The sequence below is a fragment of the Trichosurus vulpecula genome, chromosome 7, assembly GCF_011100635.1.
Source record: "Trichosurus vulpecula isolate mTriVul1 chromosome 7, mTriVul1.pri, whole genome shotgun sequence".
Classification (NCBI taxonomy): Eukaryota; Metazoa; Chordata; class Mammalia; order Diprotodontia; family Phalangeridae; genus Trichosurus; species Trichosurus vulpecula.
This window is the reverse complement of record NC_050579.1, coordinates 55,894,956-55,966,127: the sequence shown is the minus strand read 5'-3', so window position 1 is coordinate 55,966,127 and position 71,172 is coordinate 55,894,956. Positions and strand designations below refer to the sequence as shown.

Below are 71,172 nucleotides of genomic sequence, written 5' to 3'. Positions count from 1 at the left end.
TCTCTTTAGCATCAAACATCAGTGACAGTGAGTCAGCAACCCATCATATTGCAACATTCTAGGATGTAGTTAATCTGGATGGAGTAACTGGAATTCATGAAAGGCAGCTAGATTGTTTCATACTGTCGCCTCGTTTTACTTGAGTTTCAATTTCCTTTTAGCCATTTCTGTCCCTCCCAGTACAAAAAAATAATGCTCTTCAGCAGAAAAAACAATCAAAATAAGAGAGTTTTCTCCTTTGTTAGTCTAATGTTAGTCTTAGGGAACTTTAAGACCATACTTTGTACATTAATCCTGTTATCTGCCCTTATTTCCATTTTCTATGCATGTCTTTTTAAAATCTAATTTCATAAGTTTCCTGTGAATCGACCAGTCAACTAAGCGTCTACTTTGTACCAAGCACTGTGCTTTGGTTTGGTTCTTTCCATCCTCCATTCAGCTGCCAAAATTAAAGCTCAGGTCTGACCACATCACCCTTGCCACAACCCCGCCCTTCCTCCCCCTCCATTCAATAAAGTCCAGTGATTCTCTTTTATCTCCAGGATCAAATATAAAATCCTCTTTTTACCTTTTAAAGGCCTTCTTAACCTGGCCCCTTGTGTTTTTCAAGTCTTCTTATTCCCTTTTCCCCTCCTCTGCCTACCCTTCACACTCTGCCATCCAGCATCACTAGCTTTCTTGTTGTTCCTTGAACAAGACCCTCAATTTCCTCACTTGGCATTTTCTCTGGCTGTTCCCCCATCCCTGGAATTCCGTCCCTCCTCATTTCTGCCTCTTGGTTTTCCTGACTTCCTTCAAGTCCCAACTTAAAATCACACCATCTGCAAGAAACCTTTCCCAATCTTAATGCTAGTGCCTTTCCTCTATTAGTTATCACCAATTCATCCTGTTGTATATCTTATTTGTACATAGTAGTTTGCATCTGGTCTCTCCATTAGCCTGTAAGCTTCTTGAGGGCAGAGATTGTCTTTTACCTTCTCTTTGTATCACTAGAGCTTAGCACAGTGCCTGGCATACATTACCACTTACAGGCTTTATCTAATTAGACTCCCTCTATGACCCCAATGATGCTGGTGCCCAGAGAGGTCATAGGTTTCACCTCCCCATATTTGAATATCAGCAGTTTAGTCCTTTATGATTGTTAATTTGTGGTCACTGTTTTATGTTCCTCTTCACTCCTGTGTTTGAACTTTAGAATTTCTTTGTAGCTCTGGTTTTTTCATCAGGAATGCTTAGAAGTCTTCAATTTCAGTAAAAGTCCAATTTTTGCCCAGTGGCATTATTATGCTAAGGCCTGTTCCATTGGGTAAGTCATTCTTATTATAAGCCCATATCCTTTGCCTTCTGGAATGTCATATTCAAAGTTCTCTGTTGCTTTATAGTGGTGGTTGCTAAATCATTTGTGATTCTGACTGTGACTCTTCAGAACTAGAATTCTTTCCTTCTGGCTTCCTGCTGCATTTTTTTTCTTTGACCTAGAAGTTCTGGATTTTGGCTGGGATGTTCTTGGGAATTTTCATTTTGGGGCTTCTTTCAGGAGGTGACCTGTGATGATATCTATCTATCTATCTATATGTATATATATATATATATATACACACACATACATATATATACACACACATTACAAAAGAAAGATATATGATCTATTTCTCTTCTAATTCTTTTATGGTATGATCCTTAATATTAAGGTCACATATCCATTTAGAATTTATTGTAGAATAAAGCGTAAGATATTGGTCTAAGCCTGCTTTCCAGTTTTTCCAGCATTTTTTATTAACTAGGCAGTTAATTTCCAAGTAATTTATATTTTCCACTTTAAAGAACACTAGTATTGCCTTTCGTTGTTGCTGATCCTTTCTTGTCGATCTCTTTCCATTGTTCTATTTCTCTATTTTTTGACCACTACCAAATGGCTTTTATTACTGCTACTTTATAATAAAGTTTGAAGTCTAGAAGTGCTATTCCCCTTCATCTCTACCTTTTTTTCATAATTTTACTTGATATGCTAGGTCTTTTCTTTTTCCAAATAATTTTCTTGTTATTTTATTGAGTTCTGTATGATATCCCTGTGATAGTCTGAATGGTTATAAAATAAAAACAATAAATTAAACTTTAGTGGTATTGTGATTTCTATTATATTGGCACAGCCTACCCATGAGCACTGAATATTCCTCCAGCTATTTCGGCTATTTTTTATTTCTTTAAGGAGCACTTTGTAATTGAATCTATACAAATATTTTGTGTGCTTTGATACATTGATCTCCAGTTATTTTATTAGTTTTGTAGTTATTTCCAGTGGAATTTCCCTTTCTCTTAGTTCCTCTTGAATTTTGTTGCTTTTATACAGAAATGCTACAGATTTTTGTGCTTTAGTTTTTGTTAGGTTCTGATCATTCTTTTCATTTCTTCTAGGTTTGTTGTACTGTTGCCTTGTTTGTTTGCTATTTTGTTAATTTGATTTTCTGACCTTTTCTTTTATATTAGATTGGCAAAAAGTTTATCAGTTTTGTCAATCGTTTTTTAATGAACCAGCTTTTAGTTTTATTTATTTCTGTAGCCTTTTCAGTTTCCAGTATATCTGTTTCTCCTCTTATTTTTAATATTTCCTCTTTGTGCTTATGTTGGGCATGTTTATTTGCTGGCTTTCCAATTTTTAAATGCATATTTAGTTCATTAATCCTCTCTTTTTCTATTTTTAAATTATGTTTGTTGTGTTTTGCCTCTAAATGACGTATTTTAATATTTCTACCTTTTTATATGTATTTACAATTTTTGTGCCCTAATACATGGTCAATTTTTATAAAAGTTCCACAAGGTACTAAGAAATTCATATATATATATATATGTATATATTTTAGTACACCCATTAGAAGATGTTATAAGTTTTTCTAGTTTCTTCAGCAATTTGCTCAATTCTGTTTTCCTGTTTGTTACATTTATTTAAAAATGAAAGACATTAAAGTCTACTGCTATTATTGTATTATTGCCTATTATTACATGCCTCTATTATGTTATTATGTGCCTATTAATTTTTCCTTTATAGCTCTAGATACTAAGGCATTTGGAGCACACAAGTTTAATATAGATATTAGTTTGTTGTCCTTTCAACATCATGTGGTTTTCTTGTTTATATCTTTTTAAGTTGTGAATTTTTGTTTTTGCTTTATCTGATAGCATAACTACAGCTCCTCCTTTTTGGATTCCCCTGCTGCACAGTAAATTTTGTCCCAGCCACTCATTTTAATTCTGTGTATATCTTTACTTTCTAGGTATGTTTCTGGTAAGCAATAGATTATGGGGTTTTGTTTTCTTTCCCAATCTGTTGTTCTCTTTCATTTTAAGGATTAATACCTTTTTTATTAAAAGTTATGAGAATTAGTCTTATGTTTTCCTCCATTCGTCTCTAATATTAATTAGGAATTTTTTTGGTTCCTCTTACTCTGTTAAGACAATATATTTTGTTCCTAGTTACTTTTGCTTCATCTATTTTAAGGCAACTCTCTTTTCACAGGCTCTCTCTTCTCCAACCTCAAACCCTGAATATCCCCTGTTTGTCATCCTTTTTCTTGGTTTTGGAGTTTTGCTTAACTCATTAGTTCCTTTTTCTTTCTTCCTTTTATCAAGTTATCTACTTCTTCCTCCTTTTTTTTCTCTCAGTAAAGTAAAATTCAAGTCCTCTTACTCTCTTCCCCCTTCAACATCTTTTGTTTGTTAGGTTTATTTTATTTTGTTTTGGTTTGGTTTTTTTTTTTTTGCCCTATCTTAAGGTTGCTAGGCAGCACAGTGGCTAGAGTACTAGGCCTGCAGTCAGATTCAGACCTAAATTCAAATCCTACCTCAGACACTTCCTAGCTGTGTGACCCTGAGCCAATCACTTGACCTCTGTTTGCCTCATTTTCCCTAAGTATAAAATAGGAGCAATAATAGTGTCTATGTTCCAGGGCTGTTGTGGGGATCAAATGAGATAATATTTATAGAGTACTTAGCAAAAGTATCTGGCGTGTAATAGCTACTTTAGAAACCCCCTTCCTCTTTTCCTAAAAAAGGAATTCTTTCCCTCATTCTCTTCATTAATTCTCTTCCTTTTCTTTCTGTTTTGGACTTTTTTCCCCTCTGATTCATGATCCTTATGCTTATTTGTTCCTTCTTTAGTCTCTGGATTCCTCATGGAATTAAAGTTTCTAAAGTACCCTCTTCTAAAAGTTTCTATATCATTGCCCTGTAGGTCTTGCCCCTTCCTCCCTTTTTCTGTTGTGTTTCACTCATAGAAGTATCAATTCCTACAGGAGATAGAGGACAGAAGTATTAGCCCATGGTAGATATTTTCCTGTGTCCCTAATTGTGCAGTTCATTACTACCCCCTGCTCTCCCCATGATCATCTTTTCCCCATTTGCCATGAAATCTTTAATCTGGATCAGTGCCCTCCCACTCTGTTGGATGTCTGTTGCCCCCAGGTTTTTGGATAATCCTTCTCCCAAGGCAGGATAGTATCCATGGAGGTACAGTCCTTTATCAGATGTAGTAACCTCTCTAAACTTCATATTCCTGCATATTCTTTTCATTTAAGGTTCCTCATTTCCCATTACCAAATCTCTTTCTATCTCCTTGGGAGTTTTCTTTATTGGAACCATCCCCTCCCACAACAGAATCAAGATTTCCCTCTTTCTTTCCCTCTATTTCAGTCTCTCTTTGTTAAGTCACCCATTCTCTCCTATATCCCTCTTTCTTCTTGAGACTCTTCAAGAATTATTTTCCCTTCATTGAGTTGCTTAGGGTACATCACATATTTCTTTCTACCTTTCTCCTCCCCTCTTCCCATTCCACTGTTCCACAAAAACAACTGAATCACCTGTAGGTGGGAAAGGATGTGAGGTTTAGTCCATGATGTTTCAGACCTCCTCCTCTGCCATCTTCTAGTTAGCCCTTCTATTACTCTTACTCTTGTCTCCTTGTGTACTTTTAGAAAGAAATTTCTTTATGGTCCCTCTGGTGTTATTTTATTGTTATTGCTGTTTTTAACACCATAGGTGTCATTCTCTTTCTAGCCTTCCCTCCTTTTTTATTGAGGGGTAACATTTCTTTACTAATGTCTTGCTGAGTGGATCCCAGGGCACAAGCCTTTGCCTTTGCTTGTGCTCTCCCTCCAGAGTATGGAAACAGGTCGGGGAAAGGCTGCTGAGAGAGCACAGGTTAGTTTGTGGGAAAAATACCTCCTCTTTGAGTTCATGTGGTAGGTAATTGCTGCTGAAATTTATCTACCATGAAGCAGAAATTATAGAGGTAAAAACCTAGGTTTTATTATGCTTAAGCATAGGTTCAGATCTCAGACAAAAAAAATAAACCTGAACCAAGATTATGATTCCAGCAAGGCCTCTTATAGACAAAATTACATCTGAGTAACAGAGAAATAATTCTTTCACATATTGCAATCTTGCACATTGCCCTTAGGCCATAAAAGTTAAAGAAAAGACAGATTCATAATCCCACGATTCCTTCAATGTCATAAAAGTTGAACACACTTAGTTAAACAGAGTCATAATCTTGCACATAAACAAACCTAGTTCAATCAACTTTAAAAAAAAACCTGGCTTTATAGGTAAACTTAGTCAGGCTACTGGTTAAACTACATTTAGAGGGTTCACAATAGGCTGATTGAAGGGGAAGATTTACATGTCACAAGATAGCCAAAAACACTGGCATCAGGAAACTCCTTTCTTCCTCCTTCTACAGTTGGGGGGGTAGGGGTGAGGGGAGCAATCAAATAACTAAATCACTTGAGAAGGTCAAACTCCCTTTTATGAAGAAATGTCAGACCTTCTTCCCTTAACATTATTATTCCAGGTTTTTGTCAGGCAAGGTTAATATTAATAGAAAACAAACTTTTAATTAACCAAAAGTTGCAGGAGGAATGGCCCTGGGCCCTGAATAATGAAAAATAAAAAAAGAGAATCAAAAATTCCCATAATGTTATGGATTAGCTTTCTTTGCTGTTAATTTGTGAGGTTATTGCTTCATTAGGGTTCTTGATGTCTTAGCCTAGGGAGACAGCAACAAATACTTTACTTCTTATGCTTTGGGGAGTTTTGAGAAGTCCATGAGAATCAGAAAATGGCTAGTCCTCAATCCTATTGATCCTGAAGTCCATCTCCCCACCCCCCTTTTAAGTTTAAGGTTATTTTAGTTGTAGTTGCAAGACTCCAAATAAATATTCTTTTTCTTTTCCAGACCTTCTTAGTTGTACTTAATTCCTGGCTAAGAGTCTGTCACTCTTATATTTTTAGATATGGTCCAGAAATTCAAATCTCCTTGTCAAACACGATCTTCTTAAATGACTGAACCGCTGTGCCTGAATAAAGTCTTCAGTTTCTTGTCCAGGAAGATAGTTCACCAAACATAGGAAGATGTCTTTCAGGTGCCAGTAAGATATGCAGGGCAAAGTGCCAAATGAGCAGTTAGGGATGAAGGACTAGACTGCAGGGGTGGGAAACCCGTGGCCTCGAGGCCACATGTGGCCCTCTAGGTCCTCAAGTGCAGCCCTTTGACAGAATCCAACTTCACAGAACAAATTTGTTTGGATTCAATCAAAGGGCCACATTTGAGCATCTAGAGGGCCACATGTGGCCTCAAGGCTGCAGATTCTCCATCTCTGGACTAGAGTTTGGGAGGGAGAACTGGGCTACAATGTACATTTAGAAGTATTCCACAGTCAGGTGATGGTGATGGGTGTGTGGAAGAAAGGCAACAGAGCATACAATCATGTATGAACCTGAGTACATCACTTAAACTCTTTGAGCTTCAATGTCTTCTTCTATAAAATGAGGATGATAATAGTATCACTTCACAGGATTATTGTGAGAATTAAATGAGATCATGCATGTAAAAACTTTGTAGGTCTTCAAGTGCTATATAAATGTGTTATTACTAAGTGAAGGGAATGGGTGATATCTCTAAGCATCCAAATGGTAGGTTATTGAAGGATTTTATAGTTGATCCTGGAAGTGATAGGGGAGCCATTGGAACTTATTGAGTCAGAGGGTGATATAGTTGGACCTGAACTTTAAGAAAATGACAGACAGAGGTTAAGTGACTTGCTCAGGGTCACAGAGCTAGTAAGGATCTGAAGCTGAATTTGAACTTAGGTCTTCCCAACTCCAAGAAAAGCATACTCTATCTGCTGAACCACTGGCTGCCTGTAGGCATTTAAAAACATTCTTAGATCAAGAGGTAGATAGAAGATGGAACCAAGATGGCAGAGTAAAGGTAGGGACTTGCTTGAGCTCTCCCCAGTGCCCCGCCAAACAACATTAAAATCAGAATGGATTCTGGAGTGGAAGAACCAACAAAAGGATGGAATGGAACAATTTTCCATTCCAAGACAATTTAGAAGGATGGTAGGAATGGTCTGTCTCACTGAGATGAGAGTGGAACCCCAGGCAAGCCAACAGCAGGCCTTGAGAATGACTTAATTGGCAGGGGTGCTGGCTTCTGGAACTCTCAGCCCATAGATAGTAAGAAGGTTGGACAACTAATCAGAAGATTACAGGGGACCCTTTGCTGGCATTGGGAGCAGGACTCTATTGCCCATACAAAGTTCCAGGTCACAGTTCCAGGGCAAGGAGGAGCCACAACAGAAGCAAGGTCCCTGGTCACAGTTCCAGAGCAGAAAAGAGCACTTATGGTCACTCACAGACCAGAGCACAGACCAGGAGAACAGTACCACACCTCTCCTTAGATCGTACCACTTTGAAAGAACTGAAAACTTACACACCCTCAGAACTAGCTTTGAAAAAAGCAGCATGAAAAATCTAAAGCTTGCCCTCTCCATCCCAGGAGCAGAGCCCAACTTTAACACAGTTAAAAGTCAAAAATAGACTGGGAAAATGAGCAAACAACAACAACAAAAAAAGAGAAGCTGACCATACAAAGTTACTATGGTGATAGGAAAGGACAAAACACAAACTGAAAAGATGACAATAAAATCAAAGCAACTACATACTAAGTCTCAAAAAAAAAAGTGAATTGGCCTCAGGCCCTGAAAGAGCTCAAAAAGGATTTTAAACATCAAATAAGAGAGGTAGAAGAAAAACTGGGAAAAGAAAGTGATGCAATAAAATCAAGAAAAAAGAGTGTCAACAGCTTGGTAAAGGAAGCACAAAAAATAATAAAGAAATTAACACCTCAAAAAATAGAATAGGCCAAAGGGAAAAAGATATACAAAAAATCACTGAAGAGAAAAACACCTTAAAATGGAATTGGCCAAATGGAAAAAGAGGTGCAAATGCTCACTGAAGAAAAGTACTCCTTAAAAAGTAGAGTTGACTAAATGGAAAGGGGGGCAAAAAAGTTCACTGAAGAAAATGAGATATCAAGAAAGGATAAAAAGTCAAAAGAATGAAAAAAACAATAGCTCATCAGAAAAACAACTGATCAGGAAAATAGGTTGAGGAGAGATAATTTAAGAATTATTGGACTACCTGAAAGCCATAGTCAATGAAAGAGCATGGACATCATATTTCAAGAAGTTGTCAAAGAAAACTGCCTTGATATCCTAGAACCAGAGGATAAAATAGAAATTCAAGAACTCCACTGATCAGCTCCTGAAGGAGATCCCAAAATGAAAACTCCCAGCAATATTATATCCAACTTCCAGAGCTCCCAAGTCAAGGAGAAAATATTGCAAGCAAGCAGATAAAAAAAAAATTCAAATATCATGGTGCAACAGTTAGGATAACATAAGATTTAGCAGCTTCCACATTAAAGGATCAGAGAATATGATATTCCAAAGGGCAAAAGAGCTAGGATTACAATCAAGAATCACCTACCCAGCAAAACTGAGTATAATTCTCTAGGAGAAAAAAATGGATATTTGATGAAATAGAGAATTTTCAAGCACTCCTGATGAAAAGCCCAGAGTTGAATAGAAAATTTGACTTTGATAAGAATCAAGAGAAGCATAAAAAGGTACACAAGAAAGAAAAATCATAAGGAATTCAATAGGGTTAAACTGTTTACATTCCTACATGGAAAGATAATACTCATAACTCCTAAGAACCTTGTCATTGTTAGGGCAATTAGAAGGAATGTACATAGAAGGCATGGGATATCAAAAAAACAAAAACAAAATTAAGGGGTGGGGAAAAGGGATGCACTGTGAGGGGGATGAGACAGTCACAGCAACATTGTGCAATGACCAACTTTGTTAGACTTAGATCTTCTCAGCAGTACAATGATCAAGACAATTCCAAAAGACTCATGATGGAAAATGCTATTCACATGCGGAAAAAGAACTATGAAGTTTAATGCAGATAGAAGCATACTATTTTCTCTTTCTTTTGTTGGTTTTTGTTTTTTCTTTCTCATGGTTTTTCCTTTTTGTTCTGATTCTTCTTTCACAACATGATTAACGTGGAAATATGTTTAATATGATCATATGTGTACAGCTTATATCAGATTGCATGCCATCTTGGAGAGGGGGGAGGGAGGAGGAGAGGGAAATTTAGAACTCAAAATCTTATAAAAGTGAATGTTGAAAACTAAAATTAATTTTAAAAAAAGTGGTGATGATGGAGGATATGCCTAAAATACCACAGATTAAACTTCACAATATAAAAAGTGTGTGTGTGTGTGTGTGCGTGTGAGAGAGAGAGAGACAGAGAGAGACAGAGAGAGACAGAGAGAGACAGAGAGAGAGAGAGAGAGAGAGAGAGAGAGAGTGAGAGAGAGAGAGAGAAGAGGGATGACAGAGGTAGAATGGGGTAAATTATCTCATATGAAACAGTCATAAAGCACTTTTACACTAATGCATTGTTAGTGGAGTTGTGAACTGTTCCAACCATTTCTAGAGAGCAATTTGGAACTATACTCAAAGAGTATAAAACTGCATACTGTTTGATCTAACCACATCACTACTAAATCTGTATCTCAAAGAGATCATAAAAAAGGGAAAAGGACCCACATGCACAAAAATATTTATAGCAGCTCTTTTTAGTGGTGGCAAAGAATTGGAAATTGAGGCGATGCCCATCAGTTGGGGAATGGCTGAGCAAGTTGTGGTATATGAATGCAATGGAATACTATTGTGCTATAAGAAATAATGAGCACGTAGATTTCAGAAAAACCTGGAAAAAGTTACATAAACTGATGCTAAGTGAAGTAAGCAGAACCAGGAGAACATTGTATGAAGTAATAGCAACTTTGTGCAATTATCAACTTTGATAGACTTGGTTCTTCTCAGTAGTACAATGATCTAAACCAATTTTAAAAATTCATGATGGAAAATGCTGTCCACATCCAGAGAAAGAACTATGGAGTCTGAATACAGATTGAAGCATACTATTTTCTCTCTTTTTTTTCCTCTTTCTTGTGGTTTTTCCCTTTTTTTCTGATCTTTCTTTTACAACATGGCTAATGCAAAAGTATGTTTAATATGATTGTACATGTATAGCCTATATCAGATTGCATGCCTTCTTGGGACGCATAGAAGGGAGGGAGGGGGAAAAATTTGGAACTCAAAATCTTATAAAAGTGAATGATGAAAACTAAAAATAAATTTTTAAAAACTTAGAAATAAAATCTCAAAAAAAAGAAAGAGGTTTTACAGTGGAGGAGGAAATAGGAGTGATGATAGCAGGCCACACTTGAACCTTACTCTCATCAGAGATTGGCTCAAAGAAGGAATAACATACACACTCAGCTGGATATAGAAATCTTTCTTACCTACAGGGAAGTAGGAGGGGAGGGAGATAAGAGAAAGGAAGGAGGACAGAAGAGAGAAATATTGGGGGAGGCAGTGGTCAAAAACAAAACACTTTTGAGGAGGGACACGGTAAAAGGAAAATAAATAGGGGGTGAAAAGCAAGATAGAGAGAAATTCACAGTTAATAATCATAACTGTTTACATGAGTGGGCTGAACTCAACCATAAAACAGAAGCAGGTAGCAGAGTGGATTAAAAACCAGAATCCTACACTATATTATTTACAAGAAACATACTTGAAGCAGAGAGACACATACAGAGTAAAGGTAAGAGGCTGGAACATAATCTATTATGCTGAAGTAAAAAAAAAAGCAGGAGTAGCAATCATGATCTCAGACAAAGCAAATGCAAAAATAGATCTAATTAAAAGAGATAAGCAAAGAAACTACATTTTGTGAAAAGGTACTATAGACAATGAAATAATATCAATACTAAACACATATGCAGCAAATGGTACAGCATCCAAATTCTTAAAGGAAAAGTTGAATGAGTTACAGGAGGAAATAAACAATAGAACCATACTAGTGGGGGACCTCAACTTTACTCCCTCAGAACTAGATAACTAACCACAAAATAAACAAGAAAGAAGTTAAGGAGATGATTAGAATTTTAGAAAAGTTAGCTATGATAGACCTCTGGAGAAAACTGAATGGAGAACCAACTAAAAAAGTAGTTGAAATAAATTGCAACTTCAACAAAGTTGCAGGATATATAAAAGAACACATAAATCATTAGTATTTCTATGTATTGGTGAATTTGATTTAAACAAAAAAGAAAGAAAACCAAATCACTAGTATTAAAAATGAAAAGGGTGAATTCACCACCAATGAAGATGAAAGTAAAGCAATTTTAGAAGCTATTTTGACCAATTATATACCTATGAATCTAACAATCTAAGTGAAATGTATTAATATTTACAAAAATATAAATTGCCCAAATTAACAGAAGAGGAAATAGAATACTTATATAACCCTATCTTAGAAAAAAAGAAATTGAACAAGCTATCACTGAACCCTGTAAGAAAAAATCACCAGGACCTGATGGATTCACAAGTGAATTCTACCAAACATTTAAAGAATAAGTAATCATAATACTTATAAATTATTTGGAAAAATAGGCAAAGGAGTCCTGCCAAATTCCTTATATGACACAAATATGGTGCTGATACTTAAACCAGAAAGAGCAAAAACAGAGAAAGAGAACCATAGACCAATTTCCCTAATGAATATTGATGCAAAAATTTTACATAAAATACTAGCAAGGACATTATAACAATATCTCACAAAGATCATACACTATGACCAGCTGAAATTTATTCCAGGAATGCAAGGCTGGTTCAATACTGGGAAAATTATGAGCATAATTGACCACATCAATAACAAAAACAACATAAATCATGATGATTTCAATAGATATAGAAAAAGCTTTTGACAAAATACAACACTAATTCCTAAAACACTAAAAAGCATAGGGAATAAATGGATCTTTCCTTAAAAGGATAAGTAGTATCTATCTAAAACCATCCTATAATGGGGATAAGCTAGAGCATTCCCAATAAAATCAAGGGGGAAGCAAGGATGCACATTGTCACCATTATTATTCAGTATTGTACACATACATATATATTAGATGAAAGATATTCTCAAGGAGAAGGCAGTAGCATTAAGGGAAACCAGGAAAGACTTCCTGTAAAAGTTAGAATTTTTATTTCAGACTTAAAGGAAGCCAGATAAGCCAGAAGGTAGAAGTGAAGAGGAAGAAGATTCTTTTTTTTTTAACATTCTATTTGTTTGTTTGTTTGTTTAATATTTTTAGTTTTCAGCATTGATTTTCACAAGAGTTTGAATTACAAATTTTCTCCCCATTTCTACTCTGCCCCCCACTCCAAGATGACATATATTCTGATTGCCCCTTTCCCCAGTCAGCCCTCCCTTCTGTCACCCCACTCTCTCCCCATCCCCTTTTTGCTTACTTTCTTGTAGGGCAAGACAGATTTCTATGCCCCACTGCCTGTATATCTTATTTCCCAGTTGTATGCAAAAAAAAATTTTTTTTGAACATCTGCTTTTAAAACTTTGAGTTCCAAATTCTCTCCCCTCTTCCTTTCCCACCCACCCTCCCTAAGAAGGCAAGCAATTCAACATAGGCCACATGTGTATCATTATGTAAAACCCTTCCACAATACTCATGTTGTGAAAGACTAACTATATTTTGCTCCTTCCTATCCTATCCCCCTTATTTCAGTTTTCACCCTTGACCCTGTCCCTTTTCGAAAGTGTTTGCTTTTGATTACCTCCTCCCCCTATCTGCCCTCCCTTCTATCATCCCCCCTTTTTTATCTCCTTCCTCCTTCTTTCCTGTGGGGTAAAATACCCAATTGAGTGTGTATGTTATTTCCTCCTTAGGTTAAATCTGATGAGAGCAAGATTCACTCATTCCCCCTCACTTGCCCCCTCTTCCCTTCCAACAGAATTGCTTTTTCTTGCCACTTTTATGCGAGATAATTTACTCCATTTTATCTCTCCCTTTCTCCTTCTCTCAATATATTCCTCTCTCATCCCTTAATTTTTTTTTAGGTATAATCCCTTTGTATTCAACTCACCCTGTGCCCTCTGTGTGTATATATATATATGTATGTATGTATGTATGTATGTATATGTATATTTCCTTCAACTACCCTAATACTGAGGTCTCATGAATTATACACATCTTTCCATGTAGGAATGTAAACCAAACAGTTCAACTTTAGTAAGTCCCTTGTGATTTCTCTTTCTTGTTTACCTTTTCATGCTTCTCTTGATTCTTGTGTTTGCAAGGCAAATTTTCTATTCAGCTCTGGTCTTTTCACTGAGAAAGCTTGAAAGTCCTCTATTTTACTGAAAGTCCATATTTTGCCTTGGAGCATGATACTCAGTTTTGCTGGGTAGGTGATTCTCGGTTTTAATCCTAGCTCCATTGACCTCTGGAATACCATTTTCCAAGCCCTTCTGTCCCTTAATGTAGAAGCTGCTAGATCTTGTATTATCCTGATTATGTTTCCACAATACTCAAATTGTTTCTTTCTGGCTGCTTGCAGCATTTTCTCCTTGATTGGGAGCTCGGGAATTTGGTGACAATATTGCTAAGAAGTTTTCTTTTGGGGATCTTTTTCAGGAGGTGATTGGTAGATTCTTTTAATTTCTATTTTACCCTCTGACTCTAGAATATCAGGGCAGTTCTCCTTGATAATTTCTTGAAAGATGATATCTAGGCTCTTTTCTTGATCATGGCTTTCAGGTAGTCCAATAATTTTTAAATGATCTCTCCTGGATCTATTTTCCAGGTCAGTGGCTTTTCCAATGAGATATTTCACATTGTCTTCCATTTTTTCATTCCTTTGGTTCTGCTTTATAATATCTTGATTTTGCAAGATGGCGGCTGGTAAGCAGGAACTAGTGTGAGCTCCGTACCGAGTCCCTCCAAAAACCTATAAAAAATGGCTCTGAACCAATTCTAGGACGGCAGAACCCACAAAACAGCAGAGGGAAGCAGGGCTCCAGCCCAGGACAGCCTGGATGGTCTCTGGGTGACGTCTATCCCACACGGAGCTGGGAGCTGGGAGCTGGGAACGGAGTGGAGCAGAACCCAGCCTGAACGGCGTGGACCACCCAGACCAGAAGCCGGGCGGAGGGGGCCCTAGCGCCCTGAATCAGTGAGCTGCGGCAGTTACCAGACTCCTTAACCCACAAACACCAAAGACTGCGGAGAAGGTTAGTGGGAAAAGCTGCGGGAGTAGAAGGAGTTCGCGGTTTGGCTTCCAGCCCTGGGGGCAGCAGAGGTGGGGCAGCTACAGCTGTTGTTACTTCCGGGTCCAGGCCAACCTGGTGGGAAGAATTAAGTGGCGGATCAGAGCAGGAGTGCACAGCCTGCCGAAGATCTAAGCCCAGTTCGGGTTGGGGGTTGGGGAAGGAGCAGTGCTGGTGTGGCAGAGCCAGCACATTCCCCCCAAACGTGGAACATAGAACTCTCTAGTCTACAAGCAGTCATACCCCACTGAAAAACTCAAAGGTCAAGTTAGTTGGCTGGGAATATGGCCAGGCAGCGAAAACGCACCGAGATTCAGTCTCAGACTTTGCATTCTTTCTTTGCTGACAAAGAAGACCAAAACATACAGCCTAAAGAAGTCAATAAAGTGCAAGAGCCTACACCAAAAGCCTTCAAGAAAAACATGAACTGGTCCCAGGCCATGGAAGAGCTCAAAAAGGATTTGGAAAAGCAAGTTAGAGAAGTAGAGGAAAAATTGGGAAGATAAATGAGAAGGATGCGAGAAAACCATGAAAAACAAGTCAATGACTTGCTAAAGGAGACCCCAAAAAATACTGAAAAATACACTGAAGAAAACAACACCTTAAAAAACAGACTAACTCAAATGGCAAAAGAGCTCCAAAAAGCCAATGAGGAGAAGAATGCCTTGAAAGGCAGAATTAGCCAAATGGAAAAGGAGGTCCAAAAGACCACTGAAGAAAATACTACTTTAAAAATTAGATTGGAGCAAGTGGAAGCTAGTGATTTTATGAGAAATCAAGATATTATAAAACAGAACCAAAGGAATGAAAAAATGGAAGATAATGTGAAATATCTCATTGGAAAAACCACTGACCTGGAAAATAGATCCAGGAGAGATAATTTAAAAATTATTGGACTACCTGAAAGCCATGATCAAAAAAAGAGCCTAGATATCATCTTTCAAGAAATTATCAAGGAGAACTGCCCTGAGCCACAGGGCAAAATAGAAATTGAAAGAATCCATCGATCACCTCCTCAAATAGATCCCAAAAAGAAATCTCCCAGGAATATTGTTGCCAAATTCCAGAGCTCCCAGATCAAGGAGAAAATACTGCAAGCAGCCAGAAAGAAACAATTTGAGTATTGTGGAAATATAATCAGGATAACACAAGATCTAGCAGCTTCTACATTAAGGGATAGAAGGGCTTGGAATACGATATTCCAGAGGTCAATGGAGCTAGGATTAAAACCTAGAATCACCTACCCAGCAAAACTGAGTATCATGCTCCAAGGCAAAATATGGATTTTCAATAAAATAGAGGACTTTCAAGCTTTCTCAGTGAAAAGACCAGAACTGAATAGAAAATTTGACTTTCAAACACAAGAATCAAGAGAAGCATGAAAAGGTAATCAAGAAAAAGAACAAAAAAAAGAAATTGCCAGGAACTTACTAAAGGTGAACTGTTTTGTTGACATTCCTACATGGAAAGATGATGTGTATGATTCATGAGACCTAAGTATTAGGGTAGCTGAAGGGAGTATGCATACATATATGTTTATGTATATATATGGGTGAAGGTGTATGGATGTATATATCTATGTGTGTATGTATGTATGTACATATATATATATATATATATATATAGAGAGAGAGAGAGAGAGAGAGAGAGAGAGAGAGAGAGAGAGAGAGGACACAGGGTGAGTTGAAGATGAAGGGAAGATATCTAAAAGAAATAAAAACAAATTAAGGGATGAGAGAGGAACATACTGAGAGAGGGAGATAAGGAGAGATAGAATGGGATGGATTATCTTCCATAAAGGTGGCAAGAGGAAGCAGTTCTGTGGGAGGAGGGGAGAGGGCGGATGAGGGGGGAATGAGTGAACATTGCTCTCATCAGATTTGGCCTAAGGAGGGAATACCATACATACCTGTAATAGGAGGGCAGAGTTTATAATCTCAAAGAGGATCATAAACATGTCTGAAAGGTTCGGAACCGCCGGGTATAAGAAACTCTCAAAGTAGAAGGTAGAAGAATCAAAACATATATTTAGGCTCCACAGTAACCAACCCATGAACCAGCAACCCCATTTTGATATATTGATCAAAAGCTTCCAGGCCCAATAAGTACGCCTTGAAAGAGTAACCAGGAGGCTACAGAGAAGCATGATTGCGTAAAGCAAAATCATGTTTCCCCCTCTATGGTAAAAAGATTACCCACTGGCCTGAAGTCTTTGTTCAGCTTCCTCCCGTAGATCAGCTCTGCTACTGGCAGCTCCTGCTTCAGCTGTGGCTGTGGCTGTAGCAGCCTCTGGCTCCAACGGGAGCTGCTTTTAACCATCCAGCTTCTGCGGGGGTGTAAGGTACGCCTGGGAAAGCACAGGTTCTTTCAATCTGCTTAAGCAAGGTGAAGGGGTTGACCGGGAAAGCACAGGTTCTTTCCATCAGCTTAAGCAAGGGAAGCAAGGTGAAGGGGCCGACAAGCTTACTCCAGTCCAACATACAAACAGCATTCAGTTCAGGGGAAAAAGCCAAACTAGTCAAGGGCACTTGTTGACTAAGTGCTAAGGAGCCCATTTTTGGTTGCCAATACAATACCCAATTGGGAATCTTACCCCACAGGAAAGAAGAGGGAAGAAGATAAAAAAATGGGGGGGATGATGGAGGGGAGGGCAGATGGGGGAGGAGATAATCAAAAACAAACACTTTGGAAAGGGGACAGGGTCAAGGGAGAAAATTCAATAAAGGGGGATGGATTGGGAAGGAGCAAAATATAGTTAGTCTTTCACAACATGAGTATTGTGGAAGGGTTATACATAATGATACACATGTGGCCTAGGTTGAATTGATCGACTTCTTAGGGAGGGTGGGTGGGAAGGGAAGAGGGGAGAGAATTTGGAACTCAAAGTTTTAAAAACAGATGTTCAAAAACAAACAAAAATGTTTTTGCATGCAACAAGAAAATAAGATACACAGGCACTGGGGTGTAAAAATTTATCTTGACCTACAAGAAAGGAAGGGAAAAGGGGATGGCAGGGGAGTGGGGTGACAGAGGGGAGCGCTGACTGGGGAACAGGGCAACCAGAATATACGCCATCTTGGAGTGGGGGGGAGGGTAGAAATGGGGAGAAAATTTGTAATCCAAACTCTTGTGAAAATCAATGCTGAAAACTAAATGTGTTAAATAAATTTAAAAAAAAATTATTGAAAGAAAAAAAATATCTTGATTTCTCATAAAGTCACTAGTTTCTACTTGCTCCAATCTAACTTTTAAGGTAGTATTTTCTTCAGTGGTCTTTTGGACCTCCTTTTCCATTTGGCTAATTCTGCATTTCAAGGCATTCTTCTCCTCATTGGCTTTTTGGAGCTCTTTTGCCATTTGAGTTAGTCTATTTTTTAAGGTGTTATTTTCTTCAGTATTTTTTTGGGTCTCCTTTAGTCAGTCATTGACTTGTTTTTCAAGGTTTTCCCACATTATTCTCATTTCTCTTCCCAATTTTTCCTCTAATTCCCTAACTTGCTTTTCCAAATCTTTTTTGAGCTCTTCCATGGCCTGAGACCAGTTCATGTTATTCTTGGAGACTTTTGATGTAGGTTCTTTGACCTTGTTGACTTCTTCTGGTTGTATGTTTTGGTCTTCTTTGTCACCAGAAAAAGATTCCAAAGTCTGAGTCTGAATCTGAGTCTATTTTCGCTGCCTGGCCATGTTCCCAGCCAACTACTTGACCCTTGAGTTTTTCGTTGGGGTATGACTGCTTTAGAGTAGAGAGTATTTTGTTCCAAGCTTGAGGGGCTGTGCTGTTGTTTTCAGAGCTATTTCCACACACCAAGCTCTACCACACCAGCACTCCTCCTCCCCCAAGAACTGCCAACCCAGACTGTGACTGGGGCCAGAAGCAACTGCAACTGTAGTTCTGTAGCAGCACTACCTCCACTGCCCCAGGGTGGTGGCCAACCTGCGAACTCCTTTCACTCTGTCCCTGCGGTTTTTTCCCACTAACCATCTCTGTTGTCTTTGGTGTTTGTGGGTTGAGAAGTCTGTTAACTGCCACAGCTCACTGATTCAGGGTGCTAGGGCCTGTTCCGCCCAGCACCAAGTCTGGTTGGTTCAGGTGCGGCCCACACTGGGCTCTGCTCCTCTCCGCTCACAGCTCAGTGCGATAGACCTTACCCAGTGACCATACAGGCTGTCCTGCACTGGAGCCCTGCTTCCCTCTGCTTTTCCATGGGTTCTGCCATTCTAGAATTTGTTCACAGCCATTTTTATAGGTATTTGAAGGGTCCTGGCAGAAAGCTTTAGGCGAGTCCCTGCTTTCCAGCTGCCATATTGGCTCTGCCGAGGGAGAACATTCTAAGCATGGACAACAATAAAAATGCATGGAGTCCAGAACCAGCCAAAGTGGTGGAGTAGGAGAAACATTATAGCCCATCTCCTTTCACAATTATTCTAACAACAATTTAAGAACACTGGAATGAGTAGTGATTGGGAAATCAAAGTAGAAACTATAGTGAGTCATCTTCCTATCCTAAGATCACAAATTCAACCTATAAACAAGTGATTTGGGCAGGAATTACAGGGGTGAGCCAGTAGCAAGGACTCAGCTCCCAGCTATGCCAGCATGGACATTCCCAGAGTCAGCAAATATTTATTAAGGGCCTACTATGTCCTAATCACCATGATAAGCTTTGGGGATAGAAAGACAAAATCAATCCCTGGCCTCAGAGGAGTTCACAGTCTAATGAAGGGGACAACATGTAAGCAACTGTATACAGATAAGGTATATCCAGGATATATTGTAGATAATCAATAAGGGAAAGGCACAAGCAATAAGGGGAAATTTTAAGTGGGACTTGAAGGAAGCTAGGAAAGCCAAGAGATACAGATAATGAAGGAGAGATTTCCAGGCATGGGGAATAGCCAGTGAAAATGCCCAGAGTAAATAGATGGAATCACTTAGGTGAGGAACAGTAAGGAAACCAGTGTCACTGGGTAGGGAGTAAGGAGTAAAAAGACTAGAAACAAAGAAAAGGGCCAGGTTATAAAGGGCTTTAAAAGGCAAACAGGATTTTATACATGATCCTGGAGGTAACAGGGAGCCACTGGAGTTTTTTGAATAGTGGGAGTGCATGGTCACAGCTGAGGTTTAGAAAGTCCTCTATGACAGCTGAGTGGAATATAGACTGTAGTGGGGAAAGACTTGAGGCAAGGAGACCAATAAAAAAAGCTATTGCAAAATAATAATAATAATAATCCAGGCATAAGATAATAAGGCATAAGTACCTGTACCAGGGTGGTAACAGTATCAAAGGAGAGAAGGGGATGTATACAAGAGAATTTATGATGGTAGAATCAAGAGGAGTTGGCAATATATTGGACACGAGGGATGTAAGAGGGTGAGGATAACTCTTAAGTTGCGAGCCTGGGGTCTGGGATAATGGTGGTGCCCTTGACAGTAATAGGAAAGATAGGAAGAGGAAAGAGCTTGGGGAGAAATATAATGAATTCAGTTTTGGACATGTTGAGTTTAAGATGTCCAATAGCTAGTTATCCATGCAAGACTGGATAGCAGAGAGGTTAGAGTTGTATAAGAAGATCTGAGAATCATCAGCATGGAAATGATTAAATCCATTGGCACTGATGAGATCACCAAGCAAAATAGTATTGAAGGAGGAGAGGAAAGGTCATAGGACAAAGCCCTGGGTAACAGTAGATGTGACCTGGATGAAGATCCAACAAAAAGACTGAGAAGTGACTAATTAAGTAGGAGGAGAAGCAAGAGAGAGTAATGTCATGAAAACCTGGAGTGAAGAGAGTATTAAGTTAAAGAAGATGAACACAATGTCAAAGGCTACAAAGAGGTCAAAAAGGATGAAGACCAAGAAACAGCTATTAATTTTGGCAATTAAAAGATCATTGGTAACTTTGAAGAAAGCAGTTTCAGTCAAATGATGAGGTTGGAAGCTAAACTATGGAGAGTTAAGAAGAGTGAGAAGAAAAGAAGTAATAGTATCTATTGTAGACAGCCAAGCATGGACTCCCTGCCCAGAGCCTGTGCCTTGTTGTTGCACAGATTGATCATGAGTCCTTGCCCAGGACAACAGTTCATGGTTTCCCAGAGGATATATGATCCCAGACTCTGCCCCCAGAACTGGGAGTTGCCCAGAGTAGATAACTGGAAGAACGATTTTTTAAAAATGGTAAATAGCTATTATGAGGGCATGGATGCCCAAGACACAAACCTAGAAGAGGAGAATAACTACAAAATATCTACACGCAAATTCTCAAAAAAACCCAACCCACCACTACTTAACCACAAGATCAATTAGAAGTCCTAGAAGAAGTGATGCAAGAGTTTTAAAATGATGCTATAAATGACATGAGAGAATTGTAAAAGAAATTAGAGCTATGAGAAAAGACTTGAAAAGAGAATTGACAGCATAGTGCAAGAGGGTCAAAACATTGCCTGAGTCACAGACTTCCTGATAATTAGAATGGACCATATAGAAGTTGATGATTCCATTAGACAAGAAGAAATATTAGAGCCAAGTCAAAAGATTTTTAAAAAATAGAAGAAAACATAAGATTGCTACATTAAAATAGCATTAGGGACTCCATTTTGCCTTTAAACCACCATTCTGTGAAGTTGTTTCGACTTCTTGAAAGCCACTTGATGTTGGAGAAATCACAAGATTATTCCCTCTCCCAACTGTCACCTGACTTAAGGAATGTCACAAAAATATCCCTCTCCTCTCACCTCTACCAATCACAAGACTACCCCTCTCTCTCTCAGATCCCCTCCACCAATAAGAAACCAGATGTCTCAATCCTTATATCCTGTTTTTCCCATTTATTTGTTTTTACTCCCTCCAAATTGCATATTAACTGTAGAAACCCTGATTCTGGGTCCTTGGCTACTGAAAGCCTTAGATCCAATTTGTTTTTGCAACTGCATGCCTTGCTAAATAGATAATTTGTCTTGATAACACTTGGTTTCTTTATTCCACTATAACAATTATGGTGACCATGATGGAATCAAGACTTCAGGACCTTCCCATTGAGAAATCAATAACTAAAGATAGACCTCTAAGAAAGCCTCTACAGAGGCATAATATGAAAAAAAAATCATGGCACTCTTAAGAATCTACTTTTTAGGGAAAGATCAGAGAACAGTAGAGTTTTAAAACAGCTATTGATAATATTGATAATAGCTATTGATTAATATCTGGCAGGGACTTACCCTCAAGGACTTTTTGATTAGACTTTCAGTAGGAGATAAGGAAAAACTTCTGCTATGTGTCTGTCTTGTCACATTGTCTGTATTTTGTGTCTTGGTAAATCAAACTTATTCCTATGGCTTGATTAGCCAAAGGAAAAGAGCTGAAAGAGTGATAATTTTTCGGAGCAGCTTTCAAAGTCTTCAGAAAAATAGTCTCTGGCTTTGTGTAATAAAAATTTGTGCTAAATTGTAAAGGAAAAATTCAGATTGGTTCTATAAATAATCTGGGGTATGATTGGGAAATAAAGACTAGAGGAATTAGGCAAACAGAAGAAAAGTGTTGGATCAGAATAGGAAATGAGCAGGACAGACGCAGTTTTGAGAGGCTTTAATAAAGAAAGGAAAAGAGAAAGTTTAAGCAAGTAGGGATAAGAGGAAATGGATAGAGCATTAAAGTTAAACTCTGCATTGACTACAAATAGACGGTTTGAAAGTACAGGGTTTGGAGATTTTGGAAAGAGACATTTGAGAGTTTTGATTTCATTCAGATAAGAAGGATAATAGAAATTATTTGGCTATACTTTATGTTATGGAAAATATAGAAATATGTTTGCAGCATTGAATTTTGCAGCATCTTTCTTTTTTAATATGTCACTTTTCCTGACTACTACCCCTGACCTCTTTGACCTTCCCAGGGTTAAAATTGAAAAAGCCTTATTCTCTGCTCTTAAGTATCTAGATAGGGTTAGGTTAGGTTGAGAAAACAAAAGTCACTCGACTGGTAATGAGTTTTGTTTCATGTTTTAAATACATGACATCTTGTATGTTATTGTGTTTCTAAAATTTTTCAAATATTGTGAAATACTGTTTGAAAAGTAACTTCTCTTTTAGTTGGGATGCTGTTAAATTATGAATTGAGCTATTAAAAGAATGCAAAAATGTTTGAAAAACTGTGTGGGGTTTATTTTGCTTTAAACTGAATAACAATACTAATAACTGTTAGGAGAAAGAGTAGCAAAGTACTCTTCAAGTTATCCTTATCAGTGAAGTTCCTTGGAACTTTCTACTTGGGAAGGATCGTAAGATCTTGTTAGCCCTTCTGACCACATGATGTAATATTCTGAATTACTGAAGTTTTGAGAAACTAGGATTACTCCCAGTCAAAATGCGGAAACTTACAAGTTTGCTTATAGTAAAGAGTAAGATTACTTGACCATCACTTGTGAAAATTATGAACTTGCATCTATTAATAAAAATATGTATTGAAGTTACATCTATGAGCCAATTTAGTGACAATAGACCTCAGATTCAAAGACTTCAATCTTACCTTGGCGGGGGGGGGGGGGGGGGGGGGGAGGGGGTGGTAAATAGGCAATACAGATTGGAAGCTTACTATAGTCAGTATTTTTCTGGGGGTTTTAAGTCAACTATCATTGATTCCTTGTATATGTGGCACTCCAGAATGTGATTATTCTTAATTTATAAATTAAGGATAAATGAAATGTCCTCATATTCACTCATTGTTAACTGTTATTGCATGCATGAGAAAAATAATAATAACCTAGCCCTAGTGGTGATTAATTAAATTTTGCTACTTGAAATAAAATATCTTGGGAATGTAATTTGATCCTTTTCTGAGTTTTTGTTTCAGGTGGCGTTGTCTGAATTGTCTTGAAGCCAATAGTCCACCATTCAAGTGGAATGCCTTGCGCTGTCAAAAAAGGGAGTGCAGTCTGAGAACTGCTACAGGTAAGTGTCTGTCTCTGGGAAAGTTGAAAGAACAACCTAAGATAAGATCCTCTTGATTCAGTTTCCCCATTGTGCTATTTCTTGATGGAACATGAAATTTTCCCACCTAGCTAACTCTGAGACTGGCTTTTGATACCCTGTGAATAATGTGAAATTTTGCTATATGATTGGCAGCTATATGATTGCCTAAAATCAAATGGAGCTGAAGGAGGTTTTCCCTATTATGGCTTAATGTCAGGTTAGTCTGTACCCTTGAGGGGACAGTCTTGATCTCATCATAACCACATCCCTCCTTTTCCTTTCACAGCAAAATTTCTATAATCAGGGTAGGTAAACATCTCTGAGTTGTTATAATAGGATACAAGTACAAGAGATCTTACTGTTTTCAATCTGAATACCATATCTTAAGCAACCAAGTAAATGAGTTCTTGGGCTTATCATCCATTTGCTAATAGTTATGTATGCATATATAAGATTAGGTCCTTGAAGTATCTTATTCTTTCAATATCCTCAATATCCTCAAAACAGGGGAATAAGACAAAGATGTAAAAGTTTTCTAATTAAATGGAGTAGTAAATTTTGAGAGAACAACAGGATCAGACTGTTTTCTCTCAGAACTAGGATATCTACATATCTGTATCTACACACCCACACACACACACACACACACACGCGCGCGCACACACACACACACGCACACACACACACACACACACACACACACACACACATACACACGGTTTCCAAATGTTTCTAATGGGATATACAGACCTTGAGAATGTTTAACTAACAAGTTCTAAAAACTGGGTTAGGGATTTTACATATAAAATTACACTGATGATTGCAAAGAAAATGAAATTATTTTCCCTATTTGAAGTCTCTGTCTGATAATATTAAGAAACAGAAGGACTTACTTTTCCAAGAATCATCTGACTACCTAAAACCTATGACTAAAAGCAGAATCTGGATATCTTACATCCAGAAATGATGAAAGAAAACCACCCTGATAGAATAAGAGGGCAAGGTGAAAATAGAAAGAAGCCTTGGATCTCCTCCTGAAAGAAACTTCAAAAACTCACAGGAACATCATGATCAGAATCCAGAGCTTCCAGACCAAAGGAAAAATACCTCAAGCAGTCAGAAAAAAAGAATTCAAGGAACGATAGTGACCGAGGAACCATAGTCAGTATCACACAAGATGATAAAAGAGTGGTGAGCACAAAATGCAAAAATGGACCTTTAATCAAATGGAGAACTTTCAAGCATTCCTGATGAAAAGAAGAAACTTTGAAATACAAACCCTGAAGTAAAGAGGAACATGAAAAGATAATACAGTCAAACAACTGGAAAAGACTTAATGAGGATAAAATATTTGCATTGTAACAGTGGAGGAAGATGATACAAGTGTCTCCTAACAACAGTGTTATCATCAGGGGTCACAGAGGGAGTCAAATACAATTAAGAGCCTGAAAGTGGTTCTTGTTATTTTGATGGTCTTGAAAGAAAAAAAGGAAAGGAAGGACCAAAAAAAAAATACACTAGGCAAGAAAAGGGGAGGAATAAGAGTGTCAACCTGAAAGAAAGAAGCCTACCAAAATAGCAAAAACTAGGGTCATTAATGGAGGCAAGGGAATTGCATTTTGGGGTCACCAGACAGCACCAGGTACTGAAGTGCCCAAGAGGAGCAGAGAGGGGTAGGGTTAAATACATATTTCAACAGGGAGGGAGTCTCAAGGAAGGCACAGGATGGAGAAACTATTACACAAGTTGGTTTGCATAAAAACTGAAGGTCCATAGAGCAGCATGGAGGAGGTTGGGGGGAGGAAGGAGTGACACCTGGTCACAACAGCAGGCTTGGGCTTCAGGTAGAGCAACAGGGAAACCAGTTTGGACCTGCTTCAATCATGGGGTCAGTTGGGATCAAAGTCAGGCAGCCCCCTCTGATATCTGCATTCAACATTCTTTTTTTTAAAACAGGTATTCTTCTCCTTGTCCTCCTTTAACTGATTTTGATCTTTCAGGCAATTTGCATCTCTGGGATCAAACAAAGTCAGATGCATTCATCAAGAGAAAACTTATTATCTACCATAATTGGGGGACACAAGTAGAAGTCTATACAAACAACCAAAAAGTAAGGAAAGTAGGTGTCACTTGTACCTCACTGAACTTACACAGAGTGAAATAAGCAGAACCAGGAGAATAATTTTTACTATAAAAACAATATTGTAAAAGTGAACAATTATGAAAGACTTAATAAATGAAAACTATCGAACACAATTCTAGAGGACCAGTGATTTAGAATGCTACCTACCTCCTGACAAAAAGATAATCAGCTAGATATGTGGAGTGAAACACTCATTTCTGGGCATGGCCAATGTGGAAATATATTTTGCTTGGCTATGTGTATTTATCAGAGGTTTTTTTTTCCCCCCCAGTGGAAGTGGAAGAGAGAGAAAGAGTGAGGGCAGATGCAAATTAATTGGAAAAAAAAGAAAATTTAATTTAAAAGAAAATACATGCAGTCGGGAGACAGTATTTTGTTCAAGGAAAAGCAAGGAGACCAGTGTTATTGGATCACAGAGTACATGGAGGGCAGAGGTTACAGTTTGAGTTCTACACATCAATGCAATTACAAGTCCCAATCCCAAATTACTTTTTTAAATAGGGGAAGTACCATCCCATAGATTTCCCAGAAATTCTTTTGGATGCATACTTAGTGCAAGAGTGTACAAATGCAAATCATGGGACAAGGCTGATTTTATAGATAGCCATTCATCTATGGGGTGTGATATGAGAATCCCCCTCCCTCAAAGCTTCTCTGACCAGTTGGGTCACAGTGCCTGAAATTCTTCCATTAAGAATGACTTCCTTTCGGTCTTGAAGATCTATTTTTGTCTGTTCATAAATTAAAACAGAGATTGAAAAATGCCTGTGGGTGTGAGGAATTTGCTCCATACCCATAGGAATCTGTAGAAGAGTAATTACACTTGGCTAATATTCAGGTGTTGAATAAGTGAACTCTTTCTTTCTTTATAACCAGAGGATGTTCAATCAGCCAGTCAAGGTTTAGATAATGGTCAATTGGGAACTGGTCTCAGATTCTCCTGCAAAAGAAATAAAAACCTTAAAGTCAAATGGATCTCATTTCTCAAAAACTTTTAAAAGAGAAATTTAGGAATTTCACCATGCCCCTGTCTGCAACCACCACCCCCCACCCCCCGCCCCGGGTGGCTCTGGATCAGCTCTGGAAAATATACCTCTCACAGGGACCTTTGATAATCTGTGTTAATGGAGGGGAGTAGTGCTTCAGATCATCCCAAAGAAAAGATCATGCAAAACTGTTTAGATCTGGCTGAATTATGCACTGTACAATTACTTTTCCAGCCTTTCAAATGCATTGGGTTTTGTTTTGCTTAGGTTTACCTTCAAATTAGTTTGCATTCCCTAACAACACATCAATTGGGGGTAGAAGATGGTTAGGGAATTTGTTAGAGGATAGGAGGAAGCCCAAAGGAAATTTAAATTTGCCACATATAATTCACAAATTAGATAATCCATGTGTAGAAAGGAAATTGAGAATTCACTGCAGAGGTAGACATAGGGAGATGGCCTTGGAGACCTGGATTCAAATCTTGCCCCTGACATGTACTTGCTCTGTGACTCTTGGGCAGCTCTCAATGCTCTAAGCAACTTGCTAAGACTATAAATTGCAGAGGTGATGACCTACATCAATAGTAGGCATTTCTTCACCAAGCTATTCCCTATACCAATGAAATCGCATGTTATAGATAGATACAGATATACACACACACATATACATAGAGGAATAAGCATTAGTAGGTATATATGCATATGTGTATGTATGTGTATAGACATATGTCTGTGTATATGCACATGCATATATCTATGCCTGTATGTATGTATTTACAATAGGGATGCCAGTCAAACCAGCTGGGGAGAGCTAGGTGACTTAAATTTTCAGTGTGAACATTTACTTCTTGGAAATGAGCAAACACTACAAATCAGGGTTTGATTTATCGTTTTGCTGATTTCTAGACAAGAATTTTATAAAGAAAATGTTAGTAATACAGATTAAACTTAAAAGCATACTGTTTGCACACTTTTTCCCCAGAAAGCTGGCTCATTAAACATTTGCCGGCATACCACTGGTTATAAACATCTACATTTGGAACCAACCACATAGAGGCTGAGCTGCTGGCAATAGGCCTGTCTAATCCCACAACCAGGAAATTAGTGACAGGGAAGAGGACAAAACAGAGTACAAACAGAAGACTAAAGCCCACCAGCGTTAGAGAGCACACTTACCCAACCACCCTGCCCTTCGATATACTGTCGAACACCTATGTTCTCGTTGATCATATCCCTCATGGGTCCGGCTAATTGACTGGCCCTCTGAGGGATTTTGTGACAGACAACCTGGAGCAGCTTCACAGACACAGCCAGAAAGGCCCTCTCATAGGCAAGGCTAGGCTCTTGGGCACACCATGTCTGACTGAGTGATTTCACTGTGTCCCGTAATACATCAACTACCTGGAGAAAAAAACATCAACAAATCAGTAAGCATGTATGAGATGTCTCCCATGCATTTGACACTATACTGTGCTGGGGATAAAAAAACAGACATTAAACTCCTGCCCTGAAGAAGCTTTTCGTTGGTAGGTAGATAGCAAAGGTGTGCATGTGTGTGTACATATATACATATATAATATAAAGAAAATAAATACAAACTAATTAGGGAACAACAAGGCACTAGCAGCTGGGGTGATCGAGAAACATTTCATGTAGAAAATGGTACTTGAGAACTGAGGATTGAATAAAAGTAGGCATTCTAAGAAATGGAGGTAAGAAAGGAGAGTAGAGGCGTGAAGTAGTGGGAGGTAGAGTAGTGTGAGGAATCACAAGAAGGCCACTTTGGCTAGGCTGGTAAGTGCATGAAGGGCAGTGTATGCTAAGGATGGAAGAGTGGTTTGGGGAGCTAAAGAAGTCTATTCAGCAAGGGAGTAACATTGTAGGATCTGGGCTTTAGGAAAATCATTCTGGCAGCTGTGTGAAAGGTGGGGCAAAACTGGAGGGCAGGGAGACCAGTTAGGAGGTGATTGCAATAGTCTAGGAGAGAGATGACAGGGGCTTAAACAAGGCGGTTGTCATGTCAGTGCAGAGAAGGAGATGGGAGAGATTTGGTGGAGGTCAATTAACAAGACTTGGCATCTGATTGGCTACACAGGCAGAGGAAGGAGTCCAGAGTGACTCCTCAGTTCCAGATGTAACTGACTAGAAGGTGAGCATTGCCGACAGAAATAAGGAAGTTTGGAAGAGGGGTGAATTTAGTAATGATAATAACAATAATATGTCTATTTTAAGATGCCAGAAGGACATGAAGCTGGATGTGTCCCACAGGCAGTTGGTAATGTGGCGCTGGAGTTTGGGAGAGAAACTAGGGCTAGATACAGAGATGTGGGAGTCATCTGCGTAGGCATCATCATCATAGAGATGCTAATGAGGTCAGCAAAGGAGAGAAAATGGAGCAGGGAAGGGAAGAGGTCCTCCAACAGTGCTGTGGGAGATGCTCACCACTAGGGAGAGGGATACGGATGATGATCCAACGAAAGAGACTGAAGAAAATGAAAAGAAAACAATGTCACAGGAACTCAGAAAGGAGAAAGTATCCAAGTTGAGAAGAGAGCGGTGGGCAGTGTCTAATGCCAGAGAGAGATAAACAAGAAGGGGGACTGAGGAAAAGCCATTATCAGATCTGGCAATTGAGAGATCACCGGTAACTTTGGAGAAACCAATTTCAGTGGACTGATGAGGCTGCAAGGTAGAAAGTTAGGTTGTAGAGACAAAGTGTTGTCAAGACCCAGGATATGTTAGTGAAAAATCCATGAGGCCATTTAACAGAGGGTGGGCATCCAGATTAATGGACTCTGCTGCTTCTGGAAGGGGACTGAGACAACACATCCAACACCACCTTGGGCAGAGATTGACTCTAGTAGCTGGGTTCTCCAAGCCCTGCCTTCAACAACATCTTCAAGGAAATATTGATTGACATTGCCCTGTTGGGCAAGGAACAATGCATAGTCGTAGTACGGGAAATCTTGTCTCCCGACTCCAATTAGTATACTGATGTATGACTGAATATGGCTTTGAGTATCTGTGAATTCTCATCCCTTACTCCATTGCTAATTCATCTGAAACCAATCCTCCTTTTGTACTGATTCCATAACTATAGAGAAAAGAAAAGGTGTCCTTTCTTTTAAGGAAATAAAACAAAACTGGATTGTCATGCAGAATGCCTCTAAAAAACAGGTTGGGTTTTTTTTTTAAGCTCTTTGCCCCCAAAAGTGTGTCATAAATGTTAGCTCTTCTACCCACAAGTCTAGATTAGCTCTCTAGAGCCAATTAGAACAAGTCTCATCCCATAGAATAATCCTTCAAATATCTGAAAACCTCTCATTCTTCTCTACTGAATCTCATTCCCACTTCCTTCAGTTAATCCCTACATAGCAAGATTTCTAGTCCCGTCACCATGCCCTTTGCCCCCAAACATGCCACTAAGAACAACAGAATAGTACACATTGGGTATGTCTGTGAAGTGTTCTATGGGAGGGCAGCAACATCCTTCCAGCTCAACTTGCAGTTGGCCCCTACAAAACTGTCAATGACTGAAAATTCTCTCTGAATTATGTGAACTTAAGAACCAAAGTGGGGTGAATCAGATGGCCTCTGAGGTCCTTTCCAGCTCTGAAATCCTATGATGCTTTGGGCTAATTTAAGCTTATTCCCAGCTTCAGAGATTTTAGAGCAGGGATTGACTGGGTTTGGGGCCTCACTTTTTCTATTGCTATAGTAGAACAAAGGGGTGAATAGTAGGCAAGGGTTAGAAATCTAACCTGTCCCTTGGTAACTTCTTCGATGACTCTGTTAGCAGATTGTTCCATTTCTCCATTGAACTGATCCCCTAGCATTCTAAGACGGGCAGCAATGATTGTCACATCAAAAGAGTGTGGCTCACCTGAGACAAAGGAAACACAGTCATCCTTCAGGGAATTCCCAAAGGGAATGGGTAAGTACCCTCTTAGTTTTAAATAATTTCAGCACTCTTCCCTCACAGATTCCCCCTCCTAATAATACTGGGATGGTCTGTCACCATCAACAGAGAATCTCTTCACTGAATTACCATGGTGTGTCACCTACCACAAAGGAGAAACAAATTTAACCCTCTTAATTTGCAAAACCCAACTAAACTTTGGCCAATGAAAAACAGAAAATTCTGGCTGGCGGGTGGCCTATTTTTACTTTTTGTAAACTACCTAATGTAAAAAAAAAAAAAAGTAAAAATAGGCCACCAGCCAGAATTTTCTGTTACCTAACAGGACAGCTAGGTGGTGCAATGGATATAGTAGTAGGCCTGGAGTCAGGAAGAATCATCTTCCTAAATTCAAATCTGGCCTCAGTTTCTTACTAGCTATGTAACCCTGGGCAAGTCACTTAACCTTGTTTGCCTTCATTTCCTTATCTGTAAAAGAAGCTGGAGAAAAAAATGGCAAGCCACTCCAGTATGTTTGCTAAGAAAACCACAAATGGGGTCACGAAGAGTCGTACATGACTGAACAACAACAACAAAACTCCCTAATAAAAAGGGGGGAAAAGACAATGCTAAAGACCTAAAAGGATGTGTCTAGTGGTCAGAGAGCTGGCATTGGAGGAAGGAAGACCACTGACATCCCCATCCCACATCTGACACATACTGGCTGTGCAACCTCCACAAGTCAGTTAATCCCTCAGTGCCCCAGGCCATTGTCCAAGACTATAAATTGTTGAGGAGGTGCTGACCTGCTTTAGTAGAGAAAGTTTCCTCATGGGATGGATGCAGTTCCTGTAATATAGAGTGTTAGCCATTACTTACTCAATCAGGAAGCCTTACCAAAATCTGGGACGTTGTTGTTATACACGCCTTGGGATTGGAAGACAACTCGGGGGTAACAATCATGGACGCTGCGGCCTTGTGCCACCGGTGGTGAATCCAAGAATTCAAAGAGCAGGTGTTCCACAATGTACTCAGTTTGTTCCTCAAAGGTCTGGGGAGTCTTCATTTTAGAGCTGTTTGCCTTGCTGAGTGGTAGCCTTTCCCGTAATCAAAGTGGCGTTCATTCACTTCAACAGGAAGTGAGACTAACTAGTGGCAAGTATTTTTGCCCCTTCTGGGTGATTCCCATTTATAATTGGTTGGATCTTCTTGGAGCCCTGCCCATCAAAATGAGTTTCCTGGCAACAGAATTGAGACCTTCCCTACCAAGCTGATGTAACACCCGGAAGTCTTGGTAATAACTCCCCTGTTGCTTATCATTGAGCTCCACTCTTAATTGCACAAAAAATTAATAAATGACTATATTAGGCAATGTTTCCTGGAAGAAAGTCTGTCTGTTAAACAACTTTTCTGAGATGTTCTCTACAAAGTCTTTCATGTTCTACTAGGCCTAAATACATGGTTCTTTTAGGCTCTGCCTATGTGACAGAAAAAAATTGCTTGTTTTCTATAACTGAGTCTCCCTCCCTAATATCTCTGTTTCTGCTAGGGTCAAATACAAACTCCTCTGTTTGGTCTTTAAACAATCTTGACTCTGATCTACCTTTCCAGTCTTATTATGTTTTAGTCCCCTTCATGCCCCCTCATAGAGTACACTTTACCATGAGAACCAGCCTTCTGGCTGTTCTACATACACAAGACTCATCTCCCTCTCTAGACCTTTGTACAGGCTATACCTCACACCTGAAATGTTGGTGAAAGGAGAGCAGCCAGGTGAGAGATCTCATGGATGGCTCTTCTGGTATAAGGACAATGCAACTATTCTATGGTGGACTTTGAGGGTCCATATCTATATGTTATGGATATTTCTATCTCTTCTAGTTTTTTGTGCTTTTCATGGCCAGGAGGGACCCCTGGGTTCCTTAGAGAAAACTCTAGCATTTCCTATGAAACCTATGAACAGCTTCAAACTAGTCATCTGAAAACCAACTTCACTAGTGATGTGCCTCCGAAGAGACTCATTGCCAAGCTGGCTGCAGGAGAACAAATCTTCCAGGTGTGGCAACTCTCAAATGTGGTACAAAGGTTGCAATCTGAATCTGGGAAGGGAAGGCCAGATCAACAAATTTACAGATCCTTGACATCATGAAGAAGGGTCTTTCCTTAGTGCATTATACTGTACTGTACTAGTATGTTGGTTGGATGAATGGCTCTTGGGACCCCTTGGATTTGCTACAGATGTAGCTTTACCACAAGGCACTGTAGAGAGATCATCTGGGACACAACCTTCATTTTACAGATTAAGAAACCATGTAAAATCAGAGATTTTAGGTAACTTATCCAATGTCACATGGCTAATAAGTAGCAAAGCTAGTATTTTAGATTATATCCTTTGATTCCATAATATCATACTACCTCTCTTATTCCAATAATATGATATCCTAAAGACAACTGGACTATGTCAAAGAAAATATGTATATATATAAAATATATAATTACTATATTCCTCATTTTTGGCACAAGAAGCAATTTTATCATTATTCTACAGCCAAGCAATTCCTAGTTTAGAAAGAGAAATATGTCCAAACTGGCACAGTTCCCTTATCCCTTTCTGACATGTCTCTACCCCAAGGTGATCTGAGGTAACATTGATGAAAATCTTAAATGAGGAAAAAAATCCTAAGAAAATGTTAAAATACAGTTTATCTATGATACAGTTTAGGGTTGACATTCCAGAACAGTCACTACTCAATTTCCCCCTTGACCACTCCCCTCAATGGCTGAAAGGGCTTCTTTCTAGTGATCCATATCATAACCATGAAACCAAAAAAAAAAAAAAAAGGATACTGCCCTTAGGTGGGCCAATCACTTCATGGTTGTAGGGAGACAATGATCCCAACTACAAAAAAATTAACACAGATTATCGACCTTAAGCTATTTCTCTAAGAAAGGCCTTCTCTTGGACTTCAGAGAAATATTTAATTCTTAATTATCTTCACTTGAATTAAAAAAGAGATACTTAATATGCTTCCATAACTATACCTTGGCATTTTCTGTAGGACGTAGAGTATATTTTTGCTATCAGCTCCCATGTCTTAAGGGTAAATATGTTATCTCTTAATCTTCAAGAATTTTTAAAAATTAATTTCATTGATGCTTTTTGGTTTTTATATCACTTCATTTCCCCAAATATATCTTTTACTAGCTCCTGGGGATGGGGGTGGGGCAGAGAAGGAAGTACTTCAATAAAATCGACCAATACATTAGCCAAATCTGGTAGTATATGATATATTCTACATCCCTGGTGTTCCACCTCTCCATAGAAAAAAAGGAGGGGAATTTGCTTGATTCTTCTCAGGGGCCAAGATGGGCTGTTGTAATTATGTAATACTGTTTCATTTTTAATACTTCTGTTTATACTCTTCTAGTTATTATGTATAGTTTTCCTGACTCAGATTATTTTATCCTGAATCATTTCACACCTTCCCAAGTTTCTGAATTCTTTATATTTGTCATTTCTTATGGTACAATAATATTTCTTTACATTCACATACAATAATTTGTTTAGCCATTTCCCAATAATGAACACTTATTTTCTTTTAAAAAAATTCTATTGATATATTTTGTTTTTATATCACCCTCATTTCTCATATACATTCCATTCCCAGAGAGCCATCTCTTATGACAAATTAGGAAGAGAAAGGAAAGAAAGAAGGAAGGAAGGAAGGAAGGAAGGAAGGAAAGACAGAGGGAAGGAAGAAGAAGAAAGGAAGGAAGGAAAGAAAGAGAGGAAAAAACCAGTTCAGAAAAACTAAGTAACATTTCAACCAAGTCCAAGTTTGCAAGTTCAACCAGTTTGTTTCCAGTTCTCTGTCGCCACAGAAAGCAGCTATGAATATGTTGGTATATACAGAGCAGTATTATCTCTGGGCCATAGAGTGCCTGGTCTGGAGTCAGGGAGACTCATCTTCCAGGGTTCAAATCCAACCTCAGACATTTACTAGCTGTGTGACCCTGGGCAAGTCATTTAACCCTGTTTGCCTCAGTTCCTCATCTGTAAAATGAGCTGGAGAAGGAAATGGCAAAACCACTCCAGTATCTTTGCCAAGAAAACTCTAAATGGGGGTCATGAAGAGTCGGACACCACTGAAAAATGACGCAACAACAAATCTGCCACTTATCACCCGTATGACTTTGGTAAGTCACTTGACCTCCAGTGGACCTGTTTCCTCTTCTGTAAAATGAGGGGCTCGTACTAGATTTTTTTCTGAGTCTCCTTCCACCTGTAAAGCTATGATCCACTAAATGAGTTAATGTGTGGGGAAACACTGAAAATGCATAAAACATTATTGAAATACAAGGTGGTGGCACCCTGATGTAATGAGAAAGCCTGATGGATTTAAAGACACAAGACATGGCTTCAGATCCTGCTCTGCTGCTTCACTGTCAGACCTTGGGACAAGTCCTTTCATCCTCATCTGTAAAATGAGAAGATGCAGTGGGTGACTTCTGAGGCCTCTTCCAACTCTAAATCGTATAATCTTAAGAAACACAGAGTTAACAAATCCTGATGAACGTGAACACGACGTATTTAAACACAAAAATTGTCCTGGAGTAGAAGTAAAACGCAAATACAAATAATTAGCAAGTCTTTTCAGCTCAACACCTGCTACCACACCCAGGAAGAAAAGGTCTTCATTACATGCTCAGGGCTCCATGAACTGCCAACTACAAATACTGGGGCAAAGGTTGGTTATGGTGAAGAAAGATACAATAGCATAAAGCAGGAAAATGACTTCCTTGTGGCTCTGTTGAGTCAATTTTTTCACCTGGACTTTTGGGGCTATGCCCTGTCCACAAAAGCAGCATTTAATGAGAGGATATGTAGGTCAGACAGGGGATAGTCAGGACCTGGAGGTCTGAGAGATGGATGGAGATAGACAGGACATGAGGGGAGGGGGTGGGGGCATCGAAGCAGTATCAGGAAGTAGGAGGATGTCTAGGCTTGTCAAGAGTAAGGAGGCAGAGGACCTCAAAGATACTCTGTTGGATTAAGAAGATCCAGGAGCAGGCAGCAGGAGTTTAGAGGCTATTATCTTAGTCCTTTCTAAGGTCAGGGGTTGGGGAGAGGCATGACTTTAGTCTTAGGGGAATTGATGTATAAAGGAGAGAAACAAGGTAGGGACAGTTATTGGAACTCAGAGGTACAAGGCAGAACTAGATTCCAAAGAATAAGGCAAAAACCAGTGTATACTAAAACCAAGCCAGAGAAAGAGCAATAAATAGAGAGTGGTAGAATTGGTCCCATAGTCTGGGACAGGGCTGAAACTAGGAAGCTAGGTGGCCTAGTGCATAAAGCGATGGACCTATATTCAGGAAGACTGGAGTTCAGACCTGGCTTCCGACATTTACCAGCTATGTGATGCTGGGCAAGTCACCTGATCTCTGGCTGCCTCAGTTGCAAAATGGGAGATAATAATAGTGCCTACTCCCACGGTGGTTATAAGGATCAAGATAACATGTAAAGCATTTTGGAAAACTTAAAGCGCTATGTGAGTGCCAGCTATTATTACTGCAAAGGTTAGAAGGTTACAGGAGCAGAAAGCCAAGCAGATAATTAGGTCCCCATTATATTTTAACTTCCTAGCAGTTTGGCTGAAACTAGGTACAGACCAATAGCTCACACCATATACCAAGATAGAGTTAAAATGGGTACATGATTTAGACATAAAGGGTAATGCCATAAACAAATTAGGGGAAAATAGACTAATTTACCTGTCAGAGCTATGAAGAAGGGAAGAATTTATGATCAGACAAGAAATAGACAGCATTACAGGATGTAAAATGGGCAATTTATGATTACATTAAATTAAAAACTTTTTCCACAAAGCCAATGCAGCCAACTTTAGAAGGAAAGTAAAAAACTGGGGAAAAATGTTTACAGCAGATTTCTCTGATAAAGGTCTCATTTCTCAAATATATAGGGAACTGAGTCAAGTTTATAAGAATATGAGTCATCTCCAGTTGCTAAATGGTCAAAGGAAGTTTTCAGAAGAAATCAAAGCTATTTATAGCCATATGAAAGAATGCTCCAAATCACTATTGATTAGAGAAGTGCAAATTAAAACAACTCTGAGGAACCATCTAACACCTATCACATTGGCTAACATGACAGAAAAGGAAAATGACAAATGTTCGGAGAAATGTAGGAAAATTTTAAACTGGACATATAAAATGCTGGCTATTATCTCAAACACTCCGTGTCTGAAATGGAACTCTTCTTTTCCCTCAAATCCACCCCTTCTTCCAAACTTTCCTCTTTCCACTCAGGATGCCCTCATTCTCCTAATCACCCAGGTTCACAATCCTGGAATCATCCTCGACTCCACACTCTCTCCTGGCACATATCCAATTAATTGTCAAGTCTTGCTCTACTATGTCTGTTGCATCAGTTCCCTCCCCTGCACTCAAAAAGCCAACACCCTGCTTTAAGCCCTCATCACCTCTCCGAGACTACCATCATCTCCTAATTTATCTCCCTGCCTCGAGTCTCCTCCCTTTCCAATTCATCCTCCTCACGGTGGACAAACTTGTTTTCCTAAAGCATAGGTCTGGCCGAGTCACTCGCTCAAAGAACTCTTCTGGCTACTTATTACCTTCAGTGAAACAGAACCCCCTCAGTTCAGCATTTAAAGGCCTTTATGGCCTATTTATAGCCCATTATACAATGGTCCCTTATGCACTCATCAGCCTAGCCAAACTGGTTCTTACTGTTCCTATCTCTTGCACAGGCTGTTCCCCATGCCAGGAATGCATTCCCTCTTCACCTCTGCCTCTAAGAATCTCCCAATTTCCTTCAAAACTAAGCTCAAAAGGCACATGCTTTTTCCCCACCAGATTACCTTGTATTTTCTTTGTACATACTTCTATGTGTACATGTTGTTTCGTCTAGTAGAACATAAACTCATTGAGGGCAAGGGCAGCTTCATTTTGTTTGCATGTCCCCAGGACCCGAGTTCCTGGCACAAAAACAGACACTAATTTACTAACTTCTGGTTGATTCATGCCACCTCTCCCATCTAGCACTTGCCACTTTAGGCTGCCTCTCCATTTTGAGAGGTGCTAGGCCTCTGTGCGCTTGGACAGACTGGTCTTCACCAGCTGAAAGCACCACCAGCATATGCTTAAGGTCCTTCTAGCTAGGGAGAAGCTGCTAGAGCAGTACTCTGTTGGCATAACCTCTTTCTCTTCATACTTTAGGTTAACATTTAGACTTTTGTTTCCTGAGCAATACAAAACACAAAAGAAGCAGCTCTAGGGCTGATCTCTATACCTTTAACCCATGGGACCCATGATCCAGATGGATTTCTAATGTTTTCCACACAATTGATTTGATAATGAAAAACACAGTGGGGGAAAAACCAGTTACTAGCATCTAAATACTTATATACCTTCAAGGAGATCATTAACATTAGGAAATGATGAAGGCCTGGATCTAGACAGACCCTCATGTCTAATTAGAAACAATGTTCAAGCCTCCACCAGAATGGCTTTATGCTTTCCTTTGTGTAGTGGAAGGGTCAAAAGGCCTAATGACTCATTGGGTGAACCTGATGAGTTACTTCCCCTTTCTGAGCAGCAAGGTCCTTCACCAACAAACTGGGGGACTGTGCACTGCCTGGCACCTGGTGCACGGGAACAGCTTTGAGGCATGAAAGAGAATTGGATCGCATCAAGAACCTGGGTTCCAGGCCTGGCTTGGCCACTCACTGATGTGCTTTAGAGCCAGTCAACCCCTCCCCCAGGCCTTTCTCATCTATGACATGAGGCAGCTGGAAAGATAAAGATCCTTCCAGCGCTAAGATTTCATGATTCTAAAATGCCAAATACTTTTATTACTTCTACATTTTTACCTACATCTCTTACTATCATGAATAAAGCTTCCCAGAACCAATGCATAGAGGTGCAGTCATCTGTAGAATAGAAAAATGACCTAAAAACCACCCAAGAATCCTGGTTCCTGGATGTCTACCTCCCCTTTCCTCTAATATTATTCAAACTTAAGAAATCTGAAAACAAATGACAAACTTGGATCATTATTTATGCCTCTTTACAAAGGCAGCAAGAATCTATCAAGATTTTATGCCCACAATTGTCCCAATCACAGTTTTTAATACAGAAATAAAGCTGTTCAGGGCTTCTGCCTTGGCCTGGCTTTGCTTCACTGAGAGGTGCACCCGTGATTGCTCAGGATCTAACAGCAGTTCTGTTAGGAAGAGGCATCCGGCACCATCCTGGGCACTAAGGTAGGCCTTCCAGGGCTGGACACCGGCCTTGCTCAAGGCAATGGTCTGGATGTTCACCATCTGCAAAGCTGTCTGGATGGTGTCAGGATGGGCTACTCCTTGCCAGGGTACAACTTCTTGGTGGGCCACTTCCAGGCTTAGCCAAGTTTTCTCAAACTGCTCAGCAGTTAGTTGGCCATTAGGAACCAGGAGGAAAGATCCAGAGTCAGACAGAGGCTGCAGCTCTTCTTTGTTCTCTGAAACCAAGGATCCTAAAATGAAAAGAAACAGACCCTTCTATAATAGACATGGTTAATAATAAATGCCTAAATCTCTAAAGTATAAGGCATTTTTCATCCTTGGAAACATGTTTGATAACCAGTACTCTGAAGTACACTGGTGGCTTCACTTAGATGAACTTTTCTCAATCAGAAAAATAATAAAAGCTGTCCTGTACTTTTTGGGAAAAAAGGATAACATATCATGGTAGGGTAATAATATAGGTCCTAAGGCTCTCTAAAAGTATTTACCTGATGCAGAAAGGACTCCAGTGCCAGAAAGTTCAGGGCCACGACACTCCGACAGCTGAGGTGAAGAGATGGCTGCCCAGCATGCTTTGCTATACATTGGCACTAATGTGTTGAACTCAGAGACCCAGCTATTTACGGGTCTTTCTGCTTGGTCTTCCAGGAGCCCGAGAGAAGGGTCAGACTTGGGGCTACATAGGATTCGCTTCACCTCATCAATGCCAGTTAAGAGAAGCCGATAGTAGAAGAGCCCTCGGTCCCTCACTGCCATATCCTTTTCCTCCTCTAGGAGAGAAAATCAAAGAGATGCAAATGACTTTGACATTCTCTTACTATCCTTGTGCTATACATATTCTACTCTGATGTAAACATGAAAAAAGTAAAAAAGAAGGAGAGGAAAAACTAAAAACAAGAGAGGGAAAAAGAGCCAGGAAGGCAGAACTAGTTTCTTCTTAGAGTCCAGACATATTCTGTCAACAAGCCAGAGTCACAGAGACTATCATTGCTGGTTCAGGGCAGGTGCTATTCCTCCCAAGAGACCCACCTATGCAGTAATATAGCAGACGCCCCAGCATGTCCTGGCACTCGGCAGGCCTGGAGAGAAAGAGGCGCAGCAGTGCTGTCAATAACTCCATCTTAACTGCTGGAAATGTCTCTGCCTTCACGTTTTCCACAAAATCCTCCAACACATATGGAGCATTTGGGATTGTTTCTCCATGTACTCCAAGAAGCCAGATGAGCGCCTGCTTTCCCTAGGGAATCAAGGAAGTAAGAAGAGGCCTGTAAAGTGCAGGACACAAAGGGACAGATGATAGTCAGCTTGGCCTCTCCTAGCACAGGGGAAAAGGTATAACCTTCTAGTTTGGCTATCGCTGCCGATTCTCTCCACTAGAGCCTGCCGTAAAGGAGGTACATACACCACCACACCGAAGGGACTAAATAAGAGAATGCTGCCAAGGCTCCCAGAGCCTGGGTTTATTTGGCAGGATGGTTTCCTAAGCTTTGAGGCCAGCGTGCCTAATTTATCTAATGTTTCAAATGACTTCCAAATGAACTTCGCTAACAACGACCACAACAGCTAATGTTTATATGGTGCTTTAAGGTCTGCAAAGTGTCTTAATGTATCACATTTGACCTTCCCAACAACTGGGAAGATAGGTACTATTATTATCCCATTTTACAGACAAGGAAATTGATGCTGCCAAAGGTGTGACTAGCCCAGGATCAAACAGACAGGAAGTATCTGAGGAAGAATTTGAGCTCATGTCTTCCTGACTCCACATGCTGTATTCTATCCACTACACCTCAGAGCTCCCTCATTAAATTACCTTACTAAAATTACTTCCAAAGTTTAGAAGATGATAGTGGAATTCTCAAAAACATGTGGCCCCAAACTGCTCGAAAGCACAATTATAGCACATTGTTTGTGACTCAAACACATAAATTAATTCTAAAAGACCCCATTTCAGACCCTAGTTGGGAAGGTGCTAAAATACCAATTCAATACCAATGCCCTCCCAAGCATCCCACTCTCCTCCTCCTTGGAGAAAATAAGGCTGAGACTGTACCTCGCTATCCTGGATATTCTCCTCACAGCCGGGTAGAGCCTGACACACAGCCTCAGTGCATTGAGGACAAAGCCAAACCAGGTTTCGGAAAGTCTGTACAACCGCTACAGCAAAACACAAAACACCATAAAAGTTTTAAGTCTCAAATATAAAAGGAAACCAAAGTCAGGCATTCATTCACATCAAAGCTCTATAGGGATGTCTGTAAAATCTCCTGGGACTTAAAAAAAAATGAATTTTTCCTGGGATTGTCTGGGAAGCATCTGCCAGGCAAACGTTTCCCAACATTAGTCTTCTTATCATTAGATCAGAGAAAATAGATTTCTTCTTTAGACTACAATATTACTAATTCTAATCCAGTGACAAAGCAGAAAAAATAATGGATCCTATTATAACTCTTCATTTGGGTCATGGTTCCAGGAAGTAATGATAGTTAATAGCTACCATTTACATAGCATTTTGACATTTGCAAAATGCTTTATATATTACCTCATTTGATTTCATTTAAATATATTATCTCATTTGAAGAAGATGACTGGTATGAAACCCAAACAAAGCCATCTATAGCAAATTCATACCAGGGGACTGTGCTAAGACTTCTTTGATATTTTGAGAGACATAAAGAACTCAAAAGAGACACAGAGCTCCACATACCTCTCTGATATCAAGCCCAAGAGAAACACAGAGAGCAAATTAGAGAATCCTTGAGCAATTTTATGGAACACCACTTGTCTAAAAATCATGGTTTAAATTAAGCAGATAACTTAAAAAAATAAACAGGAGAGCAATATCCTCATCTAAAGGGGAGTAACAGCCAAGAAAAAAAGGCTGCACAGTGTAGCCTCCATTTGAGAAACACTAAGATTTTGGGCTTGGCTCCTCCCCTGGCTACTGCTGCTAAGCTGGGCTCCTGGATTCATAGCCACACCTGAATGAATTTGTGCAGTGGCTGGATGAAGCATTTATGAAAAACTTGTTGAGAGATGCCTGGAAGAGTGAAAGAAGCCTCTGTACACGAAATAGAAGGCGGGAAGAGGAAGGAAGGGAATGGCCTGAAGCTTTCCTAACACCAATCAGGAGAGAAAGGACTACATTCTGCAGGTTCTGGACTGTAGAATTTCCACCTAGGCCCACCTTAAAACCGCATTGTTGGCAAAGAATGTAGCTAGACAGCAATTACCTGAGGTGATGTGCTCCTGCCTGAGCACCAGCAGCTCTGTTAGGATCTGAACACACTGATCTGTGTAGGTCCTCGCAATGCCACCTACCAAGGAAGGGAAGGCAAAAGCAGTTGTAAAATAAGAAATAATCACCAAGTACAACTGAGTGACTAAGAATCTGAACACTGGACAATCTTCTTTAAGCCAAAGACGGAGTGGGCTAGAGTCACAGGCTTACAGATGTATTCTAGCAAAGTTGACTGTAAACTGAACTTCGCTTAAAAAAAATTCCTATTTTTTCATTGATTCTCACTATAACCTTAGGGATTCTTGGGGGCAAAAATCTCTTATTAAAAAAATGAGTTGCAAACTTTAGCCAAAAAAAAAAAAGCATTTTTAAGGTGGCAGCTTAGAGGCATTCTGGATGTCACAGATAAGCAAAGTCTAGAAATGTACCTGTTAATAGTACTCTGTGGCAATTTCCTGACTCCAGGTCCTACTCTCCACCATTATCAATCTCTCCTTTCCCCTACAAAAAACCAAGAGATTTTTTTTTTCCCTATGTCAAAGGATCCCCCTAATGCTATGCCTAAAGCTTTAAAATTTTAGCTCCTCTCCTTTGTCCAGGTACTTATAATAGTTCAACAGAAGCAATAGTTCAACTAGAACTACAGTGCTAGGCAATGTCAAAAGGTGCCACCGTTTAGCACAAGATATTACTGCCTTAAAATTCTAGGGAGTTTGTAGGGGTCAGGAGAACTCATATCTAGTCCCAGCTTGTTTATTTAGGCAAATTCCTAAACTTTTTGTACCTCAGGTTCTCCATCTAGAAAATGGGAATTGCAATATCTATTCTACCTGCCTTTTAGGGATTTTTGAGAATAATACGAGTATAGTAATTTGAAAAGTATACAATTTTATTCAAATGCAAGATATTATAAACTCTAAATGCTTTATCTTGAGTTCATTTAAAATGAGGACTATCTAAAATCCCTTAGGGCTATAGCGAGTTTAGTCCTGAACAGGCCCTACTTTGCTAATATGTATCAGCAATTGTGAGTCATCTGCTCAGTTCTTTATTGAAAGCCTTGTTACCTCTGAAGTTTGCCCTTGAGTCTTTGATGTTCCTCTGGTCATAGCTTTCTAGCTGGCCCATCTGGCCCCAGAGGGAAAAGCAGCAGACACTTTACCTATGGCAAAGATGGCAGCCTGTGCTAGGTCAGCTGATACATCAGTGCAATAATCCCGGAGCTCGTCTAGCACCTGCTGGACATTCTCATCATTCACTAGCTCGCACAGAACTTCCACTTTCTGCAGTTTGATGTAGTGTGGCTCTGAGTAGGAGCAGAAGAACTTTTTGTAGTGGCTACTGAAGTGGCCGGGCAGACTACGTAGGATCCGTCGCACATGGCAGAGAGCAGCAAAACAGAGCTCCCGGCTCTCTGAGGAACAGGCAGTCAGCAATGGCCCCTTGACTCTAACGAGCACATCTGTCTGTACATGGGGGAATTCTTTTGCCAAAACAAGAAAGAGTTTGGTGGCTGCCATCACCACAGCTGGGCTGCTGCTCTGAAGAGAACTGTCCAACAAATTGAGGATGGCAAAGAGTTCCTCCTCACTTCGGGGTTGGTAGCGTAACAGAAAGCCCAGCACCTCAGCCTGGCCCCATTGGTCCAGGTCTGGCATTCTGCTCCGGAGAGAAAATAAAGTTACTGTTTTGGCACCAAAAGCACAATTCCTTCTCTGCAGCCACACCATGTCTAATGAACTGTTTAAAATAGGGAAGAATGTTTAAAATAAGTTCTGATGGAAGAACACAGAGCTTTAAACAAGCTTATACAGTACAGCGTCCCTCTTAAACAGGACCATAGGCTCTTCCTCAAGAGGGATGCTATCCTGTATAAACATTAACGCTTATGCAAAATTGCCTTTAAAACCATAAGCAACTGCATAATGCTCACCTGGCTAGGATCAAGGGCTTAATCTTTGGCCTTGGATTCAGATTCTCCACAGCTTAAGGTAGCCCAAGTAACTTAACTGAGAAGTATGTGTAGGAGGGGGGGCGTTTAGCAATATAATGGCTCTAAAACAAGATGGGCCCTAACATCTCACAGGGAGCACTCCTGCTTACAACTCTGTATGTGGACAGAAAAGCTCAAAGAAAAGCACTGTTTTTTGTTCAATGAATTGTGGGGAAGTTGATAACTATGGTCCTCTTCACTCCCCCAGGGAAAACTGTTCAAGAATTCTCCTCTATATGGCACAACCACCAAGAGGAATCCCCCATCTCAACATACAAACCGATTTAAGAGGTGGTGGGCAATGGGTTTATTGATAACAACGCCTCCTTCATGCTTCAAAATCTCCTCCAGAGCTCTCAGGCAATTCACCACTACAATGGGATCCTGGTCTCGAAGAAGACTGTATAATTCGTTTACCAGGGTGCCATCTATAATGAAACACAGAGGAGCAAAAATTTCCAGCAAAGAAGAAAATCTTCAGTCACAGGAATGGAAATAGGTAATAGATCCGGGCATACCCAGCAGAAAACCTGTTATAAAAATGAGAGTGGCAACCCCAGAATGTAAAGCGACAAATCCTGATCTCCAGGTTAGCCTAAGTAGATAATGCTAAGGATCTCATTTGGTTTCATGATGGTTCTAACCTCATAAAACACTAAGAACTGTATATTAATTGAAGGCCTCAGGGCACAGAAGCAAATCTCATTCAACAGTTCATCATATTTCACAAGGAAAGTTTTCAATATTTCTTTCTAGTGAAAACACAACTTCTTACTGTCCTAAACACTATGGATAGTCAGTAAATACTCATAATGATGGGAAGGACTGCCACTTACCCACTTCAGAGTCTCCATGGAGATTATACATCTTTGCACAGCCAAGAACTGCCACCCTCCTGACATAGGAGGCTTTATCCCGAAGGCCATTCAAAATAGGTTGTTGGATATACTCTTGTACTCCAGGCATCCTATGCAAAAAACTCTGGAGTCAGCTAGGCTTCGAAGACTTGACTTGATTCGGTACCTACAACACTTGGGTCACAGAGGCTTGAGGGAACACTTTACAATGCAAAACCTGGTAATGTGCCATCTAATCAGGAAATAAAGGAGAAGACCTCTTTCTAACTCTGAATGCCACCACTGTCTGATTTCTGAAGGGAATTCTATGGGAGAAGCATCAAAAAGCTCATGTTTACAATTACTTAGAAGTCTTCAACAAAAATAAAGGAATCAGACTTTAAGAATGAAAAAAGAAAATCTCACATTGATATAACCGTACTATACGTTTTCTAAAACAAACCAGGGGTAGATGTGAGGGACAATATCTTCCCCAGTGCAATAAGATCACAAATAAGTTGAGCTTATTTCACACTTCTTCTTGATTCCCTAATTATACCAGCAGAAAACTAGAGCTGGGAGAAGGACTGGGGTGGTCGGGGAGAAAACAGGGAGAGCACTTACCTAAGGCTGCACATGCTCCTGAGGGCCAATCCTCGGACCATGGGGTTGGGGTCTGAGCAGTCCTTGCACAGTGTATTGATGGCCAGAAGAGCAAGGTCTGGTTTTAGGGGGGCATACGTGCACATGTACAGATACACTAACTTCTTCTGTACAATGTCCCCAGTAGCACTGGCTTTCACCATTTCCATGAAGATGTTGGACATATCCACACCTTGAGTCATATGCCTAAAACCAAGATATCAATGAAAATAGAAAAAACAAAATTCCCAAAGTTACGACAGCAGGGATTTCGAAGTTTGTTTTCATGAGCGTATGTCTTATTTTCCCAATTAGATTCTTAAAAGGATGTGACTAGGTTTTCAGTATCTTTTGTCATCCCAACAGGGTCTGCTCCATAACCTTTACTTACTGAAGGGACAGCTCAGGAATTCGTTTCTCCAGAATTAGGCAAGATTGCTCAAATGGAAGTGGGTACGCAGAGGGGAGTGACAGGAGTGGACAAGAGCAAGCAGGAGGAAAAGCACAAGAAGACTGGTACCTGATAACCCTCTGGATGACATTCCGGTACCGAGGCCTATCCGCTTGAATGTGGGGGTTACACAGAGCTTTCTTCAGTTCCTTTACTACATCCTCCGAGCCTAGGTATGGCATTTCTGCAGGCAATCTCTGAGGCACTTCCTACAGTCTATAATGCAGGCTGTGCTGATGGGGGGACCTGCAGTAGAAAGGAAACCTCTTTAGATGGGAGGACATAAGTAAGTTGGGACATCGCTTTCCCCAAGGACCCGGGCACCCTGGTTATCAGACTGCTAATGCTACCATCAACTACAGAATCAGAAAAGTTAGAGCTATAAGAGGCCTTGGAAATAATCTAGACCAACTCCTTCACCCAGTGCACAGTAGGCACTCAACAGATGCTGGTCAGATGAGAAAACTGCAGCACGGCACCATTAAAAACAAGCTGAAGACTTGGATTTAAGTCCTGGCTCTGCCACTTTTGTGGAGGGCGCCTCAGCTTCCTCGTCTGTAAAATAAGCAGTTCATTTATCTGACAAGCATTTACTAAATGCCTACTCGGGGCCGGGTGCTGGGGGTAAGAGACAGAAATGAAACAGTGTCTGCACTCAAGGAGCTCACGTTCTAACGAAGAAAACACGTACATATGGAACTAAATACAAAGTATGGACAAAATGATTTGCATCCGGGGCTATCAGAGTGGCACTGGAGTGGAAGCATGAGCTGGATGGCGTCCCAAGGTCCCTTTCGGCGCTAAATCTAGGGTCTGTGACCCGATAACTTGGCCAAGGCCAAGGCCACTTCCCCCAACGAGCAAGTGCCAATCTCATTTTACAGGTGAAGAAACTGAGGCCCAGAGGAAAGGCATGACTTGCCTAGGGTCACTCGGTCAGGAAAGGGCAGCCGAGCCGAACCTCCCACCCGCGTCCTCCCTTCACAGGCTCCCCTTCCCCCCAGTTGGCCCCCCACCTTCGCCCACGACCTCCCCAGTCACCAGGAGTCCCCGCCCTCTTCGGCCCGAAGCCGCCTTGCGCCCCGCGTCCGGATGTTTCCGCCCGCCCTCCGGAAGTCCCGCCTCCTTCCCTTCTCGAGCCCACGGAGACGCTGCCGCCCCTGCCACTCACTGGAGCCCAGCCCCCCTCCCCCTACGCTCCCCACCCCTAGGCCGACTAGAACCGTCCTTTTCACCGCCCACTACGCAGCCGAAGCCGCGGGAACTGTCAAGCTCTCCCAGCCGCCAGATCCAGCAAGGGCGGATCTTAGCTATCCGAGATCGACTAGTACGGTCTAGGTTTCCTCCGGGCCCCGCCCTGCCGCGCCGAGCCGCGGGCGTGGTGGGGGAGGGGCGTGGGATGTCCTTCCAGAGTTTCCGCTCCCGCCCTCTGCCCGTGACGTGCGGCCACCACTCCCCCAAGGCATGGGGTCGGGTCCCGCGCGCTGGCTCCGCGCGTGACCCTGCCCACGATGAATGGGACTGTGATCCCGCACACGCCCATCGCCGTGGACTTGTGGAACCTGCGCCGGGCGGGCCCCGCGCGCCTCTTCTTCCTGACCCACCTGCACGCCGACCACACGGAGGGCCTGTCCAGCACCTGGGCGCGACCCCTCTACTGTTCCCCGTTCACGGCGCACCTCGTGCACTGCCGCCTGCAGGTAGGGGGCGGCACGAGGGGAAATTGAGGCAGGGGAGGGCGGGGGCGGGGCAAAAGACAGCCCCTGCCTTCGGGGGGGGGCTTACGCTCCTTCTGGGGAGACCGTCGTCGTCTTCATCAAACTTTTACGTAGCACCTACTGTGTGCTAGGCTTGGGCCTACTGTGTGGTGGCCCTGCGCTCAGCTCTGGGGATACAAAAAGAGGCTAAACCCATTTCCTGGCCCAGCGCTCCGTGGCGCCACCTAGCTGTCATCATGTGTGGTGGCACTTGAATCTAATCAGGATGCAACAAGCATTTACTTACCAATTATGTGCCAGGTGCAATGTTAAACGCTAGGGATACAGGCAAAAGGCAGAAACAATCCCTTCTCTTAAGCAGCTCACACACCCATGCGGAAGAAAACATGCAGGTAACTATGTAACACGTATACATGTAGATTACATGTGTGTATGTGCACATGATACATCCATCTGTGCCTATATGGGATAAGTTGGAGCTAATCTCACAGAGAAGGCTCTAGCATTAAGGAGGATTGGGAACGGCTTTTTGCAGCAGGTGGGATTTTAGCTGAGACTTAACAATTAGGAGTCTCCACTGTTTGGCCAAGATCGGAGTAAGAAGGGGGGCGGGGGTCACTCCCCTGCTTCACTGTTACTGCATCTTCATCCTCCCTGGTGCAGATCTGTATGTTCTCTATCTTAGAGCTAGGCCAGGTTAAATAACTTGGGGGTGGGGGAGGGGGAAGAGTCAGTATATGTCAGAGGGGGAAAGATTTGAACCCACAACTTCCTTACTTTTATTAGCCTGGCTGCGCTGTCTAAATAATGTTATGACATACCCAATGTGGCAACTGTGAGAAAAGTGCTTTGTAAAATTGTGTATAAATATGAGCTATGATTTTTAGGACCAGGTGGTTGAGGGCTAACTGCAGGGAATTTTGGAGCTTTTCCAGTGTCCTGAGTCTTTAACTAAAATGCATTTTAAATAGCCCCAATTACTCTGTATCTTGGTGACTAAGTCTTAATGGAAGGGTAGATTATTTTGAAATTTGCAAAAAAGTTCCCATTCGATACTGCTCAGAAATTGGCTTTTCTGTGCTTCATTGAATGATAGCCCTTGACCCTGGAGGAGTATTGCTAAAGGGGGGTGAGTCCTGATTCCTCAATTGACAGCTTTTCCTCTCCCTGCTTAGGTGTCCAAGAAATGGATCCGGGCCCTGGAGGTTGGTGAGAGCCACGTGCTGTCTTTAGATGAGATTGGACAAGAGACCATGACTGTGACTCTGATTGATGCCAACCACTGCCCTGGATCTGTCATGTTCCTTTTCGAAGGATATTTTGGGACAATCCTATACACAGGTAGTCCTCCCATAAGGACTCTCTCTTTCCCCGACAGCAGAATTTAGACACATAGAATAACCAATAAGATCCCCCAAGCCCCTAGACTGTTGGTTTTGTCATCTAACCAGGCCAAGGCCTGACTCGACACCTTTATTTCCTTTTCTTTGGAGGTCTCAGAGGTCTCAGTACATAGCAACATTAGAGGTAGGAGAAGTGATAGGAAAGAGCTTCACAAGGCAGGCTCGACAGATTTCCCCAGTGTCAGCCCACCAGCCATGATTTCCAAGGAGGCACGAGCCACTAAGGATCCCTCTCCTGCTTGCAAACTTTAGAAAATTTGAGCTTCCTCAAAAACACCTGAACAAACAAATATCCATTTTCCTCTGAGGGAGTAAGAGCTCAGACAGTAGATGGAAAAGAATGCTTGTCCTGATATTTCCTTGTCTCAGTGTTCTCACTCCCACATACTGTCCTTCAAGGGGACTTCCGTTATACACCATCCATGCTGCAGGAGCCTGCCCTAAGGCTTGGGAAGCAGATCCATACCCTTTACCTGGACAATACCAACTGTGACCCTGCCCTGGTCCTCCCCTCCCGCCGGGAGGCCACCCGTGAGATTGCTGAGCTTATCCGCCAGCACCCACAGCATGATGTCAAAATCGGTGAGTGATTCCCCTTCATATTTCTACCTTTGGCCAAATAGCTGAGATTCTTTAAGTTTTGATTTAACTCAGCTACATGTTGATCCTACCACACAATTACAGTCATCTTGATCCTCTGTATTCCACACTGGAACAAATTTTTGTTTTAGTTTCTTTCTGAAAGTCTTCCTTACCCTGCTTCCTCAGCTTTTTAGTGGGTGTCATCTTTTGTTTATTTTTCCCAGAACAGCCTCCAGGGTACTGAGACCTGGCAGAGGAGGTTTGAGATTTCTTTCCTGCATTTAGCTCAGCTACTGCTAAAAGTCTTTTAAACAAAAGCACTTAGCTTCTTTATTTCTTGACATTGTCCTTTCCCAATGCTGCTCTGACACCTCACATTTAGAGAATTCTTCTTAGTGGAGCACAGAAAGAAGTTGAGCTGGAAGTAGGATGGAAAAGTTGGACAGATTTCTGACACCTCCTGAGCCAAGTGTCCAGTGTGTGGTCAGTTCCATTATTTTGTTTGCAGCATCTCAAATGCACACTTAGCAAAACATAAGTACTAACGCGCAACGTGAAACTGTTGGGTGTACTATTCTAATATGACAAGGTAAGCCAAGGAGCAGTTCCTCAGGAGCCTGCTGGACTTCGTTCTCATTTGTGACCCAAACCCTGACAAGCAGGTTTGACTAGTGCGTTGTTGGGGGCTAAGTGAGAGTGTGAGTGCATCAACACAAGGCCCACCTTTTAGAGAAACAGCAATACTGATGGTGAGTCAGAAGCAACATCTCAAGCAAAATCTTCATCTGTTGCCTCTAGAATAAAATATCAGCGCTCATTTAGCTTGGCATTTAAAGCCCCCTATGCCCTGGCTGCCACCTACCTCTCTAGACACATTTCATACTCCGCCCCCTCGCACGTTCTGTGTTCCTCATGCACTTGAAGCTACTCCTTCAACTAGGTAGCCAAAAGGAGGCTGGAATCCAGATCTCAGATCTTATTCTCACTGCGTGACCATGGGCAAGGCACTGATGGCCCCTGACTGTCCCTGGGCCTCGGTTTCTTCATCTATAAAGTGAGGAGGTTGGCCACCGTGGCCTCTGAGGTCCCTGCTTCTTCTAGGTCTATAATCCTATGATCTCCCATCTCTAAGCCGTGTGGGCTGTGCCTCAGGCCTGGAATGTATTGCTTTCCTTATATATGAATATTTGAATCCCTGGCTTCTTTAAGATTGATTCAGTGGTGTCCTATGTGATGCCTTTCCTGATCCCCACCTCTGGTTGTTTGTGTTTTGTTTTCACCTCAAATTTATCTTGTATTTATTCATCTGTTTGTGTTATCTCTCCCAGAAGAGTGTCAGCTCCTTCAGGGCAGGAAGTATTTCTTTTTTTGTCTTTTTATTGTGCTTTGCACATGGTAGGCACTTAATAGATGTTTACTATATTGAGCATCTTTCTCATATGAAAGGCAGCATCCATGGTTTTGGCTTTTAGTTGCTTTAAAGTTCTCTCTGTTACTGTTCTGCAAGTCAAGAAGACTTTATTGGGTTCTTCCCATGTGCCAGGCATCATATTAAGAAGTAGGGAGTCAGGAAAAGATAAAACAGCCCTTGTCTTCAAGGAGCTCACACTGAAGTGTGAGAGACAGAATAAAAATCACCAGGTGTGTATAAGCTACATGCAGAGTAGATAGAAGGAGATCCCAGTGAGGAAGGCACTGGCAGCTGGGGAGACCAGAAAGAACTTGTGTAGAGGGTGGGATTTGAGCTGAATTTTGAAGGAAGCCAGGGAAACTTAGAAGCAGAGGTGAGGAGAGAGGACAGGCATAGCAGGCAGGGGCCTCAGCCAGGGCAAAGGTGTGAAGAAGGGAGATGGAATGTCTTGTACAGTTGAGTAAGTGAAGAAGATGAACATGCAAGAAGACCAGAAAGGTAGGAAGGAGTCAGGTTATGAAGGTATTTAGATGCCAAAAATAAGAGTTTACATTTAATCCTGGAAATAATAAGAAACTACCAGAGTTTATTAAGTAGAGGAAGATGAATGATCAGTGTCTCCAATTTAGAAGAGTCACTTGGACAACTGAGTGGAGGAGGGTTTAGAATGGGGAGAGACAGAACTCCAAGTGAAGAGTGATGAGGGCCTCTACCAGGGTGTTCCATGTTCGAGTGAAGAAAAGGGAACATATATGGGAGGTTGTTCTAGGTTGTAGACCTAGAAAGGACAAGATCTGCCTTGCAACAGTCTGTTTATATGGGGAGCTGAAGATGACACAGAGGTTAAACGCCTAGGTGACTGGGAGGAGGGTGGTACCCTTGACAGAGGGAAGATTGGAGGAGGGGAGGGCTTGGGGCAAAGGGAATATTTTATTTTGGACATGTTGAGCTCGAGTTGCCTATAGGACGTCCATTTTCAGATATCCAGAGGGCAGTTGGTGAGGTGGGACTGGAGCATAGGAGAGAAGTTAGAACTAGATAGATGTATAGGCATAGAGATGATCATTGAACCCTTGGGAGCTGATCAGATTACCAAGGAAGGTAGGCCAAAGCCAAAGGAGAAACAGACCCAGGCCAGAGCATCTGGGGGACACCTACAGTGAGTGGGCATGACATGAATGAAGATCCAGTAACAGAGATTGAGGAGGGGCAGTCCAGTAGGAGAACCAGGAGAGACTGGGGTCATGAGAACCCAGAGAGGAAAGAGTGCCAAGGGACATGAGGAGATCAACAGTGTCAGAGGCTTCAGAGACTAAAAAGGCTGAGAAGATTGAGAAAAAGCCATTGAAATCTATTAGAAATTGAGCAGGTGCTCATCAATCACAGAATGGTTCAAGTTGTGGTATATGAATGCAGCGGAATGTTCTTGTAGTATAAGAAATAATGAGGGAGATGGTTTCAGAGAAACCTGGGAAGAATTGTATTTGCTGATGCAGTGATGTGGGCAGAACCAGATGAGCAATTTGTATAATAACAGCAATATTGTAAAGATAATCAACTTAGAAAGATCAACACAATGACCAGCCACAATTCCAAAGGACTCCTAATGAAACACGCTGCCCACCTCCAGACAGACATGGACTCAGAGTGTTGAAGCCTACTCTCTTCTCTTTCTTTCTTTTTTTTTTTTTGTTTTGGACCTGGCTAATGTGGAAATTTGTTTTGCATAACTATACTAATTTGTAATGGGTGTTATTTTTCTTGCCTTCTCAATGAATGGAACTGAAAATAAAATCAAATCGAATTAAAATTAGAAAAAAATTTAAAAGATAAAGGGCCACTGGATTTGGCAGTTAAGTATTGATAACCTGGGAAGGAGTGGCTTCAGTTGAATGATGAGGTCAGCAGCAAGATGGCACTGGGTTTAGAAGTGAGTGACAGGGGAAGAAGTGGAAGCACCCAGTGGTAGGTGGCTTTCTCCAAGACTTTTGTCTTTGAAGGGGAAGAGAAATAGAAGATGACAGCTAGCAGGAATGGTAGGAGCAAGTGAAAGATTTTGAAGGATGGGGGACATGGACACATTTGCAGGCAGCTGGGAAGAAGCCAGTATACCTCTCTCTGTCTTTCTCTTTCTCTCTCTCTCTCTTTCTCTTTCTTTCTCTCTCTCTTTCTCTCTTTCTTTCTCTTTCTCTCTCTCTCTGCCTCTCTGCCTCTCTCTCTCTCTCTCTCTCTCTCTCTCTCTCTCTCTCTCTCTCTCTCTCTCACTGCCTCTGTCAAATGTGAATCAAGGTCCACAACTGTGAGGGTGAAAGGAGCTGGTGCCTTGAGAGATCCAGGAGGGAGGAGGAGGTTTGGAAGAGCCTCTGTGGAGAGTGGGATATCAAATTGATTAAAGAGGAGTAGAGTGATTGCCTAGTTACTGGGAGGGTCCAGATGAGATTAGATAACAAATTTGTCATGGATCCAGTCTGCACAGTTTCATCATTTCCTCCAGCTCACATAAAAAGGAACAAAGGAGGGGGGTGTTGGGAATAGTCCTTGACTGGAGCTTGGTGTGGCAGGATTGGGTAATATGTTGCTTAGAGGAAGGAAAGGTTGTAGAGTGGTGTTGGTAGCGGGAGGACCTAGAAGAAGCAGTGTGGGGATGGAGAGCAAAGAATATTCTGAGGGAAGACTTCAGGATGTATTTAGTATAGACTTTGTATCACATTCCTTATAGCTTTTTTCCTTTTTCACTTTCTTCACATCTTCAACCCTAATGCTGTCTTTCTGGGTCTCAGCAGATGATTGCCAATGAACCGATGCGACCTAGGCCATCTAATGTTAATTCTCTTCTCTTTTCTTCACCCTAGAACTTTTCTGTATCTTTGAGAAGCATCTCTTTCTTCCTGGGTAAAGATAACCCGTTTTCCTGTGTTCTTGATCCAGTGAGACCACTGCCTTCCCAGTCAGCAAGACATATAACCTTGGTGTCATTTTGGAATCATCCTTCTTACTTACCCTGCATATACAATCAATTAATATATTTTCTCCTCCTCCCTCCCCAAGACAGCATGCAATTCAATATGGGCTCTACACATACCTTCCTATTAAACACATTTTCACATTAGTCATATTGCATAGAAGAATTATAATGAATGGGAGAAACCACGAGAAAGAAAATAAAACAAAAGAGAAAAGTGTCTGCTTCACACTGCATTCTGACTCCATTGTTCTTTCTCTGCATGTGGATAGCATTTTCTATCATGAATCCTTTGGGAAAGTTTTAGGTTCTTGCATTGCTGAGAAGGACTGAGTCTATCAAAGTCAGTCCTTGAACACTGTGGCTGTTACTATGTACAATATTCTGGTTCTGCTCCCTTCACTTAGCATCAGTTCACATAAGTCCAGGTTTTCCCAAAGTCCAACTACGCATCATTTCTTATAGCACAATAGTATTCCATTACATTCATATACCACAACTTGTTTAGCCATTCTCCAATTGATGGGCATTCTCTCGAGGTGCAGTTCTTGGCCACCACAAAAAGAGCTGCTATTTTTGTATGTGTGGGTCCTTTTCCCATTTTTATGATCTTTCTGAGATACAGAGCTAGAAGCGATATCGCTGGGTCAAAGGGTATGCACATTTTTATAGCCCTTTGGGCATTATTCCAAATTGCTCTCCAGAATGGTTGGGTCAGCTCACAGCTTCACCAACAATGAATTAGTGTTCCAAATTTCCCACATCTTCTCCAACATTTATCATTTTCCTGTTTTGTCGTGTTAGCCAATCTGATAGGTGTGATGTGGTACCTCAGAGTTGTTTTGATTTGCATCTCTCTAATCAATAGTGATTTAGAGCATTTTTTCATATGACTATAGATAGCTTTTTTTCCTCTGAAAACTGCCTGTTCATATCCTTTGACCATTTATCAATTGACTTATATTCTTGTAAATTTCATTCATTTCTCTATATATTTTAGAAATGAGGCCTTTGTCAGAGACACTGATTATAAAAATTCTTTCCCAGTTTTCTGTTTCCCTCCTAATTTGGTTGCATCGGCTTTGTTTGTGCAAAAACTTTTCAGTTTAATGTAATCGAAATTATTCATTTTGCATTTCATAATGTTCTGTCTCTTGTTTGGTCATAAATTCCTCCATTCCCCATAAATCTGACAGATAAACTATTCCTTGCTCCCCTAATTTGTTTATAATATCAGCCTTTATACCTAGATCATTTACCCATTTGGACTTTATTCTGGTATACGGTATACGGTGTCAGATGTTGGTCTGTGCCCAGTTTCTGCCATACTATTTTCCAGTTTTCCCAGCAGTTTTTGTCAAACAGTGAGTTCTTATCTCAGAAGCTGGGGTCTTTGGGTTTATCAAACAGTAGATTGCTGTAATCATTGACTACTGTGTCTTGTGTACCTAACCTGTTCCACTGCTCTACCCCTCTATTTCTTAGCCATTACCAAGTGGTTTTGGCGATAGTTGCTTTATAATACAATTTAAGATCTGGTATGGCTAGGCCACCTTCCCTAGCATTTTTTTTCATTAATTCCCTTGATATTCTGGACCTTTTGTTCTTCCAGATGAATTTTGATATTATTTTTTCTACCTCTACAAAATAATTTTTTGGTAGTTTGGTGTGGCACTGAATAAGTAAATTAATTTGGGTAGAATTGTCATTTTTATTATATTAGCTCCTCCTACCCACAAGCAACTGATGTATTTCCAATTATTTAGATATGACTTTATTTGTGTGAAAAGTATTTTGTAATTGTGTTCCTATAGGCCCTGGGTTTGTCTTGGCAGGTAGACTCCCAAACATTTTATAGTGTCTATAGTAACTTTAAATGGAATTTGTCTTTCTATCTCTTGCTGTTGCACTTTGTTAGTAATATATAGAAATGCAGATGATTTATGTGGGTTTACTTTATATCCTGCAACTTTGCTAGAGTTGTTCATTATTTCAGGTAGTTTTTTGCTTGATTCTCTAGGATTCTCTAAGTACATCACCATTGTCTGCAAAGAGTGATAACTTAGTTTCTCCTTTGCCTATTCTAATTCCTTCAGTTTTTCTTATCATTCTACCTCAGTGATCTCTCTTAAATCTGACCCCTCCTTGTTACTCTGCTCCTAGTGCTCTTTTCACCTAGACCAGCTGTCATCACAGTGGGGACTGGGCCCCCTCAGGGGTCCTGGCAAAACTCCAAGAGATGTGTGATGAACCAGTGTGGGGGGGGGGGATAGGAAGATGGGGCAAATTCCATCCTCTTTACAGTAGCCATGTTGGGGCTTGTCTCTACCGTCTCCCATCATCATCATATATTCCTCCACTTACACCACCCCACCAGGGTTGGGCAAACTCCAAACCTACCCATTTCTGCACTATCACTAGCCTCTGAGGGTAGTTATAAACTGATTTGGACCCAGGCACAAACAGCAATAGCTGGACAGGAAAATCATTCCCTCCCAGAATACCTCCCCTTTTCCCCTATGTCATCTTGTAGCTTTAGCAGGGTAGTGACTAGTGAGCAAGAGCTCTCCTTCCCCCGCCTAACTCCCATTGATCATTTTGGGTAGGACAAAGTAAGCTACATCTGTTGAGAAGGCATAAATGGGGCGTGATTATCCTTCCCACCTCTCTCCCAAACTCTTATATTTCTGTTGAGGATTCCAGTCTCCCAGGTTCATCATCCACTTGGTGCCTCACTCTTCTCAACATGTTCACCTGCCACATGGATTCACACACTTGCCAGATCTTATTTCCTCCACAGCATCTCTCCTCTTTGCCCCTCTCCTTTCTTAGTTCACACCCTCATTACCTCTTCCCTGAACCAATATAACAGCCTTCTAATTGGTCTGCCTTCAATCTCTCCTCCCAAAGGGCAGGTCTGACCATGTTACTGTCCTACTCAAAGTCTGATGACTCCCACTTGACCGCAACATCAAACATAAAGTCCTTTGTATGACATTTAATGCTCTTCCCAACCTGCCCCCATCCAGTTTTACCAGCCTGGAAAAAAAGTACTCCCACTTCCTGCCCTCAGTGGTTCAGCTAAATTGGCTTTCTTGCTGTTCTCACACTGCCACAAAAACACAACTAGAATATCCAAACACAAGGAATTAAGGAATGATTCCGTCCATTAAGCAAAACCACATAAAGAAAGGAGTGGATCTATATTGAAAATAATCCGTTGAAAATAGACAATTCAGATTTACTTATTGTTACTCAGTATGATCAAAACTGAATTTGTTATCTTTCCCCCTCTTCCAGATTTTCCAGTTACTGTCCAGGGTACCACCATCCTCCCAGTCACTCAAGCTCACAGCCTGGGTGGCGACATCTTTGACTCTTCACTCTCTCATACCCCATATCCCATCTGTTTTCAAAGCCATTTGATTTTTTAACTTTGTAACATCTCTTGTATATGCATCCCTCCTCCTTTTCTCTACCCTATTGTAGGCCCTCATCACCACAAGCTTGGGCTATTGCATTGTTCTCCCTGTCTTGAGTCTCTCTCCCCATCCCAGTCTGTTCTCCACTAAGCTGTCAGTGTGACGGTCCAAACAAAGATCTGGCCATGTCACTTCCCCTACTCAGTAAACCCTATGGGCCCCCTAACACCTCCAGGATTAAATATAAAATTCTCTTTTTGGCCTTTATGGCCTTTTATAACCTGCCTCTCCCCGCAACCTTTCTAGTATTAACATGCTACCATGTATGTACTCTTTGATCCGGTTACCCCCAGCTCTCTTACTGTTGTTCTTATAAACATCCCATCTCCTGACTGAGTGTTTTCACTGCCTCTTGCCCATCCCTAGAATGCTCTCCTTATCTCTGCCTCCTTGCTACTTTTAAGTTCCAGCTATAATCCCATCTTCTCCTGGAAACTTTTCCTAGTCCTCCTTAATGTTAGTGCATCCCTCTGTTGATTATTTCCAATTAATCCTGCATCCTGTTCATATTTAGTAGTTTGCACATTGCCTCCTTCATCAAACTGTAAGCTCCTTGAGAGCAGAGACTGTCTTTTCTCTTTCTTTATAGCCCCAGGACTTAGTACTTAGTGCCTGGTACCTAGCAAGTACTTAGTGTTTACTGACTGACTGACTGAATTATGTCTGGTGAGTGTTTACACAAAGAAACACATCCTGCTGAAAAGATGTTGTGTCCTATAATATGATTATTGCATTGTATAGTTTTCAATTGAAAAAGTTCACCTGCTTGGCTAGCTACATTGCTTGAATTAACAGAACAATTAATTACTAACAACCTGGTTTACGAGTCCGTTATATTCTCTAAGACGTAGAGGTTTTTTAAAATATAATGAAGCACTGCTCTCTCACTAAAGTGTTTCTGCATTATATTACAAATATTGTTTTTCATCCAACTCATCCTTTTTCAATTTCTGTTTGTTTAGTTTTAATACGTATACAATATGTTATAGTACAGTAGTACACGTAACCTCTCATTGATGAAAATGGATCTATGATCTTATCAAGTTAAGAGTTGTCTCCATTGATTCAGATTGCATGCCATCCCTGCTTGCCCATCTCATGTGACTTTTATCCATGTCTTCCCTGGTGGTCCATGGGATGTGCTGGAGGTTTTCCTTGTTTCTCTGGCATTGCTAAGATAGAAGTGGAGCCCTCTGGCTAGCCATCTGTCATTCTTTGCTTCTGCCATGGAACCAGCCCGTCTTCTCTTCCTGTCACAAAATTCCTCCACAACGTTCTTTACTCCTGTTCTTTTTTGGTGCTCCTCTAATATCTCATCTGCTAGCAAGTCCCATTGTTTCTACCTTAAAAACATCCCACCGTTCTGTTCTCTTCTCTGGTTCCACTGTTGCCACATAGATGAGTATAAATCCTCATTAGGGCTGGCCAGGCTTGTAAGAGCCTCCAGCGTGCCTTCCCTCTTCATTTTCATACCAGATGTCTTTCTTAAACACAATCATGTCATTCCTCCCCAAGATATCTTACAAGGTTTCAGCAATCAAAATTTATGTTCCTTTGGGCAGAGCCCCCACACATAAGGATGTGGCATATAAGGGCCAGGCACTGCCCTAAGCACTGGGCATACAGATACAAAAAACAGCAGACTCTCCCTCAAGAAATGGAAATTCTAATTGGGCTAGATTATGTATGGTAGTGATCTGGGGGGGAGGAAGGAAGGAAGGAAGGAAGCATATATCGCATGCCTCCTACATGCCAGGCTAAGTGCTTTACTATTCTCTTATTTAATCCCCCTGAGAGCTGAGAGGCAGGTGCTACTATTTTTCCCCATTTTACAAATGAGCAAACTGAGGCAGACACAGGTTCAGTGACTTGCCCAGAGTCACACAGCTAGGAAATATCTGAAGGCAGATTTGAACTCAGGTTTGCCTGACTCCAGGCCCAGTGCTCTGTGCACTGAGCAATCAGCTGCCTCTGAGGAGGATTGCTTTGGTCTGGGAAGTCACAAGGTGAATGGAGTCATAGGGAAATTAATTGACATGTCCTTTCCAGGAATGGTAGTGTTTGTTTGATTCCATTCCTAGAGTGATTGATAGAAAACAGTGTGAAATGTGGCACTATGACTGGGGGTACCCACATATGCTGAAGCCTCACCCACAGGAGCGCAGGCCCCACTCAGTTGCTTCTCTGTCTAGCATTACAAGGCCTGTAGCCCAACTAAATTACTTCTGTTCCTGTTCTCTCCTCCTTCAGTGTCTTTGCTCACACTCTTATGTTGGAGGTGTCTTCCCTCCCTCTTGCACTATTCCCACCCATCTTTTAAAGTCCACCTCAAATCACACCTTGTTCTGGAGTCCTTCCTGTTCTCCTTGCCACTCTCCACTCTATTAATGCCTTTATCTCCAATGTCCTTCCTTCTTAGCCTTGGCTTCCACACCTACTCCTCTCCTCAGACTGCTTTCTCAGCAGTGACCTCCTGTTCTAAGGGCCTCTCCCCTCAGTCCCTCTCCTCTTTGACCTCTGGAGTTTTCAACACTGTTGGCTGCCTGCTCCCTTCTCTTGGCTTCTGATGCTTTTCCTCCCTGTATAATGCCCATTCTACTCTCATGTCCTATTTCCTGAAGGGAGATGTTTCCCAAAGTTCTATTGTAGGCCCTCTTTTTTTCTCTACATACTCTCCTGTTGGGGTCTCATCTACGCTGTTCCAACTATCAATTCTATGAACTCTCAACAAGTATTTATTAGACTATTAGTATATGCGAGGCAGCCTGGCATAGTGGACAGTGAGCTGGCCTCAAAGCCAGAAATGAATAACTGGAAAACATTTGTAATTAAGCCCTTGCTATGCTAAGCCCTGGGGATACAAATACAAAAGTGAGATAGACCCTGTCCTCAAGGAAGTCTCTTCTAAACGGGGAGGAAGTCCTGGATTTAAGTCCTGCCTCTGATGCATGATGAGCAAATTATTGAACCTTTCTGTGCCCCAGGCAACTCTCTGAGACTTTCAGTTGCAGAACCATTGGTGCAGTGCAGAGATCAGCATTGGTAGAGGGAATTTCCTCAATGGGAGTTTTCTGTATCAATGACACACAGATCCAGCCCATAAAGAAAAAAAAAATCTCTAGGTAATAGAGAAACAAAGACAAAAATATTGGACTTTGACCTCTTCTCATGAGCACATTCTGTCTGCTGAGTAGCTTTCTGATCCTTCAAACCAGCATGCCTAAAACCAAACTCATCATCCCTCTCAACCCCCATTACCTCACAGCAGCTCTTCCTCTTCCCCTTCCTAAGGGCACTATCATGGACATGCTAAGACTGCTCAGTTATCCTTGGGCCATCCTCTCCTTACACCAAATACCCAATTAGTTACCAGGCTCCATCATTCTACTCTGTAATATCTCTCAAGCCTTCCTCACTTCTTTCCTGTCACCCACGGTCACCATCCTAGCTCAGCCTCCTAGTCCTTTGCCTCTAGTTTCTCCCATCTCTGATTCACCATTGATAGATTAATCCTCCTTGACAAATGCAGCAACAGTAATGGTACCAGTTGCACAGCCCACCAGGCCATCCCAATCTTATATTCTCCAGTTTTTGGTGGAACCAACTCTCAGGTACCATATGGGGACAGTTTTCCTTCCGAGGACTCCCCTTTAAGGAAGCAAGATACTGTGAATACCCATTGGTGAGCCCAGCAATCCATGTCTTGGGGGGAAGGGCTTGATCCCAAGTTTGCTTAATTCAGTACTTTTAGGAAAGATCATCAAGGCAGAGCTAGATTTTAAAATTACTTAGTTCTTCTCTCACAGTTACCTGAACACTGTAAAGATGGGAAGATCCCATTGTACTTACTGTTTATTGATACAAACTCTGTTACAAGGTATCTCATTTATGTATATGAAGACAATTCAGAATTCTTTGAAGATGTGACAATGGAAATAACCCTGGTGGTCAGGCATAGTAGTGCAAGCTTCTCTGCTGGAGAAGCTTAGGCTTCTGGATTGCTTCAGCTCATGAGTACTGACCTACAGTGGGGTTGATGTCCATCAGATGCTACAGTAGGGCGAAGGCTATTGAATGATCAAACTAAGTCCAGTACCAATAGGTGAACCCTGGGGTCCAGGGGTGCCTAGCTGCTTCACTGGGGTGAAATGGCTCATGTCAGAAATGGATCAGGTGAAAGGTCGTGTACTAATCAGCAGTGGGGTTGTATCCAGGAGTGGCCATTGCGCTTCCAGTTTAGATGAGGTAGGGAGATCACTCTCCAAAAAAACCAAACCAAACTCTGTTCAGTGACCGTCTGATAGTAACCATCAAGCAAGATAGAAACCAGGTTGAGGTATGCTCTGCAAAAGTATTCCAAGTGGATGCTGAGGTCTTCAGGTGCTCCTGTTTGTGGATGACATCGTGGTGACTGCATCCAGTACCAATCCATTGCAGAACTCCCTGAAGAGACTCTGTAACTACCCAGAGGCATTTCCCTTGTCCTTTCACGTAGGAAAGACCAAATGGGTAATGCACATCTATTGCCTAGACTTCAAGATGTGTCTTATAAAGCTTGTCCAACAGTGTACATATCTGAAACAGAGTACAGATGAGCAGTGACCTAGGCCTGGAGTTGAAAAAGAGGAGAGTGGGTCGTACCACTTCTTTATGGGAAATTAGAAAGCGCTTTTCTGGACCCTGAGCAAAGGCCCATCTTTTCAATATAAACTTTATACCAGTGTTGCTGTGTGGCAAAAACACCTGCAACACCATTGCTGATGAAGACCTCAAAGATGAGCAATGGAAAACGTGATGGGGGCTAAAAGGCTACAGCATACAGCCAGCAAAGAGTTCTGAAGAGAAACAGGAATAAAGGATGCCATCAAGGAACTGTATGGTGAGGCACATGCAAGAGGTCAGGGGACAGGTATAAGGCCAGAGTGCTTCACTGGAACCCCCAAATTGGAAAGAAAGCAAGGAAGGCCCCTGTTAGAAATTTCACAGACATGGATGTCTGTCTCACAGAACAGGCTGGCGTGGATGGCTTGTGATTGTCATCACTGGAGTGACCTCCTGAATGAATAAGGTCACAGATCCATTTGAATATTTGAGCTTCTTTGGTGCCAGTCCTTGGTCTTCAGTGGCAGTGAGTGCCATGGTAGTAGCTGATCCTTGCTCACCCAAACTGGATTCACGGGGTGGAAAGAACAGCCAGCAAGCCTCGGGACTATCTTTGGAGTAAAACTCCTATGGTTTTGGGATTGCTGTCTGTTCTGTTACCTGGTCTCTTCCTTCCTCCTGCCACAGCCTGAGTTGGGCTCCAGTGCCTGGCATACCTGATCTTGATAGCTCCCTTCTTTGATGTATGCTTTATGCAGTGGGACTTCTCTCTCAGTAACTCCTTATTTGATTCTTTTTGTTTTGGAGGCAATTGGGGTTAAGTGAATTTTTAGGGTCTTGCAGCTAGTAAGTGTCCAATGCTGGATTTGAACTGAGGTCCTCCTGGCTCCAGGGTGGGTGCTTTGTCCACTGCGACACCTAGCTGCTTTTTCATTTGATTTCTCCAGCAGAATATATGAAAGAGTGAAAAAAAATGTCAAGGAAAATGTGCCAAGAGCTCACTCTCCATGCCCCTGAGAGGGGCTAGGCTGGAGACCCCTGGGGAATGAGGAGGAGAGTCTTATAACTTTCAAAGTTCTCTCCCCTCAGGGCCTGTTTCAAGTTGTGGTGAGGGGCCCACCTGTGATATATAGGCTGGTGGGAAGTAGAGCTCAGAAATCTAGGAAGTATCAGAAGAATCTTAGGGGCCACTGAGTCAGTACTTAATCTGACCCAGAATCTTCAACAAGACTTCTCATGAGGGAGAATTTACTGCCTCCCAACATAGGGCATTCCACCTTGGGACACACCTGCTAGACATTCTACATTCTAAAGGCACAAAACCTCCCGCTGCTACTTCCACCCATTGCTTCTCCACCTGCACTCTGAGGCTAGCCAGAGTCAGTTTAAACCCTCTTGTCTGTGATAGCTCTTCAGAGCATCTAAAGACAACTATTATGTCATGGCCCCCATATCTCTTCTTCAAGCTAAGTATCCCGGGTTCCTTGAAACAATTCTGGTTTGGTTCAGTCTCCACTCCACTGCTGATCCCAGCGTAGATAGAGTACATAAGACACTATAGTAGCATATGAGTAGTGGAAAGAACACAGTGTGGATTCCCCCGTGTCCAGACCCTTGTGTTGTCTTCCCCCATTAGACTGTAAGCGCTATGAGGGCAGGGACTCTGGCCTTTCTTTGTATCCTCAGTCCATACCACTGTATGCTTAGCACTTAGTGCTTAATATATATTGATTGACTAACACTGAGATGCTCTCTCAGATACCCTGACTTCCTGGTTTCTCAATCAGCTCAGTTTCCCTCGCCTCTCCCTCAGCTATACCTCAGGTGGTCAGACCCTTGATCCTACCAGCACCCAAAATATCCCACTTCCATATTCATGGACTCTGACCATGCTGTACCTGATATTGGGTCATGAGCTTTTATCATTCCATTTTTCCGTGTTCCTTGAGGCCCCTTTGTCCTCACCCTGTTGCCTCCACCCCTCAGCTCTTTCCCCATGCTACCCTGCATTCCCTTAGAGGCAGCAAAGTGTTATAAGGGATAGAGTATAGTATTTTGAGCCAGAAAGATCTGAGTTCTAATCCTGATTCAGATGCTTACTAGTTGTGTGATTCTGGACAAGTCATTTAACGTCTGTAAGCCTTGGTCTCCTCATTTATAAAATGGGAATAATGATACAGCTCCTAGCCCTTGGGGTTGTTGTGAGAATCAGATGAGAGGACACACGGCGCACCATAGAAACGCGAGGTATTGTTACTGTCATTAGTGTTATTATCCCTTGTCTTGACCTCTTGGTGAGCCCGCCCAACTCGACTATACATTGTTCTCCACTCTCCAGCACCACATCCCCTCATCCTGTTATCGATCCTGCCATGCCGAGCTCCTGTCCTGGACTCTTCCTAACACCCACCTCATTCGACCTGGAGGAAACGATGAAACTGCAGACTGGATCCATGACAAATTTGTTACCTAATCTCGTCTGGATCCTCCCAGTAACTAGGCAATCACTCTACTCCTCCTTAATCAATTTGATATCCCACTCTTCCCATGGACCTCGCAAGGCACCAGCTCCTTTCACCCTCACAGGTGTGGACCTTGATTCACAGTTGACCCCCCCAAAAAAGAGAGAGAAAGACCTTTTGCCATGAGCTCCTTTTTCCTCTCCCCACTTACCTCACATCACTCAGACACTTCCCCCCATCTTCTCTTCCTTCACTCTTATCCCTGATAAAGAGGTGGTCCTTCTCCTTGTCAAGGCCAATTCCTCTACAGACACCCTGATCCTTCTGCCTTTTCCAGCAGATTGTCCGCTCTCTCCTCCTCTTTCTTACTTGCAATCTCTCCTTAAGTACTGGCTTCTTCCCAGCTGCCTGCAAATGTGTCCACATCCCCCCTCCTTCAGAATCCTTCACTTGGTCCTACCATTCCTGCTAGCTGTCATCCTCTACTTCTCTTCCCCTACAAAGACAAAAGTCTTGGAGAAAGCCGCCTGCCACTGGGTGCCTCCACTTCTTCCCCTGTCACTCAGTTCTAAACCCAGTGCCATCTTGTTTCTGACCTCATCATTCAACTGAAGCTGCTCTCTCTTTCTCTCTCAGGTGTAACCAATGGACTTTTCTCCATCTCTCCCCCTTTTTTCCCACTTCAGCATTTGATGGTGTTATTCACCTCCTCCCCTTGATACTCTTTCCTTTCTGGTTTTTCATGACCCTGCTGGTTCTCTTCCAGTCTATCTGACCTCTCCTAAGTCTCCTTTGCTGGATCTTCATCCATGCAGTTAGACAGCCAAGCAAATAGACTGCTGAACTTGGAGTCAGGAAATTGTGGGCTTCAATCCAGCCTCAGGTACTAGTTGTGTGACCCTGCTCCAGACTCTCAGCCTCTCTCAGCCTCTATTTCCTCCTCTATAAAATGAAGATAATGATAGCGCCTGCCTTACAGGGTTGTAAGGAGCAAGTGAGATGCTTTATAAACCTTAAAGCACTGTGTAAATGCTGACTGTTATTATTATTATTGTCTAGGTTATACCCATCCACTCTTGGTTTCCCCCAGAGACTGTGTCTTGCGTCTTCTTTTTGGCTCTTTCCTACCTAACCTGGTGATTTCATTAGCTCCCATGGGTTCAATTATTATCTCTATATAGATGATTCCAAGGTCTCTACATTTAGTTCTAATCTCCTGTGCTCAAGTCCCACATCACCAACTGGCCTTAGGATATCTCAAAATGGGTTTCCTTTAGGCAACTCAAGCTCAGCATGTCCAAAATAAAACACATTCCCTTTGCCCCAGGCCCTCCCCTCCTACTGTCAAAGGCACCACCCTCCTCCCAATCACTCAGGCTTACCACCTGTGTTGGTAAGCAAAATGGGCTCCTTAGCACTTAGTTCAACAAGTGCCCTTGAAGAGTTTGGCTTTTGTTTGCTTCCAGTAATTCAGTGTATTTCATTGAATCTTACTAAGTGCTAAGCCCCAGGCCCAAACCCCTATTAGGTGTAAAACCTATGTGGGTGTGGATTGGCAACTAAGGTGGGGCCCAAGGTGGGGCTAACTCCAGGGAGGGCCTAGTTTACATGTCTGGGACTGCAGAGGCTCTTAGACCACGTGGGTTTAAGTCACCTCTTTGTGACGATTCTAGGTCACATAGGTGAGTCGCATGTGTGACTCACCCCTGACACTGAAAAAGATATAAAAACCAGGGGTTGGCTGTCTGTTCTTTGGAGCTCATTCCTGCAGCAGTGGTGGTGCAAATGACTCTGGGCCAGCCCTTGTTCTGATCTCCCGGGCTGAACCTAGATGTTGGTAACCATGAATCTGTATTGGCTCTGTCTGTTGATGTTTGTACTTTGTTTGTAATATGCTCTGAAGTTCGGGGTGCTGGCTTTTTTCGCTGAATTAAGTGAATGATATTTGTGTGCTGAATTAAAGTAAGCTTGTCAAACCCCTTGACTTTGCTTTCCTTAGTTAAGCAGATCAGAAGAACCTGTGCTGTTGGCAGCTTTCTGGGAGCTGGCTGTGGGTGGATCGTATACCCCCACAGAAGCTGCTAGCTGGATTGTTGAAACACCACCTCCCTGTCATCTGCAGCTCCCCGCATCTCCAGCCTGTTGCTTTGCAGAGCTTGTCCTTTTTCAGTTTACTACATCTCTCATATATGTCCCCTTTTCTGCCCTCCCAAGAAACCCTCTGTCTGGCATTTTGGGACCTTCCTCACTGCCCGCTTTGCTCCCTTCTCAGTCTTCTCACGCTTTATTCTCTTCCACACATTCTGCCATCCAGCTCCACTCACCTACTTGCTCTTCCTTACACTGAACACTCAGTTTTCCATCTCTGTGCTTTGCCCTGCTGTCCCATGTAACTGGAATGCTTTTCTTCCTCACCTCTGCCTCAGTTTCCGTGGCTTCCTTCTAGACTCAGCTCCAGTCCTGCTTTCTGTGCAGGGCCTTTTCTGGTCTCCCCAGCTACCAGTGCCTTTCTTACTGGGATCACCTTCTATCTACCTTGCACGGGTCTCATATTGTTTCCCACACTAGAATATGAGCTCCTTGAGGACAAAAGTTGTGTCTTTTTTGGAATGATGTCTGATGCATTAGTGTTTTAATAAATCCTTCTTGACTGGTCCACATGAATATTATCATCTATCCCAAGCAGTACTGAAAGTCCGGTTGAGGTAGGTATGTAGAATGGACTTGTAGTGAACATAATTAACATGAGAGTTACGCCTGTCTTCATGAATGCCCAAGGAAAGAGAACGCCATTGACAGAAAAGAACTCGAGGAGGTTAAGGACTTGGACTCAGGGCTAGTTTCAGAGGTTGGCTGACTGGGATCTCAGCTAAATTGCCCAGTAAGTGAAGCCTGAGGAGACCTGATGGTCAGGAAGGAGAAGGAAGAGCTGAAAGATAGAGTTCATTAGGCTTGAAAGAGGTGTTTTTGATCCACGGGCGTTCCCCAGCTTGATCACCTACTTTTTTTGTTTTTGCAAACACCAGGTCTGCCCTTAACTGACAAAGATTTTTTTTTTTACCACCGAGGATATTCCAAAGACTGTGCCCAGGACGTGATGGTATTACCCAACACATTTTAAGGGAATTCGGCATGGGTGGAGTGATTACCCTCCCATAGTCCTGACATAGACTTAAGAACCATCATTAACCAACACCTTGCATTCTTCTCTCTATTTTCACTACCACGTCTTAGGTGTAGGCCCTCTCTTTTTCTTGCCCAGGATATTTTAGTGGCTTTTTCATTGGTGTTCTTACCTGAAGTCTTTCCCCTATGAGCTGTCTAAGATACTGTGCTAGATTCAGATATAGCTCCACTCATGTCACTGCCCTGTCCAGAAACCTTCAGTGGATCCTCTATTGCCTGCACAGTTTAGTTCAGATTCTCTAGGCCATCCAAGATCTGTCTGCAACCAGACTTTCCCTCACACAAAACCTTCAACTGTTCCCCAGATATGACCTGTGCTTCCGTGCTGTTCCTGTCACCTAGATTGCTTGTCCTCGACCCTAAATGTCCTGTTGAAATCCCAACAGGCCTTGCTCAAGTGCCACCTCTTCCTTGAATTCTTCCTTGAACCTCCCACCTGGAAGAGCTTTCACCCTTTTCCTCCACTCCTGCCACTTTTCTTTATACTTAATCCTGTGTCACAAGTGGCACTTTTTGCCTTTTGTCTACATGCCATCTCTCCTGCTAAACTGTCAATTCTGGGAGGGAACAAGGATGTACCAACTACTCTTCTCTTGATCTCTTGTAAAACCAAGCACAGGAGCAAGCTTTGTGTAGGTAATTATCGAATTTTAAATGGTAGATCAGCCCAGAGAGAAAATAGTATATCAGTCCTTAAGGGAATCAAGAAGGGCTCCAAGTGGGGTAGGACTGTCAAGGAAGTCTTGCTAGAAGGGATGGATTTTGAAGGTGGGAACGAGATGAGATAGCAGAGAAAACTGGGCCTTTAACTGGTAAGCCTAGCTGTTGCCTCATCCTCAGCTTGCTACTATCTCAGGTTCTTCTGATGCTGTTGTGATTTCTTTTTGATTTTAGTGACTTCTGATGCTTCATTCCTCCCCCTCTCTCCCATTTTATCTTTTTCTTAGGTCTCTACAGCTTGGGCAAAGAATCCCTCCTGGAACAATTGGCCCTGGAGTTCCAGACCTGGGTAGTGCTGAGTCCTCAGCGGATGGAGGTGGTCCAGCTAATGGAGCTAGCAGACGTGTTCACGGTGGAGGAGGGGGCTGGCCGCATCCACGCTGTGAATCGTGCTGAGGTTTGCTCTAGTGCCATGCTGCGTTGGAATTGCACTCATCCAACCATTGCCATCCTTCCCACAAGCCGGAGAATCCGTGTCTCCCACCCTGGTATTCATGTGGTTCCTTATTCTGACCACTCCTCCTTTCCTGAGTTGTGTGACTTCGTGGCTGCACTGAGGCCTTGCCGGATAGTGCCCATTGTCCAGGGAGGATGCTGTCAGGATTATTTTCAGGAAAGCCTGAGTCCCCAGCTACTCATTGAGCCCCGGGTGCCTCTGTCTGTGCAGCAATACATGGGGACCTTTTGGAACCCCCCAAAAGAACGGGGCCGTGTTTGGCTACTGGAGAGAGGACCCAAGAGGCCAAAGACCCAGGGTGTTATCTTTGAGTCGCCTGAGAGAGAATGCGATCTACCTCAAACTTTGAGAAATTTCAAGAGACCTAAGAGGAAGAACCTTTTCCCTCAGTGTAGGGACAGTCAGAAGCAGCCCAGCCTGCCTGTTTCGTGTGCTGAGGAACAGCTGCCTGTTCATCTAGAAGACTCTAATGGTGAGGATGGAGGGGATTGGCCAGTACCATTCTCATCAGAAACAGCAATTCAGACTGTGAAGGCTGCCCTCACAGAATTCTCAGGGAACCTGAGGCCTGCCGGTGAAGGAGACAGCCCTACAGAACTGGGGGAGCAGAGAAACTTGGGACCTCAGCATGTTTGTGAGAGAGAAGATGGTGGGCCCAGAACCAGTAGCAGCAAAGCCTTGACGCAGGCAACTGAGCCCTGGATCCTGGCACTAGAATACCTCCTAACGCCTCTGAGCTTCCTCCAGATGGGATATTCCTCAAGGAACTTTGACCACCAAGTGGAAATATATCTGAGGAGTATGGGTGGGGGTACCCATTTAGAGCTCTTGTCACAGTATAGATGAAAAACGAAAATGGACATTTGGTGTTTCCTTTGGTTTTTGTGGCATCTCTGAGTGTCTGATGGCTTGTTGGAGTGAAGAGGCCTGATTCTGGGCCATATTTGCTTGCTCTGCCTGGCCCCAGACTGCTGTAGGCCTTATAGAGCAGTGGTCTGGCTCACCAGAGTACCCAGAAGATCTGTCTGAGTCAAGAGATGCCACTTTTTTCCTGCTTGTCTCCCTCCACTGCTCCCCTCCCCTCATTCTCCTCATTCTGTTTTGTGACATGAGCATCATCAACCATATCCCCAAAGGATCAGTGTGATTGGGAGGTGGGGGGAGGTTCGGCATAAGTAACAACCCTGACAATCACTTACATATTGTGACTTCAGCCAGCTTCCCATCTTGGGGCCTCTGGAAGGGAGCAGGAAATAAGGGAGAGTCCAGGAACCGACTTGATGGGAATTCCACTCTTTCCTCCTCTTCCTCATGGGATTTGATCAGGCTTATTGCTGACCTATATCTTAGAACTCAGCCAGCTGTAAGGCTGTAGTCCCCAGCCATAATTAGCACTGGAACTCAGCTAACCATTGAGATTGGGGGTACAATGTAGAAATTTCCTCCCTTTTGGGGCTGCCCGGTTCTGCTGAAGCCCCTGGCCATTTGGCAGGGACAGAGTTGCAAGAGACCAAATGTCCTGCCAGATGTTCCTCCAGTTTGCATAGCTGGGATGTTTGCTGCCCCCCCGGCCTCTTGGGTTGAGCAAGGAGGCCAAGCACACAGCCTGTTTGTTTTAGTTTCCAAGGAGGAAACCATGGAGCCAGCTGGCTGGATGTGAGGGGGGTGTGCAGTTCTGCCCTGGCCTTCTGCTAACACCTTGACTGGATGCCAGACCAACCAGCTTGCTGGGCAGAATAGACCAAACAGTGGAGGATAGTGCTATCGCGGAGCTGCAGGGCTGGGCAAGCTCAGTATGTGGATAGAAACTGCCATGGGGGCAGGGCTAGGGGCCTGGGGGTGTGGTAGCTCCTCTTCCATATAGGACAGAAGAAATTTTCCCACTTCCCTAGAGGAAGATGTCATGAATTTAGACATACATAGTATTTATAATACTGATTACACTTCTTCATTGCATAGAGCCTTCTTATACTGAGGGCTACAAAGGTGGTCCTTACTCTGAAGTTTCTAGTCTAATTGTGAAGATTAGATACTAGAAAATAACAAGATAGCAACCAGTGCAAATGTATATAATGAGAGCTAATTGTCTAAACACCAGAGGGAGGGGTCAGATGTTCTCCTAGATGAAATAAATAGCTATTTCTGGAAGGCCTGCATGGAC

The 71,172-nt window shown here is 41.9% G+C and overlaps 3 protein-coding genes across 4 annotated transcripts; 1 reads left to right on the top strand and 2 right to left on the bottom strand.

The window, feature by feature from the left end:
- Positions 1-26,017: 26,017 nt before the first annotated feature.
- Positions 26,018-31,680, bottom strand: BCL2L15 (BCL2 like 15). The gene is made up of 4 exons (XM_036768529.1): positions 31,434-31,680; positions 30,400-30,521; positions 27,815-28,039; positions 26,018-26,592 (listed from the first exon to the last, which is right to left on the bottom strand). Exons 1-4 carry the CDS (start codon positions 31,600-31,602, stop codon positions 26,566-26,568), a joined length of 543 nt encoding a protein of 180 aa, XP_036624424.1. The 5' UTR covers positions 31,603-31,680; the 3' UTR covers positions 26,018-26,565.
- Positions 31,681-38,619: 6,939 nt separating this feature from the next.
- AP4B1 (adaptor related protein complex 4 subunit beta 1) lies at positions 38,620-47,126 on the bottom strand. Its single transcript, XM_036769145.1, has 11 exons — positions 47,043-47,126; positions 46,096-46,272; positions 45,558-45,782; positions 44,934-45,064; positions 44,378-44,525; positions 43,267-43,763; positions 42,097-42,180; positions 40,917-41,020; positions 39,893-40,100; positions 39,352-39,633; positions 38,620-39,093 (listed from the first exon to the last, which is right to left on the bottom strand). The coding sequence occupies exons 2-11, from the start codon at positions 46,206-46,208 to the stop codon at positions 38,669-38,671; spliced, it is 2,217 nt and encodes a 738-aa protein (XP_036625040.1). The 5' UTR covers positions 46,209-46,272; positions 47,043-47,126; the 3' UTR covers positions 38,620-38,668.
- Positions 47,127-47,441: 315 nt separating this feature from the next.
- Positions 47,442-70,932, top strand: DCLRE1B (DNA cross-link repair 1B). Of its 2 annotated transcripts, XM_036765862.1 has the most exons (4): positions 47,442-47,726; positions 48,920-49,085; positions 49,547-49,729; positions 68,782-70,932. In XM_036765862.1, exons 1-4 carry the CDS (start codon positions 47,538-47,540, stop codon positions 69,855-69,857), a joined length of 1,614 nt encoding a protein of 537 aa, XP_036621757.1. In that variant the 5' UTR covers positions 47,442-47,537; the 3' UTR covers positions 69,858-70,932. The 2 variants fall into 2 exon arrangements, with proteins under 2 accessions (XP_036621757.1, XP_036621758.1); XM_036765863.1 differs by lacking the exon at positions 49,547-49,729 and having other exon boundaries at positions 47,490-47,726.
- The last annotated feature ends 240 nt before the right edge of the window (positions 70,933-71,172 follow it).

Bases quoted from the DNA above. Each gene is read 5' to 3' on its own strand.
- BCL2L15 (XM_036768529.1), bottom strand. From the start codon at position 31,602: ATGAAGACTCCCCAGACCTTTGAGGAACAAACTGAGTACATTGTGGAA. The intron at 30,522-31,433 runs GTAAGGCTTCCT...CCTTTGTCTCAG, and splicing joins CAACAACGTCCCAGATTTTG to GTGAGCCACACTCTTTTGAT. The intron at 28,040-30,399 runs GTTAGATTTCTA...TTTTTTCTCCAG, and splicing joins AAGAAGTTACCAAGGGACAG to GTAGTTGATGTATTACGGGA.
- AP4B1 (XM_036769145.1), bottom strand. From the start codon at position 46,208: ATGCCATACCTAGGCTCGGAGGATGTAGTAAAGGAACTGAAGAAAGCT. The intron at 42,181-43,266 runs GTAAAGTGTCTG...CTTCCTTGGTAG, and splicing joins GGCTGCCATCTTTGCCATAG to GTGGCATTGCGAGGACCTAC. The intron at 40,101-40,916 runs GTACAGTCTCAG...TTGATTCCCTAG, and splicing joins AGAATATCCAGGATAGCGAG to GGAAAGCAGGCGCTCATCTG.
- DCLRE1B (XM_036765862.1), top strand. From the start codon at position 47,538: ATGAATGGGACTGTGATCCCGCACACGCCCATCGCCGTGGACTTGTGG. The intron at 47,727-48,919 runs GTAGGGGGCGGC...CTCCCTGCTTAG, and splicing joins TCGTGCACTGCCGCCTGCAG to GTGTCCAAGAAATGGATCCG. The intron at 49,730-68,781 runs GTGAGTGATTCC...TCTTTTTCTTAG, and splicing joins ACAGCATGATGTCAAAATCG to GTCTCTACAGCTTGGGCAAA.